This window comes from Bombyx mori, chromosome 12, assembly GCF_030269925.1.
Source record: "Bombyx mori chromosome 12, ASM3026992v2".
Taxonomy (NCBI): domain Eukaryota; kingdom Metazoa; phylum Arthropoda; class Insecta; order Lepidoptera; family Bombycidae; genus Bombyx; species Bombyx mori.
Window position 1 is genome coordinate 4,474,966 of NC_085118.1, and position 72,089 is coordinate 4,547,054.

A 72,089-nucleotide genomic window follows, 5' to 3' on the forward strand; every position below is an offset into this window, starting at 1 on the left:
TACTGTCGTTCTTTATAAGAAAAAGGCGGGCCTCGTTATCCCGCCTTGTTGTTCTCGGGGTGATTACATTGCCAGAGAATCCCCTCGGCGCTTTTCTCGTACCTTCAACGGGCGGTCGGCGGTTTTGCAATTTACTTCGAACGGGCAATGAGAAAAATTTGCGGTGATGCGCGCGGTAACATCCCGACGGACGGAATGGCGGGCGCGTGCGCGCTGGCGACGCGGCCCGACTCGTCCGCCAGCGCCGCAGTCAACGCCGCGGCGCGCTCCGAGGCGATAACTCCGCGCCACCCGCGCCCCCCGCCTTTACACCCGCGCCCTCACGTCAAAATAAACTAATTGATTTACAGAAACAACTTTATACAGTGCTACTCTCAACTTTCACCAACTCCCTGACTCTTGGAGATATGATTCCGTAGTCTCTAATTCAACGGGTACGTCATCAAACTTTCTTTACAACTGTTGTTTACGTAAGTTGTTTGCTTGAAAATGTGCACTTTGTATGAGATGAACGATGAATGTCGTGCCTCTATTCTTGGAAGTGTTACCAGCTGACTAACGCTGAATTGATGGTGGCTTCTCTTTTTAAATTCGTCTGAGTATAACGAAATTCGCTGTGGCAACATACATACATCACATGTGACAACGTGTGCAAATTTTGATACGATTTTATTCTCTTTATTCAAAAGATGCTTTATAATAGGAATTTATGTACTTATCGTTTCTTTTCTTCGGTTAGCGGGTAATTTATCACTAGACCATCTCTCGCAAATAAATCGCAATCTCTCCTCGATCCTCAAGTAATACTGTATTATTAGGCGCCTGAACGTCCGGAATAATTTTGATAAATTAGATGTCAATAGACTCTTAAAGATCCCTCCGATAAAGCTCTCTCATAGAAAGTAATCTCTTCGAATTGATCCTTCGGTGTCCTTTTTATTAGACTCATTACTGAAGCTCTAACTAACTGTTTGAAGATTATTTTATTTAATTACCCTGCCGTCTTTAAATGAAAAGATTGATAGCAAAATAAGGGGATTTATAGACTTTCAAAAAGACAAGATAATTAATCTTTGCGTCACTTTTTAGGGAAATATCCAGAACTGAACACTAATTTGTCTCAGCACGAAATATGAAATTATGTATATTATTTACCATGTCACATGAATTCATCCTCAATCTACAACTTCTATTGATTTTTCGGGTAAAAAGCCGCGACCCACGTGTTATTATGTTGTTACCAGTTAACAAAGAATCTTAACTGTACCTATATAAAACGGCAGTGGTACCGTTCAAAGCGTAACAGGGTTGCTTCGCCGCTAAAATAAGTACCTATTAGGGGTACTTGCTCAACACATCGCCGGTAACTAAGCCCATAGATACAGCCCACTGAGTTTCTCGCCGGATCTTCTCAGTGGATCGCGTTTCCGATCCGGTGGTAGATTCTGCGAAGCACTGCTCTTGCTAGGGCCAGTGTTAGCAACACTCCCAGTTTGAGCCTCGTGAGCTCAGTTACACGTCAAGGCGAAGCTAAAATATCCTCGCAAGGCTATCAGCATAGGTAGAAAAAATAAAATGAAAAGGTAGCATAAGTTTTAATGGCTTTCTAAATATTTCAAGTTTATTTTTAGCATTCCCGAAATAAGATGAGTGATTTTTGTTTTCATTCAACCAATCGAACAACCTAGAATAGAGTAATTGGCTATTGAATACATATAATGAAATAATCTGGATTTCAAAATAATGTGTATGCCAAATATAGAGATAAAATAATTATATCGACAGGGGAAAGGCTATTTAGCTTAAGCAGCATTTCGCTCAATACGCGACATTTATCTAAAGGATAAAGACGTCCGGTGCATTCGTAATGAGCGATGCACCGGTATTCGAATCTCAGGCGGGTACCAATTTTTCTAATGAAATACGTACTCAATAAATGCTCAAGATTGACTTCCACGGTGAAGGAATAACATCGTGTAATAAAAATCAAACCCGCAAAATTATAATTTGCGTAACTACTTATTGGTGGTGGGACCTCTTGAAAGTCCGTGCGGGTAGGTACCACCGCCCTGCCTATTTCTGCCGTGAAGCAGTAATGCGTTTCGGTTTGAAGGGTGGAGCAGCCGTTGTAACTATACTGAGATCTTAGAACTTTTATCTCAAGGTGGGTGGCGCATTTACGTTGTATATGCCCATGGGCTCCAGTAACCACTTCACACTAGGTGGGCTGTGAGCTCGTCCACCCACCTGAGCAATAAAAAAAAAATCATATGCCTTGCTAAAAAAAAAGAAGAATGTTGAGATATACCTTGTAGAGACCTTCTTGGCTTGTGGAGAGTATTAAGCGGTAGGCAGCGGGTTGGCTCTGCCCTTGGCATTGCTGAATTCCATGGGCGACGGTAACCACTCACCATCAGGTGGGCCGTATGCTCGTCTGCCTACAGGAACAATAAAAAAAAACCTATTTCAATAAAAGAATTAACTAAACTAGTATTTCTAAATAAAAAAAATTCTTCAACACTTTAGCTTTTAATCATATTATTTTTCTTTAAGTGAATCCGTCGCACGCATTACCCGCTTAACGACAACATTTATTACAAACGACGACACATAATTTTTAATTAAGTTAACATCAAAACTCGTCGCGTTCCCGTCAACGTTTATCCGACAATGGGTAAATCCGGGCGGTTTTCGTAAATAAAGAGCAATTTAAGTAAAACAATGACATTACGGGCACAACATACGACTGATATTTACATGCAAAATAAGAACAGGTGTATTTTCATTCGAGTAGCCTAATTGAGAAGATTCAAACGGAAATTACCCACTTCCATTAACTAAATTAAATTAATGTTTTTTACACAAACGAAGGCTTAGTGTGCGTGCGTTAATTAATGTCGCTTCTTAATGAGACCAAAGTAAAGTATTTTTGAACACCCCTAAATGAGTGGGGCTGTTGACACTGTTTATACACGGGTGTTTTCTATCGTCCAACTCATGACTTGAATAAGTTGACAGATATTATAAAGGTAGATTAGGGGAATACAAAGAGTCGTAATATGAAGGTATAGCGGTCTAAAGAATAAGGCGGTTATTCTGATATCCCGGATATTCAGTTAGTATTAAGCAATGCGACTGTTCCAGTACTGAATTCCCTCAATCAGGTGCCAATTCTAAGAAAGTAATACGTGCTTAATAAGTGTTCACGAAAGACAATCATGATGAAGAAATAACATTGGATAATGAAATAAACCAGCAAAATTTATGCGTAGGGCGTATTGCAAACTAACACCAATGAGTACAATAATGCTACTTTGTTCTGCTAGCAAGAGTCATGCGTTCGATGCGGAGCTTAGGATTTTAATTTACTGGTGGTAGGACCTTTTGTGAGTTCGCACAAGTAAGTACCACCCTGCCTATTTCTGCCCTGAAGCAGTAATGAATTTCGGTTTGAAGGGTGGGGCAGCCGTTGTAACTATACTGAGACCTTAGAATTCATATCTCAAGATGGGTGGCGCATTTACGTTGTAGATGTCTATGGGCTCCAGTAACCACTTAACACCAGGCGGGCTGTGAGCTCGTACACCTATCTAAGCAATAAAAATAAAAGAACTCCGGTTTGAACCCCGTGAGCTCACCTACTAGTAAAGGTTACGCTGAAATAGCCTCTCAAGGCTATCAGCTTAGGTAGGAAATAAAAAAAAAATTGGCCATATTTTATTGTGAAAATATTTTTCACGCAATTTTACACCGTTTATGCTAGAAAAAAATTTACGTGATATTTACTAAGACCCCCTCGTCCGTTCAAATCTCGAAAAGATTTAGCTTGATCCCCTCCCCCCCCTAGAACACCTCACGTAATTAATGGACGCCCCCAAAAGTAGTCTCTTCCGTGACAACCATAAGTTGGACATGAATCACCTAAGGAAAAATATTCATCGCGGTGCACTTACGATAAAATTGGGATTGAAAAAAAAAATACTTCTCTTATACAATTAGTATACTGGGGCAGTAACAATATTATAATAATATAGAATACTTATTCTTTGTAACAACATTATTAAACGAGTTCTTACCACGGTTATAATGTAGATAACCACGAAAGTTTATAACAATAGAAGGTGCATGTTCGTACTAGTATTACTTCTAATTCTACATGACACAGCTTAATATTAAAGTTTTGGTCCTGTAATATTTAACCGAGAAAGGCATTACGAGAATGTTTTGTTCTAGTTTATTTAATTCGCGCACGAATATCAACCAAAGTAATATTTTATCGTATAAACGACGTAACATTCCAACTTTGGCCAAACTTATACGACAATATAAATAATGGTGGAATCTCTCTACATGGTGATATCATGCAAGTCTTGAGACGTAACGATGGTAATAACGTTCATTTAAATACGTCTGGCTCCAATATAAAACGATATATATTTAGGGACGCCGCTTCTCGAATCTTCTGTGTAGAAGAGTGGAGTAAAACGAACCTTTTTTTTTTTTTTAACGCTCGGGAATCCATTTACGGATACCCGGCCGAGAGGGGTATGTCGGACTCCAGCGCTTCCAGAGAAGAAGAGGGAGAAGAGTAAAACGAACCTAGATGGTGAACATCTTGAGACATGAGAACATAATCTTATCAAATTATATGTCACATAGCATCTGCCCTTTTTTTATTGCTTAGATGGGTGGACGAGCTCACAGCTCACCTGGTGTTAAGTGGTTACTGGAGCCCATAGACATCTACGACGTAAATGCGCCACCCACCTTGAGATATAAGTTCTAAGGTCTCAACGGCTGCCCCACCCTTCAAACCGAAACGCATTACTGCTTTACGGCAGAAATAGGCGGGATGGTGGTACCTACCCGCGCGGACTCAAAGAGGTCCTACCACCAGTAATTACGCAAATTAAAATTTGCGGTTTTGCACCGGACGTCTTATCCTTTAGGCCACGACGACTTCAGAAAGTCATCATAGTGTAGCAAGTTGAACCGCTTCATAGAATTTGTAAGCACTATAACGTGATTTCCACTGCTCACGTTAAGACAACACAGAGAGGTTCCAAACAAACTAAGTTCACCAACTCGTCTCTGTAGACGCCGGACCGCTTGAACAAAAAGTTAAAACTATCGAAGGCAGAAAAAACAAAAGATGTTCGAAGACCTTCTGACTTCAAGATTGCCATAAATTCCGATCAGCTATCTGCTCAAATAACCTAAAACAAATGCGATTTTTTTTTCTACGTGACGTGTTTTTTGCGAACTATTAATATTCCGTCTTCAAAGTCAAAAGTTTTAAAATGTATTATTTATATTCGTGTCATTTTTCAAATAACTGGATCGTTCGTGGTTTAAATGTAATTTATGTTGTCAAATTATAGTTTATGTGTAAAAAGTACTCATGATTTTTTTTCAGATCGAATTCAGATCACGTGCGATAGGCTTTACACGTAATTCGAGTAGTTTCCGTGTAAAAAAACAGTTACGTATTTTTCGTCTTAGATAGTTCTAATGATTAATTGCTTTTGGTTCCGCGTCGTGGATAGCTGCTACCAGACTTGAGACATTGCGAATTATTTATGCAAGTCACGCGGAAATCTAGTTCTTGTGCTCAAAGGCACAGAGTTAGTTGCCCTTGGTGTATGAAATGATAGAAGTTGTAATTTAATAAGTTTACAATTAAATTATTTTTTTACAACGGTATTTTTCTCTGCTCAAAAATGTCAAAAATTGGTCGTATCTCATCAATTGATATTTTTCAACGTATTTTATAGAAGCTCGTGTCATAAAAGAACACTTATAAGTTAGAAAAAGACAGTAAGCAGTGGCTTCGCAGTACCCGGTTGATACATATAAGTGACGGTAACCACTTAGCATCGTTTGGGTCGTAATCTAGTGTCCCATCGATGTCGAAACTGCAATTTTTTTCTCAAATTCAAATTTAATTATAACAATAAATAAATAGCAATATCTAAAATAAATATAAGTATGGTAATGTATTTGGAAAATGCTATGTAAGTTGTTTCGCTTAATCACTCTTCGGTTGAGCACTTATCGATTTGTATATTTTGCTTATATTAGGCGGCGTCGAGAAATTTCGCTCTGTTTATGGCGTAACATCAATCATATAAATCTTTAGCGCTTTATAAAGACGTTCCACTTGTTATTCATAAAGAACCCTTACGAAGCACTCGTACATCGAAAATGACGAATGCCGTGCTTACTTTATGATTTTGTTTATCAGCTATTAAAAATACTAGATGATGACCAAGCTTTGCTCGGTTTTTTTTTTGATAACGCCATCTTGTTGTGTCTTTAAAGCGGTTAGCTGTGCTCAATTAAGAAAAATAGTATTATTATTCGCCAATAGATGTCGGGAAGAGTTGATTATTGAAAACACGAATAAAACAACATTTTCTGAAAATAAATCGTAGCCAGATCGATTTATCGCCCCCGAAATCCCCTGTATACTAAATTTTATAAAAATCGTTGGAGCCGTTTCCGAGATTCCGATTATATATATACAAGAATTGCTCGTTTAAAGGTATAAGATTATTATAGCTATTACAAGCATTTTGTTATCGACGGCAAGGTTTCAGTAGGATTAAAGTACAAGGCCTAAATTATTTTATAAGCTGCCTAGTGTCAAGATACATTCTTAAATGCGAAATCTAACCTAAGCATGTACCCAAATGATGTTACAGTAAGAAATGTATCTATATATTAATACGTGAAGCAAAAACTTTGTTTCCCTTTTTATGAAAATTGCGCGGACGGAGGAGTATGAAATTTTCCACACTTATAGAGAATATAGGGAAGAAGTGCACAGTGCATTTTTAAATAATGCATAAAAGATACATTATATCAATAAATAAAACATTACACACACTACATACCATATATTTAACGCACACACGCATGCATACTATTTATTGTCAAACTTTTGTTCTTGACGTGTGTAGTCAAATTGAGATTAAATATTGTTTGTCTTTGATAATATTTTTTATAGTGTAGTCTTGGGGCAATTTGTGATTATAGAAGTATAAAATACAATCATAATAGTGTACAAACTTACAATTCCAATTAATTATAATCGATTTTCGACTACTGCGGGACCTCTAGTATATTATTATAGTGTATAATTAAAAAAATTCGGAAATGTCTGTATTCACTGGTGGATCGTGGTATACGCTCACATAAGAAGATTGTATTGGTAATATGACCTGGTTTGAAATGTATATTTATTTGGTTATTTGTATGAAATTGGAAAATCGACCTCATCGTGCTCGATTAGAAGAGTTTTAGTTACCGATAGCCATTCACGATTGTATTAGTCATCTTGCTAATCATACCATTTGCATACTTCCCTGTCATTGTAAGTTCTATCATCAAAACTACATAAAATTTCTAAATACTTTTAAAAAATTCGATACACTGATAAAATGCTGAATAAGGTTCTTAATTAAAAAAATATTTCAATTTGCATCTTTAATATAGAGTAAATTTGTTGCATGCACTTGTGTATAGGATACAATTTTTGTATACTCTTTCATAAAAATAGTATCATGTTGCATGGGTGCATTTTTATTAGTTTTCATCTCAATAGCACTGAATACGTAAGTGCTTACTAATCTTTTGTTGGTATTCTAACGTAGGCGGTCAATGATGACGCTTCCAATCAACGAACTAGAGCCTGATGCATAGATCGATACTGTTAATCATTTGATCAAATGTTTGCAATAATATTGGACGGCCATTTTGGGTCTACAGACCCTTGGGAATAATGTTGGGTCAAGTTCGGGACGCGCTTAATGCTTTTGTTAAAACGATTGGAGATAAATGGTGCTCTGATTTTGTATAACTGGCCTAGTAAAACGACCTTGGCTAGCTACTTTAGTTATTTTGTATTAATTTGAAAAACTATTAAGTAGTAGTAGTAGTTTTATCTAAATTCTCAGTATAATCTTCACTAATAATAGTACGGGTCTAGTCTTTTTCATTCGAAAACTATTGTCTAAGTTAAGGAATTCTAACCTATTTTTTTTAAATAGGAATTATAGCTAAAATGAACAAAATTAAGAAAACAAAAATAAATTTTCGGAAACAATAAACAGGTTCTTGAACTTAAGTACCGACAAAGCATAAGGTTGTAAACTCAAATTCTGTTATTTTATTGTACCTAACCTAACCTATCAAGATACTGATCATCAATTATGTAGAACGCTCCAGTTTTTATGGCAGAACATTTGAATCCATTAAACTTTCAACGAGTCACAAAAGAACGAAAACCTATTTAGTAAATCAGTCAAGAATCGCTGTCAACGTAGTCTCTCCGATCCAGGGGTCAATGTATCTTGAATAAAATTATTTGCTACGCTTAAATTGTTATTTTGTGATTCTAAAAACTATCATTTAATTTTGTTTGAAGGTCAGGGATGAAATATTTTCGTCTGAATTCTTGCAAATGGATTAAAAACACACTTTAAAATATAGCCTGTGCATTTTGAATTTCAATTTAATTGAATTTTATTCTATCTCGTTTAATTATAATTGAAGTACCTAGTTTAAAAGGTTCATGTTTAAGAGTTTTTCCCAATAACTTCCTGAAATGATTTAAATATCCATATAACTTGCGAAGATTAAACTAAAGAATGATTTGTGTAGATCGTGGCCTAATGAAGTCTTCGTGGCCTATAGATAAGACGTCCGGTGCATTCGTGTTGAGCGATGCACCGGTGTTCGAATCTCAGGCGGGTACCAATTTTTCTAATGAAATACGTATTCAACAAATGTTCACGATTGATTTTCACGATGAAGGAATAACATCGTGTAATAAAAATGAAACCCGCAAAATTATAATTTGCGTAATTACTGGTGGTAGGACCTCTTGTGAGTCCGCGCGGGTAGGTACCACCACCCTGCCTATTTCTGCCGTGAAGCAGTAATGCGTTTCGGTTTGAAGGGTGGGGCAGCCGTTGTAACTATCCTTTTTTTTTTTTTTTTTTTTATGATTGAAAGTTTACTGGTGGCCCGAAGGCCTTTCCAGTTTCACCAGGACAGGTGGGCGAGCAAAGGCTCAGCCAAGAGGGGTGGGATTTGCTAACAACTGCCCGAGCGCCTCCGAAGGAGACCTAACAACTCAAGAGCAATTGTTTCGCGAATGAATCTACTACCGGATCGGAATCGCGACCCGCTGAGAAGATCCGGCGAGAAACTCAGCGGGCTGATGCATGGGTTAGGTTGCACGTCGACCTCTTTGTCGAGTTCGACGAGTACGGTTACCGGGGTCCCTAAGCCTGCCCCTAGTATTAGAGCTGAAGGCATCTAATGCAAAGGTTATTGGATCTGATGGATCCGTAAGGACGTGTCTAGGGCGTCGACGGTGACTGGCTCCTGCATGATCAGGATTCGGGAAGTAGTCAGCGGCGGCAACGATAAGGCGATTATCATGACGCATAGCCTTATCGAAGTATCGTTCCGACGCTGACTTCATGTATTTCCGAATTGATTCGAGGCCCAGGTCGTCGTGTAGGTCAACGTTCCTCACGAACCACGGAGCCCCGACAGCTAACCTGCAAAAGCGGGATTGTAGGGATTGGAGGGTGTCTATGTGTGTGCGGGCCGCGTGAGCGAACACCACACTCGCGTAAGTCATGACGGGCCTTATGCAAGTTTTGTAAAGTGTCACCTTGTTCCGAAGGGACATTTTACTCCGCTTACAGATCATGGGGTAGAGTCTACCGAGAATAAACGCGGCACGGTCACGGACTGATTTTATATGCGGGCGGAATGTCATCGATGCATCCAGGGTAACGCCCAGGTACTTGACCTTCCTGGCCCAGGGTATGGGTTGTCTAAAGAGAGTAATCGGGGGTGTGAGATTCCTCCTCCTAATCCGGGAGGAAATCCGTGTGGAGCTTCCCCTCTGAAATAGCACCGCAGTACTTTTCGCTGGGTTGATGTCTATGCGCCATTTTCGGAACCACTGTCCTAGGGCTAGGGCTGCGCTCTGAAGCTTCTTCGCGATTAGGGACTTATTTCTACTAGAATAGTAAACAGTCGTGTCGTCGGCGAATAAAGCTAAATGGGTCGGCGGCGACCGGGGAATATCGTTGACGAATAAGCTAAATAGGAGGGGTGAGAGGACAGAGCCTTGCGGGACTCCAGCTGTGAGAGGTCGTGGGGAGGAGCGGGTTCCCTCGACTCGATATCGAAAAGAGCGGTTCGACAAGAAGTCCCGTATGATGAGCACGAGACTATCCGGCACGCCCATGTTGAATAGTTTGAAAATCAAACCATTGTGCCAGACTTTGTCGAACGCTTTTGCGACGTCGAAGAAGAGAGCTCCCGTGTATAACGGTTTTGGTCGATTAAGCCCCACAAGAATGTGCTCCGTGAGGCGGTGCACCTGTTGAACGCATGAGTGATTTGTACGGAATCCGAATTGTTCATCGATAAGAATGCCCTTGGATGAGACGAAGTCTCTGAGGCGTTTGTAGAGCAGACGCTCATACAGTTTGTCTAGAGACATGAGGAGGCTAATCGGGCGGTAGCTCGTCGGATGATTTTTTGGTTTACCGGGTTTATGTATGCCGATAACGTCCGCTTCTTTCCACACCGCGGGAAAGATACAGTTCGCCATAGCGGCATTGAAAATAGATGCCAACATCACGATGAGTTGGACGGGTAGAAGTTTAATAACGCGGTTGGATATACCGTCGGAACCGGGAGCCTTGCGAGGACGTAGGTCTTTGATCAAGTCTTTAACTTCCATCGGGGTGACGGGTGGTAACGCATCAGAGGGTGGCAAGGAGGCTCTGCGTTCTACCTCACTGTCTACTAATTCTACATGAACAGGGTCCACGGATTGAGTGCTGGGCGTGCACTGGGTTTGCAATGTATCGGCCAGCAGCTCTGCTTTTTCGTCATCATCGAACGCCGCGAGTCGGCCTGAGGGGCCTACGAGGGGGGGCATAGTTACTACCGTATCCGATTTGAGAGTACGAGCTAAGCGGTAGTAAGACCTTTGAGAGGGCGCGAGTCCTTCTAAGAAATCAGACCATCTGGCATCTCGGACTTCGGTGATGCGAGACTTTACGTCGCGTTGTAGGGCACGCATTCGAATACGATTGTAACTATCCTTGAGACCTTAGAACTTATATCTCAAGGTGGGTGGCGCATTTACGTTATGGATGTCTATGGGCTTCAGTAACCACTTAACACCAGGTGGGCTGTGAGCTCGTCCAACCATCTAAGCAATAAAAAATAAAAATAAAAAAAGATTATGTTTAAAAGCCAAACATCCAAGAAATCGTTTTTTCTTTAAATAAATGTACCAAATTATGTCTCCGACACAGAGGTAACAAATAATTAAATTAACATTGCTACACTGATTTTTTTTAAACAAATTATTTTGTTTTGCTAATGAGGATCTCGGTTCGTAGAATTTTTCGAATCGTTTGGCATTTCGAGTTTCGAATTTCTGTTTAGGTCAGAACATTCGTCATGATAAAATATTTTTTCATCAAGTTACAGAATATTAAAATAAAGCAATCCCACTCATGTGTAAGGGTAAAAATCTGAGCGAAAATATCCCTGGATAATCTTTATAGCCTGTCCAGCTATTAATGTTCCTGGTATCCAATCCTGATCTTCAAGATACTACTAGTAGGTACTGTTACTATTTGCCATCGTCATTCACAACAGTAGTGCCTTATATTCCACCTCGCCTCTTCATTTATAATCCGTTCATAATATCAGTCATTATAATAATGAGTTTAAGACTTCAATTTATATGGAAGAGTATGATAATCTTTAAGCACCGGGCCGTGAACATATCTGTCCATCATAGCTGTTTAAAAAACATTATTCACGATGATGTCTTGATACTTATCCTGAGGTGTGAGGTATTAAATGGTTAAAATGGTTTCCACGAAATGAATAAAAACAAAAAAATAACTTTCCTGAGAATATCAGTAAAATTCGAAGAAAAAAATACTCGTAAGTTCTCCGACAAGTCCGAGATACGACATCGCATTAATGCCTTTTATAAAAGTTTTCTTCGACAAAAGTATAATTTAATTTGTTAGACCTCAGTTTTGTTTGACCACATAAATAAATACCAGAATTTATTGACCCATGGGTCGAGTCAATACTTTCCAAAAGTGTACATATCCGCCTACACCTCTCAATCGAGGCTACAAAAGGAGTAAACACAACACAATGTACTGAGCAATTCGTATGGCACCAACATTATTTATTTAGGATTTCTGATTGTAATTTAGCTGTTCTCCGCTTACTTGTAACTTATTTTTGTTCCGACTAAATAAGTTCGCTATGAAATCGTTATTTTCTTTCTTTGCTTGGGTCTCACATTATGTTGAAGTCAACCGAGTTTTTGTTCTGAAGTTAATGAAGCATATACAGTAACTTCGGCAACTTGAAACAGTTTTACTCAAAGTGTTATATAAGCATGGGCATTGAAATCGAATAGAATGGTCTGTAATAGATTAGGCAGTTTACGAAAATACTCATCACATAATCTATAACGACGAAAATTTACTTAGTACGGCATATTAAAACCCTGAACACATGGATGGATGGATGGATACATGTTCCTATCTCTACTGAGTACCGATTACTTCTTCCTCATTAAAAGGGTTTATTTAAACAAAAATTGAAACCTCATGCCCGGTATTGGTGTCTATTAGCGTCGTTATACCCATAACATCAGGTAGATTGTAAACTATCTGTACCCATTAAAAGAAATAAAGATATTTTTTTTAAAGTTAACTCACATGTAAGGTTATCAGGTCGAAAAAGGCTCCTAACAGTTTTGAATTACTTTTTGGGAGGTTTTGGCACTATAATATTCAACTTCGTTGCTTTATGAGAGCATGTCGTGAAAAGAGACAATGATTATTTTAAATTTGGACATTTTATCTCAAAATAACACTTTGATGGTTTTTAGAAGTAATCTATTGATCCCAAACACAAATTTACCATACTCAATTCAAAGGTTTCGTAACATATTTAAGGTCACTATTATATATGTACTAGATCGACGGTACTTTCGAGAAGGACATTTTGGTTCAATGTAGGTTAATCTAAATAATAATATTTAAATCTCCTGAGAACATTCCGAATTAAACCACAGTCAGAAGATTGTGTAGTATTTGTATATCTGTAATTGACATAAAAATTAATTTCGACATGTATGAAGGAGCATAACTCGTGAAGGGCTCGACCGATTTTCTTTTTTTTGTTGTGTCCATAATTATTGTCTCGTAATTTTTTCTCGTATAATTCACTGCAGAATTTTCCTGTAATACAAATAGTTATATTCACAACGGTACGTAATCAAACTAGTAGGATCAATAGGCGGACGAGTAATACGAGATTAATGAATTTTCATTTTTGAAAAGACTATTCCTTTAATAATTGTAATCAAATAGTAGTTTGGAACATTCAAGTCAAAACGTGCTATTGCGCTACTGTACCATATAATTGTCATTCAAAACATTCAAAAAATCTGTCAAGGTCTATGCTTGGTTATCCAGCTATCTTCATGATCTGCAGAAAGCCCCAACTACTACTATCCCAAAACCCCCGACTACCCGAAACTTTGCCACAATGACCGGCATTTCACTGCCCGGTTCAAACATTTATGCCCAGCGACTATCTTTTCAATCAATTTATCTCTTAATTTAATGAAGTTACATAGTTTTGAGAAACATCGATATCGCAGGATTCGATCACGACCGCTCTGTGAAGAGTGTACGACTAGTAATAAGTAAGGAAGAACATAGTTTTTTCACCGGATTTTGAAGGAAAATTGAATTATAAATAAATCAAGCTCGTTCAAATATTTCATAAGAACTTCCGAATGCCCATTCCTACAGAATGGAATGGCAAATAGGGCTTTCGCAGCCTAAAGGCAACGGCCTAATTTGATACGTCGATGGTTATGACACAAGTGCAGGAACGAGGCATATAGGAACGGGTCATATAGTAAAATCACAGTAACTATTATAGTAGTAAATGTTATACATAAGCCTTCCAAGCAGAGAAATACGCAACGAACACTTGCGCTGCAAAAGTTTGGAGAAATACGAAGATAGAACTATTACCTATTCATTTGTTTTTGGTGATAACCAACCTCTTCATGAAGCGCTGATAGCCTATAACTTCTATAAGGTCAAATCTTTCAGATTTGGGTACTTCATAGTTTGGAAACCTAGCCGTGTGTGTACTGTGGCTTATGAATAATCTGCTGAACTTGTCAAAAAAAACAACTCCAAAAGAACAATCATTATATTCGAACCGTGCATGAAAATTCAAGTAAGAGGCAATAAATAGTCTATGGAGTACTGAAGAACTGTGTCTATACCAAAATCTCACTAGAATAGACGACTGCCTCGATTCTAAGATCCCACAAAAAATTAAATTTATAAACAAAAGACAACAAGAAACAAGATAAAGCTAAAAAACTTTGTAGATATCAGGATGGCGTGCTCACTGGACTTTTATTATAGACAGCATTTCTACAGTATAAACTTAAACATAGACTATAAGTACCTGCAGATTCTGCATGGAAGATATGTAAACTGTACATCAGTTACTCTTTTAATTTAACGGTCTATCAAACCCAAAATGTATGCGAGCTGTGTGGCGAGGACACCTCCTTATTATCATTACAGATATGAGACTTGACACAAAATATCCTTAAGGATCGAAGTATCAAGTGGGAAGTCCACCCAGTCCTTCAAATATAAGATATTATATGGATTCAGCGGAATGTATCGAACTATTTAGGTCATCATGTAATTTTGTTCTGAGCAACCTTATGGACGAATTGAACAAAATGATAAGAAAAAACGGTTCTAATTATTAATTTGTTCGTAAAACTTTTCACAGTCATAAATAAATTTAGATATTATTAAGGGCTGACCAAAATTCATTAATATGCAGATTGTGAAACTAATGGTACTTTTTTGCATAAATGTATCAATGAGCTTAAGGACACACATAGCGTTTAATAATTTCTAGGGCACACAGAAATCACACAACACATGTGTGAGGTTTTTGAGTTACTAAAATAGATTATAAGTATACTTACTAACAAAATGTATGGTTTCTTTACTGAAATAAAGATTTAATAATAATAATAATAATAATAATGTGATAATAGATCGATCTGCGCGTCGAGCAGTGTTGGTTGATGTCACCATTCCTCATGACGAGAACCTCGTGAAGGTAGAAAAGGACAAATTAATAAAATATTTAGACCTGGCCCACGAGACTACCCCCATGTGGCATGTTGATTCAACCATCATTGTTCCAATAGTTGTATCGGTACACGGCTTGATAGCGAAAAGTTTCGATCAACATCTTAAGAAACTTTCGTTATCCAGCTGGGTTAAGGGCCTAATACAGAAAGCAGTTATCCTCGATACTGCACGCATTGTGAGGAGGTTTCTCACTCTAGAGTCCTAACCACTGGTGGCTTGTGTCGTAGAAACCGCCATCAGCGGCAATCTATTTTTATATAGTGTTTTTTAAAAATTGTATTTTTAATATCTTTTTAAAAAAATATTATGTAATTAATAAGATTTTAAATAAATATAAATAAATAATAATAATAATATCTGTATGAGGCACAGAGTCATACGCTTTCTTATAATCAATCCAAGCCATATGAACATTCCTCTTACCCCGCCGAACTTGTTGAGTAATGGTCATGTCAATGAGTAGCAAATCTTTTGTACCTCGAGACCCTGCCTTACATCTATTCTGATTAGGTGATAAGATGTTATTATTAAAAATGTGATTTTGAATTTTGATTCTCAAAATGGATGCAAGTAGCTTATAGATAGGTAGGTAAGCATGTAATAATAATAATGCCCATATAGTTCACCGGTTTCTCTCCCAATAGTCCCTAACCCTCCGGCCGATTGTTGCCCACCTCGCCGGAGTGTGTCCTGCCGTCTTCCCAGGCGAGGCAGTGTCTAATACAGATCATAATAATAATAAGAACGACGTCAAAGCCGTTATCTTAGGATAAGAGGTAGAAGTCTCGATTGTGTTATATAACGGCTCTCTGACCCTCTGCACTAGAATGTACGGCTAATTTGGGACCTATTCCTGTCCCGTATGATAAATAATAACCTGGGTGTTACTATAAAAAGAAGAATGCGCCAATGTCAACGTTATCCAAGGTGCGAATTTTGGCATGATTCTTGTGCGAATGAATAAATACTATTGTTAAATTATTGTGGTATTCTGAGTACATAAACCTGGGCATCAAATTTATAAATTTTATTTCTTTTTGTTTTTATGCGTTAATTATTTTAATGAGCTTTTTGCAAATGCACAGAAGACAGGCATGGAATTTTTGCTATAGTAAATCCAAAAATGATTCTTAATAAGATGCGATACATTCGTAATTCTCATTACTACATTACATAATTGGAACAGTAAAACGAATATCTAACAACATTTCACCATTAATTTTCATCATTACTACGAGACTTCCAACATCAGAGGCAATTTATTAAACGCGTACATAAAGCTAGATAGTGACCTGATGTCCTACAAATCGCCTCGTTCCACTACAATCGAGTTTATTGTCAGTCATTTGTACAATGTCCGTGACTCCTTTTATTCAATTTGATATAACACAATGACATAATGGTACATTGAAAGGGGGGAGAGTATTGTTACTACGACTTATACTGATACCTGACAGGTTGCGACATTTTAGACATCGTATTGTATCGAACGCCTATGTTTCCCATTTTTGGAGTAAATTTTGTGTGTTGATTTAAAGTATGATGCCAACAAAAAATATTTAATATGAGTGTAACCTAGCCACGATATCAGTAAATGGATGAAAGACGCTAATTTGTCAAAACTATTTTATATTACAATATATTTTTTTATTGCTTAGATGGGTAGATGCTGGGTTCACAGTTCATCTACGACGTAAATGCGCCACCCACCTTGAGATATAAGTTCTAAGGTCTCAAGTATAGTTAGAACGGCTGCCCCACCCTTCAAACCGAAAAGCATTACTGCTTCACGGCAGAAATAGGCAGGACGGTGGTACCTACCCGCGCGGACTCTCAAGAGGTCCTACCACCAGTAAGAATGCGTGAAAGACGCTAATTTGTCAAACTATTTTGTATTACTAATTGTTTATTGATACTTACACTTAGACAAAATCATTCCTAAAGTGACAATTACTACAGTACATACTCGTGTAAGGTAAAACATGTACTGCTGATAACTTATTTTGAGCTAAACGACTGCAATAGTCGAGATTGATGATGAACTGATGTTGTAAGTTTTTTTTTACAATAAAAAACAGGTAATCCACCTGTGGCCCGGAGGCCTTTCCAGTTTCTTGTGGGCTTACTAACAGCTGCCCGAGCTTCTCCAAAGCAGAACTATCAGCTCAATGGCAATTGCTCCGCGAATATGAATGTCAGTGCATAGGCCGTATTTCTTCAGTCCCAAGTCCCCAGTCTATAGTGAGCTATCCAAAGAAAAGGTCTTCCACCGAGTGAATGATATTATAGTTCCGAAAACATAAATTTTATTTATATATTTTTTTTAATTCGCTTGTTCGTCTTTTATTTTTGTAACGCTATTTTAAATCGTCCTAATTTAAAAATAGAATTTGGAGCACAATTGAATTGTGAATCCTTTTGATTCGGCTTGTTAGACTTTACCAATATACGTCCCGGTTTGACATTTCAGTCGATACGAAACTTGACGCGGGATTATTTTGTGTTCGTTTTGTTATTGTCAGCCAAATAAAGCTACAGAAAGGAAATTTTCATTATGGACGTTCAAGGGGATTCGTTTTTTACTCGTTTTATATGTATTAGCTTGTTTTATATGTATTATCCGTGTATGAATGTAATGTGATTTTAATTACATTTTCACTCAGCTTCTGTTTTATCTTTGTGAATTTTGGTGATTGTGTTTTTTTTTGTATTTTCTATGAATGATCCTATGATATAGGAACGACATCAAAAGTATTTTTGTAACGAAGTTCCTTATGGGAGGATGCGGAGGGGTATCTAACCGGGAAAAAACGTCCGTAACGTAAGATTTTTATTATTTATGTATAGTCTTAGTATGATGGCTATACAGTACCTAATGTATAGTCTACGAGATGACGGTTATTATTATTATTCATATAAATAGCTGTTTCTTTGTATATTATTATTACATATTTTTTATAAATCATTGTAAATAAAATAAAGCTGATAACTTTGTAAAGTAGATTTTTTTTAATCAATAAATAAATCATAATGAAAAATGTATATCCGAATAATTATTTTCTTTATACCACGAATAGAACTTAAAATTAATATTTTTATAATAAGGAACTTCGTTCCTATCCGGTGACCCACGACAGCACACATCTTTTTTTTTAAATTAAGTTGCCCAAAGAGCAACGTATAACATTCGGAGCTCTCCTATCAAAAGAATTGGGAAGTTAGGGTGGCAGACAGATATAATGACACGTAATACCGTGTCATTGTATCTACTAATACCAGTCATATGGGCTTCAAAAATAAGCAGGAGGTGTTTTTTTTATTACACGATATCATTCGTCGTAGAACTCGTTAAATAAAAAACATATGTTAAATATAATTTTCTTAATAGAAATAAGTAATTGCGTTAATTAAACTGGTATTTGAACTCAGACACAATTTCTATCATTGCATCGGATGTGTTATCGTTTAGGCCCCAATCCTCGATAAAACAGTTTTTCCTCTCTCAACCGCATATTAGTAATACGTTCGATTGCTTCGTTTGTAGGGGACATAAAAAATAATATTTTTTATTTTTTATTGCTTAGTTGGATGGACGAGCTCACAGCCCACCTGGTGTTAAGTGGTTACTGGAGCCCATAGACATCTACAACGTAAATGCGCCACCCACCTCGAGATATAAGTTCTAAGGTCTCAGTATAGTTACAACGGCTACCCCACCCTTCGAACCGAAACGCATTATTGCTTCACGGCGGAAATAGGCGGGGTGGTGGTACCTACCCGTGCGGACTCCCAAGAGATCCTACCACCAGTAAAATATGTCAAATTATATTACAACTGAAACAATGTAAGCGTTAAAAACATACGTAGGGAACAATTATCAACAACTGTTGCCAACATACACTGTAACGATCTGACCCTGATAAAGTTCCTAGTATAAACACTGCATGTGAAATGTTTGAATAAAATGATTTGTTTCCGTTAACTTCGAGCGTTTCCGAGCTTCGAAAATAAAGTTGTCCCAGAGTGATGGATGAATGGAAATACGATGGATTTTGTAGGGATATTTTACGAACATACACACGCGAAATATGAAAAAGTACCCCAAATATCAAATACAGTTTACAAAGAAACCAAACTTTCTCGAACCGGAAATTAAACTCACAGCCATAGTACAGTGTAATAATTTACTCAATCAACAAGAGAATCGATTTTTTCACAAATTTAAAATAAATCAAACCGCAAAACAAATCATTTTTAGATTATAAATTCGTAACCTTGTTAAACATACTACATATAAGACATAATCACGCAATAAATACTAAACTATAATATAATACAATAGATTATGAAATGAAAAAATACTTAAAAATTTGCCCACAGCATATTTTAGTCAATGAAATATGTACTTAACAAATGTTCACGATTGACTTCCACGGTGAAGGAATAACATCGTGTAATAAAAATCAAACCCACAAAATTTTAATTTGCGCAATTACTGGTGATAGGACCTCTTGTGAATCTACACGAGTAGGTACCACCACCCTATCTATTTCAGCCGTGAAGCAGTAATGCGTTTCGGTTTAAAGGGTGGGGCAACCGTTGTAACTATACTGAGACCTTAGAACTTATATCTCAAGGTGGGTGGCGCATTTACGTCGTAGATGTCTATGGGCTCCAGTAACCACTTGATACCAGGAGGGCTGAGAGCTCGTCCACCCATCTAAAAAAATACTAATTCGCATATATATTAAAGTGAAACATCGTTTAAAATAATACATCAAAGGTCTACGTCACTAAGCACCGTAACAAAAATACCGCAATCAGACATAAAGGGTCAATGTTGAAAAGTACGTATCCTTCCATCGTACGCTTCCATACCATCCAATCAGACACTCTGCATCATAAATCACAGCGACAATATCTCATGAAACCTAGCAATGATTCGCGATTTTCATTGCTTTCTTTAGCGTCCCATTTTACTGAGAGCACTGTTTATTTCGTGTTCAAAGAATACATTTTTGCTGGAGTGTATCGCGTTATTATTCTGAAGACGCTATCCGTTGCAGTATTGCTGGGTGTTTTCATATTTTATGTATACAGTTTCAAAGGAATCGTCACTTAACCGGTCTGTTTACCTTAAGTATCTTGTTTGTATCGTATTAATAATTTGTACACTGAATACCGCTACAGATAATTCGAGGTATATGTATGTAATTGAAAGAAGTGTTCAGATAAATCACATCTTTTACGACATTCGCATGAAACAATGATAATAAACGTTCGTCTTTTTGTCACATCCCTGTTTACGAGCAAAAAAGTCTCATTTTCAACGTATATTGCTTTTTCATGACCTTTGGGTTGGAAAATCCAATCATTCAAATGGTATTAATGTTCTTTTACTTCGTGAATAAATAAATTATGAATGTCACTAGAAATTGTTATTCATAATACAACGGATTTCATAATTTGCATTTAAATGGCCTGAATTTATGAAGTGTTGTTAATAAATTACAATCTATGTCATATTTGATGGAAGCTGATTGTGTGCATTATTAAAATTTGTTTTTATTTTGAGAACAGATTAAAGCAGAACACATTTTTTACAGGATATAGTTAGACAAGCTTACTGATGGTCGAGGGTACACGAATAATTGTATCAACCTTCGAACCGGAATGCACCATAGCTTGATAGTTGAAAGATTATTGTATCTATCCGTACCATAAGCTCTGTCAATACTACTTACTAATAGAATACTACCACATACTACTAGTATTGACTTGCACTATTTTAGACCACGTCAACAGAAGAAAAAGTCAAAATACTGGTAAATTTTTCTTGCGAGTTGGCAATATCCAAACTAAAAATATTGAATATTAAACTAACGTAGTCTAAAAGTAGTAAGTAAACTACAGCTTCAAAGTCAGCTTGTGACAATGCAGTATTTTTTAATCTTAAAGCATTATGAACCAAAAATGTTTATAGCCAATTATGCTATTATCATTTCTTTGATTGGTAACTAACTACTTTGCATAAGAAGGTCGTCAGATTAGAAGTCATCGTGGCCTAAAGGATAAGACGCTCGGTGTAATCGTATCAAGCGATGCATCGGTGTTCGAATCCCGCTGGCGGATACCAATTTTTCTAATGTAATACGTACTTAACAATTGTTCACGATTGACTTCCACGGTGAAGGAATAACATCGTGTAGTAAAAATCAAACCCAGAAAATATAATTTGAGTAATTGGTGGTAGGACATTTTCAGTACGCACGAGTAGATACCACCACTCTGCCTATTTCTACCGTGAAGCAGCAATGCGTTTCGATTTGAAGGGCAATGCAGCCGTGGTACTGTTAAAACTGAGACTTAGAAATTATGTCTCGAGGTAGGTGGCCGCATTTGCGTTATAGGTGTCTATGGGCTCCGGTTACCACTTAATACCAGGTACACTGAGCTGATCCAACCATATAGTATAAAAGTGATCGTAGTGAAACCAGACCTGTACCTAAAAACAAAGCACCTCATATATCAAGTATTTGACAATTCAATACCATTGAAAAATGATGCCAAAAACGTAAACAAATAAAAATTCAATTTAAAAATCTTCATACAATATAACATAGCTACCAAAATGTTTCTGAACTCCAGTGCATGGACATTTCACATTCTGTGGGCTCGCGACATTACAAGACAATTTTATTTGCGATTCCCTTAAAAGGAATGGAGATTCTACGACATGCGCGTATTTACTGGCACGGGTATGTATTCAATAAGACCATACGTTTTATTTGTAACGAGACAGTCCCATGATTTTCTTTTAGTGCTTAAATCGGTGGACAAGCTCACAGTCCACCTGGTGTTGAGTGGTTATCGGAGCCTATAGACATCTACAACGTAAATGCACCACCCACCATGAGATATAAGTTCTAAGCTATAGTTACAACGGCTGCCCCACCCGTCAAACCGAAACGCATTACTGCTTCACGGCAGAAACAGGCAGGGTGGACTCACACGAGCTCCTACCACCAGTAGGTGGTTACGCAAATTATAATTTTCCGGGTTTGATTTTCATTACACGATGTTATTCCTTCACCGTTGAAGTCAATCGTGAACATTTGTTATAAACGTATTTTATTAGAAAAATTGGTAGCCGCCTGCGAGATTTGAACACCGGTGCATCGCTAGATACGAATGCACCGGACGTCTTATCTTTTAGGCCACGACGACTTCGATGACGAATTCCAAAACCAACAAATTTTATTGGCTTGAACGTTTGATTATGATTTGTAAATTTTCGATAGTTTTTAAATAAGTCAATTTCGCGTCATATTCGATGAAGTCTCTGTACTTACATTTATAGTACTTCAAAAGTATATATTCTCAACGGACACAACAAATAAATTTGATACTTATACGATGTGTATGTATACGTAAATCAACTTTTATAAATGACATAGTTAATGGTATTATTTCAATACCATATATAATCCCACTACCGATTTTTAAAACATATTAAATATCTTACATTGCCTTGTTCAGTGAGGAGATTATTTACAATATTATGTACATCTTATATATAATGTATGTAAAATTATATAAGACACTTTATATCTTATTCAGAATGAAATCAGCGTAAATATAAATTTGTTATTTATCTAATGAAAGTAAGCGTAAATGTCAGTGAGTACAAATTCGCGAGTAGGCGTATGATCTTATTTAAAACTAACGACCCGCCCTTGCTTCGCTTCGGAAACATAAAATTTCATTATTGATAGCTGAGTCCCGCGATGTTACCCGCGGTTATTGATGTACCATGGGTGAAGCCGCGGGGCGAAGCTAGTCTAAAAAAAGTTACTCCTTATATCATCAGCTTCCTATCAGTGAAAGTCCCGTCAAAATCAGTCCAGCCGTTCCAGAGATTAGCCGGAACAAACAGACAGATAGACATACAGACATACAAAAATTGTAAAAATTTTTATTTTGGTGTATGTACTGTATATGCATGTAGTAAAAAGCGGTTATTTCAATATTACAAACAGACACTCCAAGATAAATTATTAAATTCAATGGGGCTGAATGGTATTATTACTCTTTAAAATTACGATCTATAAAGTGTATTTTTAGACTTGTCACTTCTCTGGTCCGTACTATATTTAAAATGTGTGGTCACTCTACATACCGGTACGTAAGTGTAAAAGTTTTTAATGTCTCCGACCAAGCAATAACTCAAACGAGATAAAGACAAACGTATCTTTCTATGGGCCAATGTTATGGTTACGTCTTACGCATTCTGATTTTTGACGACTGGATTTGTTAGACACGATGTTTGGGATTATAGATTCAGGTGCATATGGACACAAATGTTTGGAATGCAGTAAATTTAAACTCTATAGTTAACCGTTTGATTATACGATACTTAAATATAACTATACAATTAAACTTAAAACTTCGATCTCGCGTCGTACCGCCTTGAGACATGAGGTCGATTGATATTGTGACTAATAGTCACGTTCTGTTATCTAATGCTTCATTGAACACTTAAAACCAAGAAATATAATTTTTTATAACGAATACTGATCAAGGCTACTCCGATTTTCGTATCTAAATTTATGATTAAATCCTGCTCAAGCTTGTCCATTTAATACAACAACTGATGTGACAAATTCAACGTTCTACTTGACCTTTTTATTCGTAAGCTGAAAAAGAATTTTGATCTTAAAACGTCCTCGTTCTCCGTCACTTACCCCGAAAGGTGCCTACCAGCCTAATTCCTTTCATGTCTATAATTAAATTCCTTCACTGGACCAGTTTTTCGCCAATGTTTGAAACCAATGTTTATCGTTTTAAGATCATGAAAATCTAAACTATGGAAGTTTTGGAACAAAGTTCCTTATGGGACGATGCGGAGGGGTACCCTGACCGGAAAAAAACGTCCGTAACGTAAGATTTTTTCTATTTATTTTGTTATCAATAGATGTAAATTCAACAATTCCTGAATCGCGGTGACGAGCCGTTACACAGTTGATAGACGTTCTCGTATTTCTCTTGCTAAATCATACTTACCTGGCGTAGGGGATACCGTGATCATGCAGGCGGATCCCCCGGGCGAGGCTGCTCCATTGCACTGCGGAGTGGTAGACCCTTGCGATTATTTTTATGAATAAAAAAATCATAATAAAAAATGTATACCTACCCGAAAAATTATTTTCTTTATACCTTAAGAACTTAAAACGTAACTTAAAATCGTTCGTATCCGGTGTCCCACGACACCACACATCTTTTTTAAATAAAAGTGTAATTTAAAAGTAACTTCTACTTAGAATCAGATGTTAAAACAACGCAACGTTGGAGACTTATCCCCGAGATAACACAAGGGCCGCTGCGCGACACTGCAGACAGATAAAATCAGCGTTATCTACTCTTGTTTAAAGCCTGCGCGATTGAATGTTCCGTCTTTTGTAGTGAAAATCGACTGTTCTTTTCCCAATTTATTTTCGTTTTAGGAGATTGAAGGAATGGCTTTATGCAAATTCCAGTTTTGGATTGACATTTTATGGTAATTGGAACTTTCGGTTGGATGGCGGTGGAAAAAAAAAATTGAAACCCTTTTAGCTCTAAATTCGCACAAGACGACAAATGTATCAGTCACTCTTCTTTTAATCGTGATTCAGTAGATAAGCTCCATGGTGCACTTGCCTAATCAATGATAAGTAATTCAAGTTCCTGATTATCATGACAGTCACATACTGCCACCTGACCTCAAACTAACATTAGATGGGAAGGGGAATATGGGAAACACAGACCGATATACATGTAAATAAAACCTTTATTATTTAAAACTCTTTAGTTTTTAAAAAGGATTTTTCTTCAGTGTCATGGAGTGCAGTATAGCATTCAGTAAAAAGAGAGTTCAGTTTTGTATAGTTTATTAATACTGTTTACTGTTTAATATTCAATATCGTAGGTAGAACAACGAAAGGAGAGATCTTCCATCGAGCGGGTGATATTGCTCGGTAGACCAACAGTCCTTATGTTGTTGTTCGGAACTTGTATATTATGTGCAAGCTTATCTTAAAAATGTCGTAAGCGAGATTCAGGCATCTGCCAAATATCTCGTGTTCTGTGATGGCCACCGCCACAATATTAATTTTAAAAGAAATTAAGGGCTTAAAATGTTTTTTTTTTATTATATAGCAGAAAACGCAATTAAGTCTTTTGATGTTTATTCGTTTTGAAATACTCCATATCATTATATACATATTTAGATGCGTTTAAATATATGTGGGATGCAGGCTTCAGACAATGAATAAAAGTTTCGCGGTTACTTCCACGTTTTATTACAATACTATTAATTCAAATTATAATAGTTTCGTCGTGCTCGTGCTTCGTGCTTCGTTCGTCGTCGTTCATCTGTCATCTCACACGTCATCCCCTTTCATTCTCGATATACCGCTGCGTTCACAAACATCAACTTGCATCCATCATATTATCATGCGTTCAAGAAAACATAATTCCCACATATATACAAAGAAATTAAAAGCCTAGGTAAAGACCAAACAAACCTGATCATCACACGAACGTTTGCCTAATGTGGAAACCGAACTCAAGTCAGCACTCAGCAGCGCTAAAAAAATTCCATCGTCGAGTCAGTCGAAGATATGATAGTATTGAATAACACTAGACTCTCAAAGTGTAAAAGCGTGACTGCTTTCGATCAGAAATAAACAAAGGGTTGGTTAAAGCCCTCCCGTTCTGAGTTACGTTAATCAACAAAAACAAATAAATAATTACAGCTAACAACAATAATTATTTGACCGTCTATGTTCAGGAAAAGCATTAGTGTTTCTATTATAAATAAAATAAAAAATAAAATAAAAAATTAAAAAAGCCTGTATTTCCTTATCCTGAACTTTCATTTGAAATGTGGTATTTATTTGTTAGTGTTTAGTTAGTTATTAATGCTTATTGTCTAAATGTTAGTACGAGTTAATTTTTGTTATTCGATATGGACCCCTCCTCGGGTGAAGGCCTCCTCCAGTCCTTTCCAGTGTTTCTATTACGAGTACAAAATTTTCAATGAATATGAAATGTATCACAGAAATCAACAAGGTAGCTATAAATGATCCCAAGTTTTGTACCGAAACATCGATAATGTTAATAGGTACCAAAAATGGGGAATGATATCCAGAACATGACATATGTCACTTAAGTAATATTTAAAATAAAAAAATTCTTCTCTCTACGAACAAACCAACAAATGCGTCGTTTTATTTCTAACTGTTAAGAAAAACAATTTCAATACGTAATTTCGAAGATCAAGCTATAAACCATCGATCGGCTACAAATGCATCGACATTACCGGCATTGATAACAATAAGAATAGGATCTCAACATACACAGTTTCTAAAGAACTTAAATTAGGTTTTAGTTTGATTCTCAAAAAAATATTAGTTTCTGGAACCCAAAAATACTCGAACGTATGCGATACCTAAGTTGCTCTAAGCACGTTAATGCTATTATTGTGTCAATAATTTTCAACGTGCTAAAAAAATCTATATTAAGGTTATTAACACTTCAGTATGTTTCCAGATATCGATACCTTACGGTCGTTATGGGCCCTATCGTGAGCGGAGCCAGACCCGTTTTATGGCTATCTCTTCTGCATGGATTCTTTTTCCTCGTCGGTAAGTACGTAACACTTTAAGTAAGACGTAAACATCTGAATATTCTGATAAAAAAAACTCTCCTGCAAATTTCGGAGAAAATCGATTTTGTGGCAGAAATAAATGAAAAGACTTTTTCTTCGAAATTGTAACGACACGAGTTGCTCGAATAGTGGTATCGGTTATGTGGCCGACATATAACAGGCAAATTTTCTCGCCACAATTAATGATCATAGGAATTATATGAACTATCATTATGGTCTCACGCAATGCAGTAATCACTACATAGTATAAAACAAAGTCGCTTTCTCTGTCCCTATATCTGTCTGTCCCTATGTATGCTTAAATCTTTAAAACTACGCAACGGATTTTGATGCAGTTTTTTAATAGATAGCGTGATTGAAGAGGAAGGTTTATATGTATAATGACATCCATTAAATAGTGGAGAAATCAATAATAAATTACAGTTACCGAAGCGAAGCGAGCGCGGGTCGCTAGTATATAAATATAAGAAAAACAGTCTGTGAAGTTGAATAAGTATTAAAATCAAATAATTATCCCATAATAATAAAATCAATGTTTCTTTGTTCCTTCTCGCTGCGTCATTCTGCGTTTCTAAGCCATTTCTCCAATAGTGATATATCTTGGTAGAATTGTCGTTAGCTTTCCGGGGAAGTTTTATGACACAATATGATAATAGCGAAGCTACACGATTAACACACATATCTGTTTACATATAGTAATACCCACGACAGAGCACGCTCTGTGACTGGAATTTGCTACTAATAAAAATAAGTCTCGAAAACTAACGAAATAAGTTTTTTTTAATGGAATCGAAACATAAACTTCTATAACATCAATTATATTTTAACGCATTAAAAGAAAAAAAGCACTAAATCTCTGGGTTCCACTACTTTAATATTAAATTTTAATGTTTGGTTTTTCTTGTTATGCGCTGCCATATCGTTAATCCAATAGGGATCAAAATTTGTCCACTTATAAGTAATAAGCACTTGCTCGAAACCGTACACCAAAAACTTACAGTGGGCTTAGCTTTCGTTTAGCTAATTTAAACAAATCTACATATATTAAACATCGTTGTGTATTGCGATTGTCACAGCGGAGCGTGACTGGAATTTGCTATAAATAAAAATAAATCTCGAAAACTAACGAAATAAGTTTTTTAATGGAATCTAAACATAAACTTCTATAACATCAATTATATTTTAACGGATTAAAAGAAAAAAAACACTAAATCTCTGGGTTCCATTACTTTTTAACGCAAAATAAAATAATAAACCATTTTATAGTGTATTAGCTGTTTCCCAATAAAAGGCAGTCAAGCTCGCAACACTATGAGGATACAATTTTCTCAAACTGAATGATGTATGCCCGTAAATCATGAGAAAAAGTGGGATCACCATCCGTGCGTACTTCTCCGGGACAGTGCCCCGTTTATTTGTATGAATATTTCAGTAGAGGCGCACCGCTGGTTTAGTCCATTACCAAAATAAGGTAACCCATTGATAAACTGTTGCTCTTATAAATATTCTGATTTAATGGTTGCCTTTAATTTGCCGAAGCCGTATCTGGGCCGTTTCGATCCTCTTCAAACGATTCTCGAAATGAGAACTGTCTTAGTCCCAGAAAAAAACTCATCCCTTCCATTCGATAGGGTTTACGACTGTGATAAAGTATGCTTTTATGTTAAAGGTTGAAAAAAGTTCTCAGAGGTTCTACTGATGGCCATAAGCTTCGGTGATAACTCGCTGATGACACTAGATGCACCTGATGACCATATTATTATGCCGTCAATACAACAACAAAAATTCCATTTTTTTCTTCAAAACTCCTCTGAGCGTGATAATTAATGATAACCATGTTCTCATAAATTTATTACACTAAAGATAAAAAAGAGGTTTTGGAACGAAGTTCCTTATCGCGCGTTGTGAAAGGGGGCTAGACGGAAAAAAATCTTACGAAAAGTTGTCACGACACTTGTTAGATCCGTCATTCTGACCAATCAACATGTAGGCGCTTATCGCGTGACATTACTCGTATCCGATTGGTCCGCGTAATGAGTACAGTTTCTCGAGATATCGTTTCAACAATAGTAATTTAGTTCATAGTATTGTTTTTTTCTTCTTCATAATGCCGTAATTTATTATTATAACTTAAAAAAATAATTACAATTCCTTCACTAATTAATCGAAAGGAACTTCGTTCCATCCGGGTGTCCCTTGACACCTCTGAAGTTTTTTTTTTTGTTTTTTTGCCATTTTCTTTTGCATAAAGCAAAGTCATGGTGTCCCTAGTCTCGGTACAAGGTTCGTATACTTTATTTCCGTTCAGTCGACTGGCTCTGAAAGAGCGACGATGTTATGTTAAATGCGTGGCTTGTAGGTGCTTGTGAACGTCGTGTCTTAAAAACCCAATAGATCTCCGTAAAACCTGATATCTGGAGCAGAAATTTCGTGATTTTTATGAACCTTTCAGTGGGGAAAAGCGCTTTTTGTCTTTTAGGTCATACTACATTAAATGTATTGAACTGGATTAAAATCTGATTAAACTATTTTCATTTGTTGTAAAGTAATCATTCTTCTTCGATTCTTCGTATATTTTATGCCATTTGTTCTTGCCGAAAACCATAAATATCACAACCTTAAAGTAGTCCTTATTAACATATTATGGCTATTTGTGCGCATCGACAGTAGGTTTACTAAATCCATTTATGACGATACACGTTCATCATTAGATGGGCCAAATGCTCATCTACCTTAAAAGCAATAAAGAAATACAAATTGATTTGTATTGTTTCTTATTAATCATTATGATATACGAATTAAGCAGACGAATCGGTCGACAGTGAATAAGCGAAGTAGATTTATTACTGGTGGTAGGACATCTTGTGAGTCCGCACTGGTAGGGACCATCCCCTGCCTATTTTTGCGGTGAAGCAGTATTTTGTTTCGGTTAGAAAAGAGGACAGTTGTTGTACTATAAAAACTGAAACTCATGTCTCGAGGTGGGTGGCGGCACTTAGGGGTTCTATGGGCTCCGATAACCACTTAACACCAGGTGGGCCGTGAGCTCGTCCAGACATCTAAGCAATAAAAAAAGACCTTGTAGTGGTTGAAGTACATTTCTGTTCATGAATTACGAATAAAATTTGTCATGGAGAAATCTTCATGAACCATATCACAGCAGAAGCTATAAACTTATTATTCATTATTGTTATACAGAAATCCATTTGAGTTATCACATTATTGGCCGTAAAATTCATAAAAGCACCGCACGAAGAGCAGCGCTATTCTTAAGACACGCTGAACAGCTAACAACTTAATAAAATAAAATCCTTTAAAACGCGTTATCAAAAGGCACTTTTTAAGTTAATAAACTTGAGCAACTAGATAAATGTTTTACTGCCACAGGAAATTGACTGAAGTGGCACATTTTTGGTGAGGCTTAACATAGGGTGGTGATTTTCTCAAAAAACGAAAACATCAAGCAAACATCAACCCACAAACCAACATGAACTCTTTTTGAGCATTCGCTGATATTTTCGTTCGTCCCTGATGTGAAATAATTTGATTACTACACATATCAACGTTTTCCATTAGGTTTCCAAATCACCGGATTAAAGCTTGATTTAAAATAAGAATAATTAATAAAAACAAGATTATTGGTGTGGAAATTTAATCTCGTAATAACCTGAAGAGTGGGGCCAATAAGGTTTTCTTTATTGCCATTGATGATTTTGAGGTGGACGGCAGAAATATAAGCTGTAATAATTTCTGGTAGACCTCAACAATGACAGAGGCACAGCGAAACTGCTGCTTACTGAAATCTGGACTTTATTGGTATAGAAATGCAAGAGATAATCCTCACTTTAAGAGTTCTTTCTGTTTCTACTACGCTGACTTGCAATGGTCCTATTTATTACCTGAAACCATTGAATTACAGGTTTAGCTAAAACAAAATTACAATTGAAATAGATACAGGCTAATGTACTGTGGATTTTTTTTGGATGACAACAATTCAATGGACGGTGACTTAACCAAGTTTTTTTTCTGCTATAAAACGACGACTTTTTTATTGTTATAGAATAAAATTTCAAACACGGCAAAGACGGGAATACCCGGAAACAGCGACTATAACGACGTATTTATTAATTTTTTCCTTTAAAAATTAATTATAAATAAAGATTCGATTATTTACTTTAAGGCTATGCTAAAAAGCGTCGCGGTTGGCCGGAAGCATCGTTTTGCACCACTCAACCGAAACTAATTTAAACTTTAACGCCACTTCCATTAATAAATACGAAACTCATTATACGGAAGTTTTCAGAAATCGCTTAATTAAATTTTAAGTGTGCATCACAAGTTGTGTAAGTTCTAATGTGATTTCCTGTAACTTGATATTCAATATTTACGATTGACGTGGCGGATTTTCTGTTCTCCTTTGATTTATCTTCTTCTTCTTGTCTTATATAATTGTCTTTTCTTTTTTTGTGGGGGGTCTCACCCTTGAACCCGGAAAGCATCACTACTACGCGGCAGAAATAAGTAACATAACGTATCTAATGCATCATAACGTATCTAATGCATGCTTACTATGCGCCTCACCACCATTAAATGTCAGTTAACGGTCGTAGTACATTGGTATAATACTCAGAAAACGCAATTAGTCATTCGGTGTATCACGAAGTTCTTTACGATACGAAAAAATATTGGGTAGAAACAAGGAAAAATATTGGGTGATGCTAGTCTACAAACTACACAGCCAAAATAATAAATCCACATCATTTATTTACAAGATGTGGTCGATGAACAAATTCATCATATTATCTATACCTTGACACAACCATTGGCTTATGGACAACGAAATCCACTTAATCTTGTATGTATTTTATGAGGAAAATCCAGCAACAAGCTTTTAAGTACCTATTTTTAGTGCTGTTACATATACCACTACAATACATACAAATATACAAAGCATATTCATCGCACAATATTAAAATCTAAAATATTTATTTTGTAATTGTTAAAGCATTTTCTTTTGTATCAGCTGACTCTGGTACGGAGTCTCCCGAAGGCACAACAACAGACATGTCTTCGCGACAGTTTCGTGCTGAGTTCCTACACGAGTGGCAAGGGTCTCCGGATGCGCCATACTTCGATCCGGGTACGCCGAAGAATATTACTGGACTGGTCGGTCATCCCGTGAGGCTACTCTGCAGGGTTAAGAACTTGAAGAATAGGACCGTGAGTATTCTAATATATCGACATTGTAGAGCTAAGAAGAAACATGTATCATACTCTAAAGTAATTCCGACCGATATACTGTGTGATGCAGAAAAATGTTAGTATAGACCAAGTCAGTGGAGACAATGTTGTTAGGCCAAGCTCGTCCCCACTCAATACAATTTTAAACCAATGCATTTATGATTTTTTTCGTGAAGTGTCTAATAATAATTACCTATGAGAATTGACGATTTATTGTATTAATTAAATTACAATTAGACATACTTGTGTTCGCCTAAAGATTGAAATTCGAGATTTTCACTCAAGATTGAGATACCTAACATTTCTCTATATAGAAGGTATGGAAATAGTAACTAAACAGAACAAGAAAATGAATGGACTGCCACAGAAGCAAATATTTACTTGTCTATATTCTCGTTACTCTATTAATAATAGATCTATATAACTAGTCAGGTCATAAGTATTGTCACACAGTAAAAACTTTTCTTTTAGAATGCTGGCCACAAAAAAGTTTATTGAATTCGAATTTCAAATTGTTCATGAAAATAAAAATGTATACTTTTAGAATTTTACTCATTTTTAAATATGGAGTGGACGCTTAAAGAAGACCGTGTTGCAGTTATTGCGTTGCATCGTTGCGGTTACGCGCCAATTCAAATTTTTAACATACTGAAAATTTTGAATATAACCAAAAGATTCGTTTATCGTACCATCAAACGATACAATGAAGACTCTAGTGTAGATGACAGGTCAAAAAGTGGTCGCCCTCGGTCTGTTAGGACTCCAGCAGTGATAAAAGCTGTGAAGGCGCGAATTCAAAGAAATCCCAAACGTAAGCAGAACCTGTTGGCCCTTCAGATGGGGTTAAGCAGAACCACGGTGAAAAGGATGTTAAATGAAGACTTAGGGCTTCGGGCATATCGAAGAAAAACAGGACATCATTTGAATGCTCGTCTAATGGACCTGAGACTGAAGAGATGCCGCGCTTTGTTGAAGCGGTACGCGGGAAAAAAATATCGGGAAATTTTTTTTTCGGATGAAAAAATTTTTACCGTAGAAGAGAGCTACAACAAACAAAATGATAAGGTGTACGCACACAGTAGTGAAGAAGCGAGCAACCGTATTCCGCGTGTCCAACGAGGTCATTTTCCATCCTCGCTCATGGTATGGTTGGGAGTTTCTTATTGGGGCTTAACAGAGGTACATTTTTGTGAGAAAGGTGTAAAAACGAATGCAGTTGTGTATCAAAATACAGTCCTGACGAACCTTGTGGAACCTGTTTCTCATACCATGTTCAATAACAGGCACTGGGTATCCCAACAAGATTCGGCCCCAGCTCATAGAGCGAAGAGCACACAAGACTGGCTGGCGGCGCGTGAAATCGACTTCATCCGGCACGAAGACTGGCCCTCCTCCAGTCCAGATTTGAATCCGTTAGATTACAAGATATGGCAACACTTGGAGGAAAAGGCGTGCTCAAAGTCTCATCCCAATTTGGAGTCACTCAAGACATCCTTGATTAAGGCAGCTGCCGATATTGACATGGACCTCGTTGGTGCTGCGATAGACGACTGGCCGCGCAGATTGAAGGCCTGTATTCAAAATCACGGAGGTCATTTTGAATAAACTTTAGTGTCATAAGAATCTATGTTTTGTTAAGTTCATTTTGGTATATGAATGGTTACATAATGAATAAACTTGTTTCAATTATTTTACATTAAACATGTGACAGAATTTATGACCTGACTAGGTATATATAAACACAAATTTGCACTTACTGTTTTGAAATAGATAATTATTAGAACAGTGAAAAATAATTACATGAAATAGTGTAATCCAAAACTTAATAAAATCGACAAATGTTGAATACGTGTCTGAATTAAAACAGAACATCGACACATATGTTAGTAAAAGCCCCATTTGGCCCGCACATCTACTAAGAAATCTTATTACAGAGAAGAATTTCACTGTGCCAATAGATTTACCATCCTTAAGTCTATTGAACCCGGAAAATTTTATTGTAAATGTATTCCGTACGGAGATACAATACATCCGAAGGTTCAAATATTTCTGAATATTTTTTGCAGTTGAAATTGAAAAACAATTATAGTGGTTATCAATGTGAGAGCTCCGTGGATGAGATTTACAAACAATGCACTGTTATTCTGATTAATTAAACCTAAACATAAATATTTATTTATTCCAAAGATTTATAGAGTATAAACTGGAATATTTTGGAAAATAAACTGATTTAAAACGATGAAAACAACAGACACACTTCAATAATTTTCAATATTTTTAATATTAACTTAACGATGCATAACTTTATTTAACATTCGTTATCATACATATTTTTGCCGGTTATATAAGTATATTTATTCTGACAACTGTTAGCTCTTTCCAGTGACTGATTTATAATTTATTTTTTCTCAGACATTAGTCAGAATCATATTCTTTCCAGGGTTTTTCTTATGTTCACGTTTTCTATTTAATCAAATTAATGTGGGTATTCAAACTAAAGCATTTCAATGGATTTCCAAATATTTTCTTTATTGTCAAAAAACGCTTTACACCTTGTGAGGTTTGACTCCATCTGTCCATATCCAGAAAAAAAAAGTATACCTAAATTAGTAATTGAAGTAGATCAGCTTAAATTTAAGTAGAAATGAATAAGTTCCACCTATGTAAAACATTAATAAATTGGTCGATTTCAAAAATACAATTATATTTTCGACCTTTATTACGCTAACCGTAACGGAGAGAGGTTTCATCAAAATTGTGCAGATGTTGTTTCATTTTTTGTTTGTCCTGCGTTCCACCCGCTGTTCAATCTGAATTTTCATGCATCAACAAATAACTGAAGGAAAATATTTGCTATTTTTAAACTAACGCTATAAGCGTATAGTGCTGTGATTGTTTTCATTTCATTAGATGAACACATAAACAAATTAAGTAAAAGAGCAATCGAAATATCAGTGGCAGCTACAATGAATTAGCTTGTGCGAAATTATTAAATCAATAGGCAGTTACTGAATCTATCCATCCTATATTCAAATTATTTCTTTATCACTACATAGTATATAACAAAGTCGCTTTCTCTGTCCCTATATCTGTCTGTCCCTATGCTTAAATCTTTAAAACTACGCAACGGATTGTGATGCGGTTTTTTTTAATAGATAGAGTGACTGAAGAGGAAGGTTTATATGTATAATAACATCCATTAAATAGTGGAGAAATCAATAATAAATTACAGTTTACGAAGCGAAGCGACGGCGGGTCGCTAGTTTATATTGATTTTTAAAACTAACAGTATATTTTCTTCACGTCTGTGAAAGACTACTGGTTCGTAGCGTCTTAACTTTTTGTAGCATAACCTCGAGAAGATGTCTTATAAAATTCCGCTCTGATATAAAAGACGGAAACACACGCACGAAACTGCTGTTTGTAAACAACATTATTTTTTTATAGCGTTGTTGTCCTGTTGAATTATAAGTCTCTTAAGAAACGCTCCAAACTTTTTAATAGGCGGAACATCATTTTACAGAACAGAATACAACGAGTCTCAAATTCTTCGTTCTCGACGATTAAACTCAAATTACAAACCGCGGACCGTATCTATCGTTTATGGCAATAAAAACCAATGTGCTGTTGACCTCAGATTTGCTACAATATTCGTGTCTAGAAAATAATTTTCTATTAAACACTGATAGGTAATATAAATGTGAATTTTAGTTGTTGTTTTAAAATAGCTTTTGAGTAGTCAATTTTGTTAATCATTATCATAATGCAATCATAATGCTTCAGGGCAAAGACGAGCAGTATTGCGGTGTATATTCGTGCGGACTCACAAAACGACCTACCTGTATTACTCTCTAACTAGTATTGTACCAGATGTAGCTTAAGATTAATACGTAAAGTTCGTCTTAATTTTATCCTTCATGAAACACCATCAAAGGAGTAATTGTGCCATTTGAAATACAAAGTCAACGAAGAAGTTAAAATGAAGGACTGAGTTCTGACTAACGATACTTTGTAAAAATGCAAATGCAGATGCTAATGAGTCATGGAAATAAGAGTACTCGTTGGAATTGAATAAGTTCAAAGAAGTGAAGAAATTCTGGGCGGTAACCAATTTCGATAGCATTCATTAAATTGATTCATTCTGCCAAAAAGGGTTTTCGTTTCCGCTACATTCAAGTCTCAATTAGCTTAGTTATATGGGTCCATGGATTTAATTGAAGGAAAGTTGAAACAAGGAATACTTTCGGTGTCACGTTCTTAATGGAAAATAAAACGTTTCTCTTTTGTTTAATATTTACGTCATCCTTATAATATTTTTCTCGTGATGTTAACAATTCAAATTTTACAAAGATAAAATAACAATTTCCTGAGCGTGCCATGATAAAATGGTAAAAATAAATGGTATATTTAAACCGTAAGTTGGAATAATCTATGTGTGCCATCTACTTTTTTGTTTGCCTTGAAAAGGGTAAAAGAAACAAATGATAAGTATTGCGGAACTGATATTACGGACCTGAAAATAATTTTATTTGGTAAAGAGAATTACAACATATATTTTTTTACTAAATGGCCTGTGAACTTTTGCCCTAATTGGTGCTAAGCGATCACCTAAGCTTGTAGACACTTTGAATTATGAGAGATATAGAAGTCTCAACTGTACTAGAAGTACGGTAAATATATTTTATTTTATTTATTGGCTACCAACAGGTTATACATCAGCACAAAACATTACAGGTTAACACAATTACAGGTAACGACTGAATGCATTCATAAAAAAAGCGGTTCGTTGTATAAAAAAAAAGTATAGGTACATAACATTACATGAAAACCTTACATGATTACACATTTACTACCAAAGCTCATTGAGCAAGGTTGTAGACTTCTCGTCTAAAACTGTCAACAGTGCCAGCAAAAACGTCTAGAGTATACTTGCTATGCAAATTGTTTAATTTTCCAACTAGTCTGCTGAGAAACGCTTTCTTACCGAGGTTGGTGTAATATCTGGGAACCCTGAACACCATCACACCATCAACTTCGAAGCCCTTGTCGACGTCAGCGGCACATTAAAGTCAATCCCACCCCTCCTGGCTGAGCCTTTGCTCGCCCACCTGTCCTGGTGAAACTGGAAAGGCCTCCGGGCCACCAGAAATCTTTCAATCATAAAAAAAAAAGAGATAAGAGATCAGGGACATCGTATTCTCCATTAGCAAGTTTATGCAGGAACAATAGGAACAATAGATCTATATAATCAATAATTCTAGTAATTGCGTAAATTTATGAAATTTTCCAAATTTGAATTTATTATTCAGTCGATTTTTAATTTAGACAGCCGTTCAATACTATTATTATTATTTAAAAAGAACCTGGATTCGTTGTTTAAGTATCAATTTTAATTTTTATTAGGTATCATGGGTGAGGCATCGAGATATCCATTTGCTGACTGTGGGACGATATACTTACACGTCGGATCAACGGTTCGAGGCACAACACAAGCCGCGCTCCGAGGAGTGGGCACTTCGAATCCGCAGTCCACAGCGACGCGACTCCGGCCAGTACGAGTGTCAGATCTCGACCACACCACCCATCGGACACGCTGTCTTCCTCAATATTGTAGGTAAGTTAAATGGCGCATGCGAAGGAATGTTAATGAATCGTTAAGTCCAGACTTTTTTTGTCCTACCTAAGCTGATAGCCTTGAGAGGCTATATCAGCGTCGCCTTAACTAGTAGGTGAGCTCACGGGGCTCAAACCGGAGTGATAATAACACTGACTCTAGCAAGGGCAGTGCTTCGCAGAATCTACCACCGGATCGAAAACGCGACTCGCTGAGAAGATCCGGCGAGAAACTCAGTGGGCTATGTCTATGGGTTAATTCGCTCGTCGAGCCCTTCATCGCAAGCGATGGGTTCGACGAGGACGGTGACCGGTGATTGTGGTACCTAAAAGTACCGTTAATGGATCGGAAGGATCCGTAATGACGTAACGTCAATAAGACATCACATTTTTTCCTTCAGAACCTGAGACAATAATATCGAGCGGTCCCGAGCTGTTTATCCAAGCCGGCTCCACGATTAACCTGACATGCACTGTTCGTCACACGCCGGAACCGCCAACTTCCATAACTTGGACTCACGGAGACCAGGTAACTTTTTTTTTGTGCATCTTAAGATTACTATAGCCAATATTAAAGCTTAAACTGTTTTATAAACTTGAATTATTATAACTGTGAATGTGAAAGGCTTTAAAAGACGAGGTAGACCTAAGATGGATGGATGGATGGAAAAATTTATGGATTGCGTGAAAGACGATATGTGTAAGAGGAGAGTGAGCGAAGAAATTGTAGGTACACGATAGAGGCGAAGCGAGGAGTATAGAAGACCGACCCCAGGTGACTGGGAGAAGGGCAGGAGAATGATAATGATGTGTTATAAACTGGAATATTTCGGACTCATTACAATTTTTACACTTTATTGCTTTTTTTTATTGCTTAGATGGGTGGACGAGCTCACAGCCCACCAGGTGTTAAGTGGTTACTGGAGTCCATAAACATCCACAACGTAAATGCGCCACCTGCCTTGAGATATGAGTTCTAAGGTCTCAGTATAGTTACAACGGCTGCCCCTGTCCTTCAAACCGAAACGCATTACTGCTTCACGGCAGAAATAGGCAAGCTGGACCACCAGCCAAGTACCGACCTACCCGTGCGTACTCACAAGAGGTCCTACCACCAGTAAAGCGTCCTACCACCAGTCAAAATAAATTATACATTACAGTTGCATAAATAATCATGAAGTTACGTCGTCTACGTTATACACGCACCAGGTATTTGATTTCGAAATTCAATTCAAATTCAAAATAATTTATTTCAACTTAGATGTCAGTATGACACACTTGTTGAATGTCAAAATATAAATAACAATGTTAACTCTACCACCGGTTCCAACAAAAGCCACAGTCCTGAGAAGAACCGGCGAAACAAACTCAGCGGGCTTTGATTCAGCCTCATTAGATTAAATCAATTTATAATTTGAGAATTAAAAATAAATACCGCAATACAGATTTCATAAAAGAAAGAAGTAAAAGTTCTCTCGGTCGACTTCATAAATAATGAGGCTTCTCTTATTAAATTTCAAGATTGCTAGCTTCGATTTTTTATTGATTTTCTGCATCACAAGAAACACGAGTCAGAAAGTTTTTAAACGGCGAGATTAAAAAACATTTAAAGGAGAAATTGATGGAGACTTACGTTCAGTGTAAGGAAAATGGCAGAACTATAGAGATTGATAGAATTGGCTTCCATTAAATATAACATTTTTTGTAGTACTGCCGATTTCTGTGACCTTGAAATCTAGAGTCACTAAAACTCTAGAACGGCTGGACCGATTTGGCTAGTCTTGTTCTTGAATTATTTATGGAAGTCCAGAGAAGGTTTAAAAGGTAGATAAATATGAAAATGTTCAGAATTAAATAAAAGTAACAATTTTGTCCCGTCGGACGGATTCCAGTTGTTTGTTTTAAGTTTATTTTATACAAAAGTTTAGGTCTTTTATTTATCGATTGAGGCACTACGAAGTCTGCCCGGTCAGCTAGTGATAAATAAATCTCTAGCTAATAATTACAGGTAATGGCAACAATAAAAATCAGGCAACTTGCAAAAGTTATGGACATGCGACCATAACGTAATAGGAACCTATTTAAAACGCATTATGAGCTCGTTTAAATAATAAATCACTTACCATTTAAATAACACTCTTATTTTATGTACATATTTAGCAAACATTATTCACATATTATCATAACTGCGGCAAATTACATTTCAAAGAATATTATGTATAATATGTACTCGTAAGAGAATTTTAGGAATTTTATAAATACTTCGATTTACTTAAGAATATTTTTTGGTAATAAGAAAAATTTTACTGCACTTCCGACCATCATTTGCACACCACATACATATTATTATAGTCTTGCTTTAGGTTGCTACGCGATCTACTAAACACATTCAATATTCGCCTATGTTAGAAAGCCATCATGAATAGGAGAGTTGTTGGAAATGTCATTCATGCAAAGTATTCAAACCAAAACACGTTATTACTTTAAAATAGTAATAACTGTTTTTTTTTGGTTGTAAAAAACAAAACTCATTCCAAAACTTGTAAAAAATCAATTTGTCGGTTATTTATACATATTATTATATATTTATTAAGGTTCTAATTATGAAAACCGAGAGCTCATTTTCGAAGTTACATTTCCCCGGTAATTACGTCATAAATTTACCGTGAAATTTGGCAACCATTAAATAACTTGACAAATTTGTCTAATCACAAAATTTGGCGACAAATCCCCCCGGATGCCCGGATTAAAGGAATTAAATCGGCGGTATACGGACTATGGCAGCCGATTGTGAGTCAATCGTTTTCACGCTCTGAACCTGATTACGTAATGGGAGGCTTAACGAACAATTTCATTTTAATTAGGACTTTTGTACTATGGAGCCTTCAAATAATTTAATACGAGACGTCGTTTTCATTTAAACTTGAATCCTATTCTAATTACTCATTACAAAACAAATTGTTAGCTATATTGAATTAATTACTAAAGGTATTGTGCAATTTGTTACGAAATTAACGTTTTCAATTTATGCATTAAATACTAAGACTTATCTGGTAAATATTTACATAAAGGTAAGCATTTAATTTAAATTAGGACTGCTAAACTCAAAAATTAGCTTAGCTGAAGTCGTCGTGGTCTAAAGGATAAGACGAACAACGAATGCATCGTGTTGAGCGATGCACTGGTGTTCGAATCTCAGGCGGGTACCAATTTTTCTAATGAAATACGTACTCAACAAATATTCACGATTGACTTTCACGGTGAAGGAATAACCTCGTGTAATAAAAACAAACCCGAAAAAATATAATTTGCGTAATTACTGGTGGTAGTGAGACCTCTTGTTAGTCCGCACGGGTAGATACCACCGCCCTGCCTATTTCTGCCGTGAAGCAGTAATGCGTTTCGGTTTGAAGGGTGGGGCAGCCGTTGTAACTATACTGAGACCTTAGAACTTATATATCAAAGTGGGTGGCGCATTCACGTTGTAGATGTCTATGGGCTCCAGTAACCACTTAACACCAGGTGGGATGTAAGCTCGCTCACCCATCTAAGCAATAAAAAAAAACTCACAATTATGACGGTTTCTTTTTAACAGATAATAAACTTTGATTCTGCTCGCGGTGGAATATCGCTGGTAACTGAAAAGGGACTTAAAAGTACTAGTCGATTGCTGGTCCAAAGGGCTAGAGGTCAAGATGCCGGAGTGTACACTTGTGGACCAAACAACGCCCCTTCCTCGTCAACAAGAGTTCACGTTCTGTCCGGTACGTAAAAACCATTACTTGTACAATCTACATTCTTCGTAACTGCCGATGATGGTGCTAAAAATATATATTTAATATACTTTTATGTTAAAAACGTCCTGAACAAATAAGTCGCGAACTACGTATAAATATTTTATAAGCATTTTTTGTCCATTATCTAATGTCAGACATTGTCATAGAGATTAACGAAGTGAAATAATATAAGACATACATTAGCTCACCAGATACTTCTAAAAACCAAATCGAGACAACGACAACTTTCCCTGTGTCCGCTTCACAAACCCCTTAAAAGCAAGTAAAATGCAAGCTTACCTATAATCACTAGCTATATCCTGACCTGTTTTCCTGAACTTAAGGCTCTATTTTCCGTGGCGGTAAGGCATATCGCAAGCCATGCGGATGGAAACTAACATTCTGCAGATTTCTGCTTTAAAGTGGCTTAAGCCCAGCACCAGTTCCGACCTCAATCACATACTTTGAATAGATTATTCTTTTCATCTAATGGTCAATCCACACTAAGCCTTCATAATATTTTCGCCTGCACATTTTTCTAGGCGAACATCCTGCGGCAATGCAACAAGGCTCAGCAAGATCGACCCTAGACAAAACAGCTTCAATACTATGCTGCTTATCAATGTTATACGTCCTTTCGAAGCCAACGTTCAACGCTCTCGAGTTCGGGACTTGAGAACAAAGGAACTCAAAGCGAAACAATAGCGAAATTGAGGCCATAAGTTGTTTTTTATTGTAATTTAATCAAAGAATCAAGCGGTGCTTGAGAAATAGGCAATGTTTCTCCGCTGCCGGACTCAACTTTTAAGAAACGAACGATCGAAGAATACATAACTTACGAATTGAGCCCTTTAATATCACATTAAGGTTTTTTTTTGTGTAAAATATTACGTGACCAAATTAAAACGACAAATCATGTTGGCGTTTTTTCATTACGTCGTGAAATAGGAACTACGTTCTTTTTTTCGTGCGATAAAATGGTTTCATAAAAAGGAAGCCTGTCCTTTATTAGACGAACACTCTTATGAAATTCAATTAAAATCCAAAAAAATGTTTTTTTTTTCCAGATTTTTTTTAAATATCAACTTTAAGGATAAAATTAATTGTAGAATAAATAATTTGACTATTGTATTTTTTATTTCATTCCATTCAGAAAAGCTACATTCCATTGATTTTGTGATTTTGTTTACATAAATAATATATATTCGTTTTTGTTATTAAAAGAGTTGCACTTTTAGACTAATATTTTTATGCTTTAATTGTTTACAGTTTTAATTGCTCATAAGTATTCGATTTAACAATGCAACGAATTTAAAAGTTTCGAAAACAACAATGAACCGTACATTTTATATTCTATGTAAATAATAATATTAATCAAAAGTAATTTCGATGCCTCCAATGAACACTACGCTAACTCCAAATTCGTAGGTTTACAGGAGGAGCGTTTAAACGAAAAAAGTTGATAAAATCTTTATTATTGCAAATATATTTATCGACGCTTGAAAGGCAAAAGTGACTAAGCGACAATAACTGATTTAAACATAGATGATAGGCAATAACCATATTCGATGCGCAAAATAAATAAATTTCTAGGTCTATTAAAATTATTTCGATCCTACAGCTACTAGCTAGATTCTACTACAGCTGGATTCGTTAAAATAAATTTTGATTTCAGGTATTTCAACTTTAAATTAGTCTACTGTAAAGTTCACGCATTGTCGCTTAGTCACGTTTGCCTTTCAAGCGTCGTTATGATTTTTTTTTGTGTAACTAGCTGATGTACTCTTGCATCGAACCCCATCAATAATGATTTGTAATACTTTTAAAATAGTGAAGCGATTTGCGTGAAAAACGAAAATTTCAAAATTTTGAGTTAGAGTAGTGTTCATTGGAGGCATCGATTTGTAAATATAAATATGTTAAGTGAGTGTAAATATGAAAAAAATATGATTTGAACAATATATTATTAAAATATTAATTAGGTATTTTATACCTTATCATTATTGGAGGTAAAACGTCTAATCTAACTTTTATTGTAGTCGATTTGAATTATATCGATGCAGCCCTAAATAAAATAAGTTTTTTTTGGTTATATTATTGTAATTTATATAGAGTAATAAAAAAGTGTAATAAAAATGAAACCCGCAAAATTATAATTTGCGTAATTACTGGTGGTAGGACCTCTTGTGGGTCCATGCGGGTGGATACCACTACTCTGCCTATTTCTGCCGTGGAGCAGTAATGCGTTTCGGTTTGAAGGGTGGGGCAGCCGTTGTAATTACACTTGAGACCTTGGAACTTGTATCTCGGGGTGAGTGGCGCATTTACGTTGTGGATGTCTATGGGCTCCAGTAACCACTTAACACCAGGTAGGCTGTGAGCTCGTCCACTCATCTAAGCAATAAAAAAAAGGCTGAGACAAATTTTGAACCGAAAGAGTAAGAGATATCAAAACTACACCCGAATCGGTATGAAATGGGATTAGCAAAAGTAGAGTCGACTTATGTTCGCGATGTGGAGATTTACAGATTATAGTCACTAAACTATTCACGCATACTCAAATTAATTCAGCACATGAAACAACAGTATAATATAATATAAAATAATTCTGTACTGTTCACATATTAGAAGAATTTTTCGTAAATTATATTGTTTGGACATTTTAAACGTCACTGAAACTATTTTTAAAATTACAAGCTTCTTTCATATATCTTAATTTCGAATTACTTACAGTATCGAAATTTTGATGTCTGTTTTTTGTAAATTTAACAATATTAACATTACTATTAAAAGCGCAAAAAAAAAGAAATTGATCAGGAAACGCGAGATCAAGCCGAAATACTTTTTCTGATTTTTCTGATGTTTTCTTATTATTATTTAAGTACCATTTCTCTAACCCATTATGAACCATATAATAAGTCATTAACGCATTTGCTTAATAATCTCAAATAATTATAGTTAAGAATTTGTCTCTATAAATCCCGATCAGAATTCGTTAAACATTGCTAAGCGATTTGAAACCACATTTCTATTTTTGCTTCGTAGTCCCAACCAATTTTGTTGATACTATTATATTATTATATAATCAAGGGTAATTCTGTCGATGTATTCCCAATTCCCAATTACTTAGATATTTTATATCGCACATGCACATGAATATAATTTGTAAATGCGAAAATAGTTTCAGTTTTATCTTTGCACGAGCAAGTCAGTGTAGTGATGTTATGCTCAGATGTAGCTAGACTTGAGAAACATCGTTGAATAGAAAATTCTCTATTGAATCTGATACAATTATTAAAAATCGTTTTCCAATTATATAAAATGAATTCAACAATAAGCAATTAATAATTTAAGACCAGCGGAAATTGTCTAGGAACTAGCACTTGTGGAATTTTATTACTCATAATCAATATACTCTCGCTATTTTAAATTACTCGTAATTAATTAAATATGCGAATTATAATAAGATTATAAATTGTTCGTCATGTAAATGTGTGTGTATTTAATGAAAATTGTTATTTTTGTTAAAGATAATAAAAGTGTTTTTATAAATGTATGTATTGTTTAATTTTCTCATATTCAAAAGAATAAGTACGGTTCAGATTATTCTTTCAATTTGTTGAGAGTTTATACATATTTCTTCAATCAGAGTTCGGGTTCAGAAGAATCTTCAGCAGTGTGCAAAGGTTTGTTTGTATCTCTGTCATTTCTGATTTCTATGTATAAGCAACGGTGACCCAACACCATCAGATCAATCATTAGGGTAGGAAAATTAAGAAGTGGACATCAGCATTAACTTTGTAAGGTCTATGAGCACCGGTAACCACATCTAGTGAACCTTGAGCTCATGTTAATATACGCCAGTAAAAGTAAGTATATGTCGGCGTTACGCCAAGGTTTTCACATATAAGGTCTTTTACAATGAAAATACAATATAATTCTATAAAACTTTAACATTACTTGTTCATTACAAAAAGCCACGTCTTAGTTCTTACATAATTAGCCATTTTGTGATGGTTATAGCAACTACAACTTCTTTTATACAAACAAATGTAATTACTGTAAAACAATTCACAAAATATGGCTTAATATTCCCAATACCTATTTTAGCGATTTTTGCATGACTCTGACATTAATTTATTTTATATAAATTACTTTTAACTAATATAAACTAGCATTGTTATTATCCAGCCTAATAATAGATTATGCCAACAACATCATTGCATAACAATTACAATACTTAATTAAATTATTACTGTTAATTATAACATAAATTATTATTAATATTTATATGCTTTATTCATATTTAATTATTTATACAGTCATTTGTGTTTTTAAACAATAATATAAACATTAAGCAATTCTGAACATTTTCACATCAAAACAATGTCTACTAATTATTAAATTTGGTAAAATAACAGTTTCATCTTGCTAATAATAAATAAACAATAACATAGAATAAACTAAACTATATATTATTATGTTAATTATTGCCAATAGTAGCGTTTGCGCTCATATATACAATCACAGTATACAACGTACACCCACAGAGTTTTTCATTCCCGTCACCCCGATGGAAGTTAAAGACTTGATCAAAGACTTACGTCCTCGCAAGGCTCCCGGTTCCGACGGTATATCTAACCGCGTTATTAAACTTTTACCCGTCCAACTCATCGTGATGTTGGCATCTATTTTCAATGCCGCTATGGCGAACTGCATCTTTCCCGCGGTGTGGAAAGAAGCGGACGTTATCGGCATACATAAACCCGGTAAACCAAAAAATCATCCGACGAGCTACCGCCCGATTAGCCTCCTCATGTCTCTAGGCAAACTGTATGAGCGTCTGCTCTACAAACGCCTCAGAGACTTCGTCTCATCCAAGGGCATTCTCATCGATGAACAATTCGGATTCCGTACAAATCACTCATGCGTTCAACAGGTGCACCGCCTCACGGAGCACATTCTTGTGGGGCTTAATCGACCAAAACCGTTATACACGGGAGCTCTCTTCTTCGACGTCGCAAAAGCGTTCGACAAAGTCTGGCACAATGGTTTGATTTTCAAACTATTCAACATGGGCGTGCCGGATAGTCTCGTGCTCATCATACGGGACTTCTTGTCGAACCGCTCTTTTCGATATCGAGTCGAGGGAACCCGCTCCTCCCCACGACCTCTCACAGCTGGAGTCCCGCAAGGCTCTGTCCTCTCACCCCTCCTATTTAGCTTATTCGTCAACGATATTCCCCGGTCGCCGCCGACCCATTTAGCTTTATTCGCCGACGACACGACTGTTTACTATTCTAGTAGAAATAAGTCCCTAATCGCGAAGAAGCTTCAGAGCGCAGCCCTAGCCCTAGGACAGTGGTTCCGAAAATGGCGCATAGACATCAACCCAGCGAAAAGTACTGCGGTGCTATTTCAGAGGGGAAGCTCCACACGGATTTCCTCCCGGATTAGGAGGAGGAATCTCACACCCCCGATTACTCTCTTTAGACAACCCATACCCTGGGTCAGGAAGGTCAAGTACCTGGGCGTTACCCTGGATGCATCGATGACATTCCGCCCGCATATTAAATCAGTCCGTGACCGTGCCGCGTTTATTCTCGGTAGACTCTACCCCATGATCTGTAAACGGAGTAAAATGTCCCTTCGGAACAAGGTGACACTTTACAAAACTTGCATAAGGCCCGTCATGACTTACGCGAGTGTGGTGTTCGCTCACGCGGCCCGCACACACATAGACACCCTCCAATCCCTACAATCCCGCTTTTGCAGGTTAGCTGTCGGGGCTCCGTGGTTCGTGAGGAACGTTGACCTACACGACGACCTGGGCCTCGAATCAATTCGGAAATACATGAAGTCAGCGTCGGAACGATACTTCGATAAGGCTATGCGTCATGATAATCGCCTTATCGTTGCCGCCGCTGACTACTCCCCAAATCCTGATCATGCAGGAGCCAGTCACCGTCGACGCCCTAGACACGTCCTTACGGATCCATCAGATCCAATAACCTTTGCATTAGATGCCTTCAGCTCTAATACTAGGGGCAGGCTTAGGGACCCCGGTAAAAAAAAAAAAAAAAAAAAAAAAAAAAAAAAAAAAAAAAAAAAAAAAAAAAAAAAAAAAAAAAAAAAAAAAAAGTTTTTCATTAACCGAAGAAAATCATTGCCTTGTCCTTCATTGTGCAAATTTTATGAGGACAAACGAAAAAGGGTAGACATTTGTGTAAATCGGGCTTGTTCGAACATTGTCCGTATAGAATAGGCCACTCGGATCGTGTTTCCATACAATAAACAATGGAAGCTAAAAATAAGAAAAAGGAACGTAAATAAATATTCAAACAAAAAATCTCTTTTTCATTTACATTATAAAAGTACTATGAATTTAATGTGTTTGTTAAACGGTACCCAGACAAAGTAATTTATTTCAGAGGCTTTTTTGAAAATCTAATTAAGTTTGACTTCTTTTTATAGATGAAGTCGAAAGACTCCGAATTCCCTTCCGCAAATTCCGCATTTACTGAAATCTATAGTCACCACACTATCACTATTTCCCTGAGATGTAACCTATATTATATATTACATAAATTCTAAATAAAACGCTGGACATATTATAATAACTTAACCATCTATAGTCTATTTAAATATTAATTTCTCTATTGCGTTTTAGAAATGGGACTATGAAAAAAACAGTCGATTTTTAAAACAAGAATCAGCTAATCACGTTTTGGTTTTTAAATTCGCTGCGTTTTATTTTAAATGCTAATGAGAATTTCCGTGTGAAATTGACGTAGTTTAAAACTAAAAAAACTTGGCTCAGGTGCTCACAGTTACCCAGTAGATGTAAAATTCAATATTAAACTTAGTATAGAGACAAAGAACATTTTCATGGAGGTGGGCAGTAGGCGCCCGAAGGCTATTAAGACTTTCAAACGATATACCGATTTAAAACACCCTCCCGAGCTTTTGTTAGTTTTATCTTTTTATTGCTTAGATGGGTGGACGAGCTCACAGCCCACCTGGTATTAAGTGATTACTGGAGCCCATATACCTCTACAACGTAAATGCGCCACCCACCTTGAGATATAAGTTCTAAGGTCTCAAATATAGTTACAACGGCTGCCCCACCCTTCAAACCGAAACGCATTACTGCTTCACGGCAGAAATAGGCGGGGTGGTGGTACCTACCCGCGCGGACTCACAAGAGGTCCTACCACCAGTCGAAGAGGTCCTACCACCAATAAATTATACAATACAATCGGGACATCGACCTCATGCCTCAAGGATGACGGAATTCGCTTTGTGACCACAATACGCTTCGGTTACAAGTAAACATCAGGTAGGCAATATTCTTTCTAGTTCATCTAGCAAGTAAAATAAAGAAAACTTTTATATTAATCGTGTCCACGTGAAAACATAGGAAAATGCTACACCCCGCTTGGTTAATCCAATTATGAAGCACAGCTTATATTCACTAACAACGAACTATGGTAATTCTGCAGGCATAATGTAGGTCATGAGTGAAACAGGTTTTTTTTGTAATCCAGTAATACTATACGGGCTGCTGCTTTATAATAAAAATTGCAAAATATCTCATTAATGAAAGCTCCTTAGCGTTGTAAAGTATTCCAAAATATTGCATCATAATTTTTTTTTTAGAAAATGTCTTGCTTTCAGAGACTTATTCTCAAAAAGAACAATGCAATAAATAAGAAAGTACTCTTCAAGTAAGCATTATAACACTTCACAACAATACTAAGTCCTTTTTTCCTGAAAGAAACAAGAAGTCTTTTGATCCTCAAAGAAATACTTGTACCAAAGGACCTGCTCTAAAATAAATTCTGAATCTTCAAATACTGAGTCAGATATCTCAGTGTAAAAATATAATTACTTAACATTCCTTTTTTTTTTGCTTAGTTTGGTGGACGAGCTCACAGCCCACCTGGTGTTAAGTGGTTACCGGAGCCTACAGCGTAAATGCGCCACCCACCTTGAGATATAAGTTCTAAGATCTCAGTATAGTTACAATGGCTGCCCCACCCTTCAAACCGCAACGCATTACTGCTTCACGGCAGAAATAGACAGGGCGGTGGTAACAGAAATAGGCAGGGCGGTGGTAGCAGAAATAGGCAGGGCGGTGGTAGTAGAAATAGGCAGGGCGGTGGTAGCAGAAATAGGCAGGGCGGTGGTAGTAGAAATAGGCAGGGCGGTGGTAGCAGAAATAAGCAGGGCGGTGGTAGCAGAAATAGGCAGGGCGGTGGTAACAGAAATAGGCAGGGCGGTGATAGCATGGTGGTGGTAGTAGGGTGGTGGTATTTTATCAAATAAATCTATCAGTCGCTTACACAACATGATTTAAACCCCCGTAAAACATAATGCCCGGTGAGGTGTGAAATAATAATAAAAAATACCTAAATGAAAAGCAAAGATAAATGCGTTCCACTTTTAGCGGGTTAAGCGAAAAATAAAACTGAGAAAATTCTGAAAGCTTTTTCACACGGAGACACATAGATTCAAAAGGTTTTTACAAGCACGTAAAACTTTTTCTTCAAGGTTTTGTTTATATTGTGCAAGTATAGTTTCGTTTGCAACTGATAACGCGAGTTTTAAATATTAATTTTCAAAGTTCAAGCAAATATAATAAATGACTTAAAGCTAAAACACTTGTGTCTTGTAACTTTAACTAAATAAGCTTTGAGGTCTATAAAATAAAAAATAGAACGTAACGTAAAGTAATAACGTAACGTAACGTAATGTAACGTAACGTAACGTAACGTAATGTAATGTAATGTAACGTAACGTAACGTAATGTAACGTAACGTAACGTAATAAAAACTAGAGAGTAAATTTCTCCTTGCTCCAATTTGTACCACAACCGTCTATTTTACAATACAGTATTAATAATGCAATACAAATCGAATATACTTGTCGAATCGAATATATCATTGTATATTTATGTTAAGCCCACGCAATAACAACTTACTTTTTAGATTATTCATACTGAAAGGACCGTAAATACAATTATTGTATTTCTTGGATAAGCATTCTATTACATTTGCATACACATCTAGGAATGACAGACTATTTGTCTTAAGCGAAATTTCGCTTAATAATTATCGACATTTATCTTTGTAATGAAAGATCCGTTTTATTTGGTATTAGTATGAACAATTAGATGCTTTTAATTGAACTTCAATTAAGTTTACCACATTCAAATAGGTGAAGAAGGTTTTAGTATGATATTTTTTCCAGATTTTAAATCGAGATTCCGACCTACATGACTGATGCTTCGAAGGACACAATGGCCAAGGGTATAATATTGACATTGTAGATAAGAATGTTTCTACCGTTGCTGACAGTAATAAGACACACCTAAAGGTAAGTTACATAAAACAAAAAAACAAAACTATCGCTAAAAGCTAGATAACTAAACAACACGTAGGTATTTTACAAGTAGAATTTGACGAGTTGAAAGTACCGTACTGAAACACAATCAGATCAAAATACAGCATTAATTGGACTAAAATGTTCAAGAAATTAATACCATCAGCCATTTCAACGGTGTCAATTTGTCCGGGAGCCTTCACAATTTAATTATACTTCCGAATCCCTGAGTTCTCAACGAAACTTGGAAAGTTTCACAATCTTCTTGATTTTAGAAGATATTACATCATAGAATCAGTTTGCTGATTTAAAGGCGTTTCGGTCGGTTGTTATTCGTCGTGAGTTTTTGAATAACCACGATATTTTTGACGTGACAATTTATATTATACGTATTATAATTCAATGGAACCGGCTGCACGCACGAAAAAACATGACTCGTGCGGCGTTACCTCGCTCTGAGGCGTTCCATTTAAGGCTTGAAGTGCAAGCGAGAGCGCGCAACGAGCGACAAAGAGGCACAATCGGCCTCCGCGTTCGGCAGCGTTCGACATCTGTCTCTCTCCTACTTGAGTGAGCGATGCATCCGCGTGGACAGCTGCTATACAATAATACATTTACATGTTTTCGTCAAGTATGAAGTTCAGTGAAAAGTGAATGTGGTGTTGATTGTTTATAGCAACGATAATTGCGTTAATTGAAAAATGAGACAATTCCATCAGTATTTTATTATGAAGTTGTCGTAAACCGACTTTACAGACAACCGATTTTTTTTTTTACAAACTTCTGTTATAAAACGAACGTTTTATGAATAATGTCACTTATAATCAAAGCGAGTTTTAATTTTTCGAACAAAATAATAATTCTTTTATCAGTTGCTCACTGTTCATCCTCTATTAAAAAATTACTGGGATCCACGCACATCATAATATGAATGCCATCCTCACCTTGAGATCTGAACCCGAAGTTTCACTTATAATGTAAGACAGCTGTCCTACCCTTCAAACTAGAATGCGTAACCACCCCAGAAACATGCAGAATGACGATACTCACCAATGCGAGATCACAAGACGCCTTACCACCAATAATTAGGAAAGTTCATTAATTTTACGGGATTTTGGTTTTATTCGTTTATTGAGGATTGTGTACGATTCGAACGTATACAAAATGTTATTCCTGCGTAGTACTTACATAATTCGAATAAATTTCCACGATTCTAATTAATTTTTCAATAAACATATCTCTTAATCCCCTAGCTAGTACTTTAAATAACAGTAATAATAAATCATGACAGTAAAACTAAAATTAGCTTGGATAAACTCTAAGTTGTATTTTCTGAATTTTATTCTCAATAACGCGTTGCTTGAAGCAATAATTATTTTTTCTTATTCAACGAAAAAGGGCTCGTTTAGGCCCTCGGTCACGTACGGACGGAATCCGTAACAAGTTTTTTTTTCTTGGTCAGCAGAAATTAATTTGCGTTATCGAAACCCAGACCTCATTGCCATTGGTAGCAAAAGGCCATTGCTAATTAAGGATTCTTTATTATGCATCTCACATTGGCTATGATTAGCTAATATTCTATTTGATTTAGTCGCCTTATACCATTTTGTGAGGTTTTCTATTCTTAATAGGATCCTCAAACATTCAGAAAACCAAAAAACATAAGTTGATCCAGGCTTAGAGTAACAAAGAATGAGTATACGATATCGACTTTACAATGATAAAATTTCAGTCCAAGTTATCCCCTTCGTATTTTATGTTACTTTTTTATTTATTTATCATATAAAAAAATAATCTGTAATGTAATATTTTTTTATATTATAAATAATAAATAATCTATAATGTAATAGTTTTAAAGAATTCACGAGAGATTACAATGCTAGTTTTCTTTCCAAACATTTTCAGCCATCTATACTAATATTATAAAGAGGAAAGATTTGTTTGTTTGTTTGTTTCGAATAGGCTCCGAAACTACTGGACCGATTTGAAAAATTCTTTTTCCATTAGAAGCCGACATTGTCCCTGATGAACATAGGCTACTTTTTTTATTATTTTTTTTATATTTTTTTTTGGTTTCATGTGTGTTTTAATGTTTCCGAAGCGAAGCGAGGGCGGGTCGCTAGTCGTGAATAAATTTGGTTACCAATTTTTTTTTTTAAATAAATTATATATTATATGATTATGTATACCTATCTACACTACACCTACCTATTCATAATTAAACTATAATATTCGTACGACGTAAAAGTGCATTGATCAATTTACGTAGACTTTTAATGGATTTTCTTTTAAATAACACAACAAACAACTACTACATATCCAATTTCTCATTTTAAATAAGTAACCGGCACATAAACACTGCTGTCCTTCGTTCCCCATAAAACATCATCCCGAGGGTAAATTGTAATCTCTAAGAGGATTAGTACGGGACAAGACAGGTTGAAAGTTACTTTTGCCAAGTCAATTTACAGGCTGTATTTCGCGCCGACCGCACTTGGACCTCAAAAATCTCGTTAAAACTTTGAGTCTTGATTTGTGAGTTGTGTCCAAACATAATACCGTCGTCACGATACCAAACGGTTCAACGAACCAATATACTGACTCCGGGTGTTCATTACAATAAGCCTGCCACGAGATTCGAAAACACCGAATCTGGCAAAAGTTTTCCTTTAATACTTTCTTATAATTAAATGTGAAGTTTGTTGGGTCACATATGTTATTGAGACGAAACATTGTAATATGTATGTATATAAAAAATTAATAATAAATATTTACTAACAATCACACCACGTTAACTGGTCCCGTGATAAGTTCGTAAAGAACTTGTGTTACAGGTTACCAGATAACGGAAATAAATGTAAGATTTTTATTATACACATACATATATTTTAATATACATCCATAACCCTGGAAAAGACATTTATATTTATCATACAAATATCTTCCCTTGACGGGATGCGAACCCGCGACCCCCTTGTGTAGTGACCATGTCACTTACCACTACACCAGACGGCCGTTAAATATGTATATAAGTATTTAATTTAAGGCCGTATATAAGTATTTTAAGAGACCATTGAAATACAAAAATTTTAAGTCGCTTATTTATTTGTTTGTTCATGCCCTATCCGTTCATGTGTATTCCGATTGAGATGCAACATTCTAGTTATCTTTACCATACCGAGCTGTATTCGTAAGAAGGTGTATATGGACGCCAACGTCACTATTGGCCTTAAGCCCAGTGAATTTCTCACCGGATCTTCTCAGTGGGTCGCGTTTCCGAGCCGGTGGTAGATTCTCCGAAGCACTGCTCTTGCTAGGGCCAGTATTAGCAACACTCCAGCTTGAGTCCCGTGAGCTCACCTACACGTTAGGGTGAAGCTGATATAGCCTCTCAAGGTTATCAGCATAGGTAGGAAAAAAAAAGTTAGCTCATCTACCAGACCATCTACCCATCTACCGCACGTATCTAGTTATAAGCCCCGTGAGCTCACTTACGAGTTCGGTGAATCTAGAATAACCCCTAGAGGCTACTAGAATAGGTATATTTTTTTTTTGTGAAAATGTTCAGAATATGTTTAATGTTTATATTATTGTTCAAAAACACAATTACTGTATAAATAATTAAATATTAAGAAAGCCTAAATATGAATAATAAATTATATTGTAATTAACATTAATATGTAATTTGATTAATTATTGTAATCGTTATGCAAACCATTTTGTTGACGCCATCTATTATTAGGTTGGATAATAATGATGTTAGTTAAAAGTAATGAAAGTAATGAAATATTAGTTAAAAGTAATTTATGTAAAATAAATTAATGTCAGAGTCATTTAAAAATCACTAAAATATGTATTGTAAATATAAAGGTATTTTTTGTGAATTGTTTCGCAGCAAAATTACATTTATTTGTATAAAAGAAGTTGTAGTTGCTATAACCAATACAAAAATGGCTACACGTGTTAAAATTAAGACGTGGCTTTTTGTAATAAACAATTAATGTTAACGTTTTATAGAATTGTATTGTATTTTCATTGTAATAGATCTTATGTTTGAAAAACCTCGTGTAACGCCGACATGTATGTTCAGCGTCCATCCTATCTTGGCCGCAACGCAGCCGTGTTTTCCTGCTTAAAGATAAGGCAGTTAAATGATATAACTTAGTCTTCGACCTCATCTCACAGGTTGGTTCATGGCCCTTCTGGCCATCCCTTATGGCATATTGTTAACTGAAAAATAAAAACTACAACTTTTAACTATTTATTATGACTTTTCAAAATGTACATGTGGCAAACATTACTAAGCCATAGTTCTTACTTTAGTGTTTTCTCTTTCAGTTACAGAAAAACACAGCAGTCATAAGAATAGTAATGTGAATGTGACTAAAACACTAATAAAGTAAAAAAGTATAAACATAAAATTCAATGAACGTTATCTAATATCAGAGTAATTCAAATCAAAATCAAAGTAAATTTAAATTTCCAATCATCAATTATTATTACGAGTATTATATTTACTGCGCCTTCCATCTACTCAGATATATCCGCTCTCAATAAAAACACGGATCAAAGTGAAAGTATTGACTTTGAAATGATGTTGAAAAAACCCCATTAAAGCAATATATTATAACGGCCGGGCTGTCTGGTGTAGTGGTAAGTGACATGGTCACCACACAAAGGGGTCGCGGGTTCGAATCCCGCCAAGGGAAGATATATTTATGATAAATATAAAATGTCTTTTCCAGGGCTATGAATGTATATTAAATATATGTATATTAAAAATCTTACATTTATTTCCGTTATCTGGTACCTGTAACACAAGTTCTTTACGAACTTAGCACGGGACCAGTTAACGTGGCGTGATTGTTAGTAAATATTTATTTATTTATTATATAAAAGCTTGATTAAAATATCCAAATCTCTTCACGGGACACTAAAATAAAAAAAATCCTACATAATATTCAACTGTCACAAATACATCAACACCCTACAATTTGAAACAAGTTAACGAAGCGTTCGTTTTGCATACATTAACAAGTTTTTATGGCCGTTTCAAAGGAGACGTGCTTAATAACGTGTTCCTTAGCGGGTCCTAAGTGAAGTTTAAAACTGTTAAGCACATTAATAGACTATTACTGAAGTTATGAGGATACCTTACGTACTTACATTGATCTGTGCTTTATTACGCACCGTATTTAGATCAGAAAGGGTGATAAACGACATTTTCGGGTTTTGTTGATTAAGACGCCTACCTATAGGTTCATAAAATAGTTTTTTGCTCTTTAACTTGATGTAGATGGAGGAGCTCGATATCGTCGTGGCCTAAAGGATAAGACGTCCGGTGCATTCGTATCTAGCGATGCGCCGGTGTTCGAATCCCGCAGGCGGGTACCAATTTTTCTAATGAAATGCGTACTCAACAAATATTCTCGATTGATTTCCACGGTGAAGGAATAGCATCGTGTAATAAAAACAAACCCGCAAATTTTAATTTGCGTAGTTATTGGTGGTAAGACCTCTTGTGAGTCCGCGCGGGTAGGTACCACCACTATTTCTGCCGTAAAGCAGTAATGCGTTTCGGTTTGAAGGGTGAGGCAGCCGTTGTAACTACACTTGAGACCTTAAAACTTATATCTCAAGGTGGGTGGCGCATTTACGTCGTAGATGTCTATGGGCTCCAGTAACCACTTAGCTCCAGGTGGGCTGTGAGCTCGTCCACCCATCTAAGCAATAAAAAAAAAGATGACCCACATGTCAAATCAAAATCAAAATAGGCAAGATCGTACCTAACTATCGGCATCCTACCACAGTCTTACTGGTTGATAGGAGCTTCGACATCGAACCCTTTAATGGAACAATTTGCAAAGTTTCACCTGACATGATTTTCATATAATTATATCGTAAATACAAATACGGTTTTCCATCAACGACACATTGAATTTTACTTTTAAGAACGAGAAAATTTCTAATCAAAAAATGATTGGCTGTCAATATTTACTCTGTATCAAATATTTATACATTAAAACTTCAATGATCCATAATTAGCCGACTTCAAAAAAGGAGGAGGTTGTCAATTCGACCTTTTTTTTAAGTTTGTTACCTCATAATTTTTGACTGGTTGAATCGATTTTGATAATTCTTTTTTTATTAGAAAGCTGACGCTTCTCGTGTGGTCCCATTTCAATTTAGTCCAATTTTGATAAGGGTATCCCTGAGAAAACCATATAAGTCTTAAATTTGCATTAAGTACGTGCGCGACAAATAGATGAATAACTAAATAACTCAATATCACGCCAACCGATTTCGATGATTATTGTTTTGAGTGTATATTAATTTGTTTTGGAATATATTTTTTTTACTATTTCAAGTCGGTTTTTGTTAAAGCATGTCTATTTAAAATTATTATTTTATCCACATTTTTATACTTAAGCCTTCCTAAAATTTCACTCGTAAGAACGTCACTAAAAACAAACCACCCAAGAAAAATGGATATGTGAAACTCTTTTCGTTTTAAGGTTAGGACATCGCCAAGGTTAGAGACTAAAGACATTTTTCATGACACAGATCACTGGTCAGCAGAACTCTATCAGCATAAAGTTCAGCATCCTTGTCCACTGTCGGATATTTATGGACCGCAGCGTTTTTTCCTCTTCGACGGCCATTTTCCTTGTCCCGTACTGGCCCGCAAAATTCGATTTTTGCGGCGTAATTTTCGGCGAGATGGAATGGTTTTCCTCATCGAGTTAAGAGACCTACCGCAACTCGGCTGGTTAGCTGCCCACATTATTCACGACCAGTACCCATCCTAAGGACTTGTTTGGCTGAAGGAAATTGGTTATTTAATAAGTAGCCATTTCTGTTATAACCGCTACATTACTCGTAGTAAAGAAAAAATAATTCAATTTGTTGTTTTATGATTTTGAACGATATGTTTTATGCTATCTCTCTACGGTCGATGTTTATTCCTTATTTTCCTTCCTCGCATCTATCTGCAATTTCAATGGCTTGTGAGAAGATCGCTTGATTATACCTTTGAAATACTGGCGGTAGGACCTTTTGCGAGTCCGCACGGGTAGGTACCAGCACCCCACCTGTTTCCGCCGTGAAGCAATAATGCGTTTCGGTTTGAAGGGTTGGGCAGCCGTTGTAACTATACTGAGACCTTAGAACTCATATCTCACATTGGGTGGGTGGCAACATTTACGTTGTAGATATCTATGGGCTCCAGTAACCACTTAACACCAGGTGGGCTGTAAGCTCGTCGATCTATCTGAAAAAATTAAAAAAAACCGCAGTGCATCCTAACATAGTTGGTGTTAACACGCAAACATAGTGTGCTCTCTGTGTTTATTTAATTTTTTTTGAAAGTATTGTGTATTTTTACATTTATAATGTGTATATAGTGCATAAATAACTCCTGCTCACTGATTTTATCATCTATCCTGTTCCGGTTACCTGGCATTGCTGCCAAGATACATCATTCATATTCACAATGGATACACAACTTTCAAGTAACTTACAACAACTCGAAAAATTATTTGCCTCTCGAATGGGGGCCTATGAGGATAAGCTCAAAAAGGTGGCGAGTGATTCTACAACACTGCATCCAGACTTCACGGCACTCTCAAATGACTTTAACGAGTTTAAATCGTTTGTAATGGCTACTCTGTCAAACATCAAAAGTCAATTAGAATTAATCTCATTAGGCTTGGATCGGCATGAAACTGCTATGAGGAGGAAGGTTCTGTTGATACATGGAATACCAGAAAAACAAAACGAAAATCTGCATAGCACCGTTCTTGCATTGACCAACGACCAATTGAAATTGACAGATTTTAAAACCGATTGTGTTAGTGTTTGTCACAGACTTGGCGCCTCGCAGGGTAAACCTCGCCCAGTGTTAGTAAGATTTATGAATATGGAGTCACGTCAAGCAGTATGGGACAGCAAGACTTCCTTAAAGGGCACCGGCGTCACTATTTCTGAGTTCCTTACGAAAATAAGGCATGGTGTATTTTTGTCAGCCCGAAAGCACTTTGGCGTTCAACGCTGTTGGTCAGCCGACGGTAAAATAGTGTTAGTTCTACCTGATAAATCGCGTTATAAGATTGAATCTATGAATGAACTACAGGCCCTTATAAAGAAATACCCAATAATATGTACTGACACGGTAGAATCAGCAGTGCAAGGCAAGCCGTCTACACCAAAACCTGCGGACGCGCATGTGAAGACGATAACTAAAATGACCAGAAAAGGCCGGCGCTGAAATTGATGTTTTAGGATAAATGGCATAACAATTTTATTATTTCCACTCCCATACCAACGTTACATAGTCGCTTAATGTATTTTACTGTTGTGTCTTGTGCTTGAATATTTTGTTTGTTATATTTTTATTCTATTTTGACACTAATTCACTATGTAATTTGTTTTGTAAATTTTTGTTAACCATTTTATTGTTATAAACGAACATATCCTTAAGTTAACCTAAATTTAACTAAATCTGTTATTGTTTTGTTTACAAGTTACTACATATGATGTTATTTGTCCAGTTGGCTATGTTTTTGTTGGCAGGTTGGTAGCACTGAGGAGTAACTTATCCATAGATTCTTCGCTTTAGTTGTGACCATAGACTATATGTTAATATTTGTAATTTTTGGCATTGGCGTATAAAACGCTCAGCCTACGACAATTATCCATAGATTAATTTCTGATATTATCTAGTATAGTGTTGCTTATGTTAATATGCTCTTTTACTAAAAAAAAAAAAAAAAAAATTCATATTTAAGAACACATTTGCAAGTCACTGTCTACACTGTGAGCTATTCTTTTGTTAATATGTAAGTTAAATCATTGATGTTAATCAATGATATCTATCTACACGTCTAACTCTGTGTAATTAACACATGTTAAAAATCTCTTCCAGGTTTATTGATTGATCAGTTGAGCTGGGAGTTAATTGCTAGTTTATTGATTAAGAGTAATATTATATACTTGTTTATTTGTTTTTAGTTTACCTATTATATTAATTGTATTATTTTCATTTTGTTATATTATATTAATAGTGTATGTTATTTAAGTATTATTATTATTATTAAGTTACCATATTATTATGAATAATAATTTATTTAGTTATGAAACATTTTTCTCCTGCTCTTCGTCTGAAAGCAGTTTTTTGAGTGCTGATGATGGCAATGATTCATGTACCTCAATACATCTGCACGATGAGATTTCTGCTGAACTATCCTCATTCCCTAACAACCTAAATATTGCACATGTAAATGTTCAAAGTATTCCTCGTCATTATTCAGATCTTCTGGCATCTATTAGCAGCAATACTCTTGACGCTTTACTGATTTCTGAATCATTTCTTAAACCATCCATTCCATCGGTTCAATACGCAATTCCCGGCTTTGTATTAATTCGTAATGACAGAGTAGGCAAAGGTTGTGGAGGCGTAGCAATCTATTTGCGAAGCGGTATCGAGTTCAGAATTGTAAGTGTGTCTCCATCTCAATATTCTGAATCCGCTGAACATCTTTTAATCGAATTGACACTGCATTACACTAAAATTTTACTAGGTGTTTTTTACAGTCCTAATCTTCGTGTTAATTATTTTGAATGTCTTGATGAATTGCTGTCTAATCACTGTTCTTTGGCCGATCATATTATTGTGATGGGGGATTTTAATACTTGCATGCTGAAGAATGATTTTCGATCTAAGCAACTATTATCTGTTTTAAGTTCTCATAATCTCAGGATATTGCCTGTTTCAGCCACTCATCATTTTCCAAATTGCACTCCCTCTCTATTAGATTTGATGATGGTATCTTCTTCTAGTAGTATTGACACTCATGGTCAAATAGCCGCTTCATTTTCATACCATGACTTGATTTTCTTATCTCTCCGTGTGCGGGCTCCTAAGCGTAAGTCTGAGTTTCTATTTCTTCGCAGTTACAAAGGCATTAACATGGAGGCATTGAGACGTGATGCAGGCTTAATCGATTGGAGGCCGCTATTCAATGAATTGGATATAGATGGAAAGGTAGCATTTTTCACGGAGTCGATTTTAGAATTATACGACCATCATGCTCCCATCAAGCGTGTCAAAATCAAACATAAGCCAGCGCCTTGGTTATCTCCTGAAATTAAGCAATGGATGGCCTGCCGAGATAAAGCTCGAAAGAGGCTAAAACGTCAACCGTCCGAGCGCAATCTAACATACTATAAACTATTACGTAATCGGTGCAATCGTCTATGTCGAGATGCCAAGAGACGTCATTTCCATGAATCTCTCATAAATCGTAAGTCTTCTGATGTATGGAAATTTTTGAAATCCGTAGGCATAGGAAAAGTATCATCTACGTCCTGCGGCGGTCTCGATTTAAACGCACTCAACAAACATTTTTCTACACCCTCTTTCTCAGTTGATCAGTGTCGTAAATCGAGAACTTTGCAAACGTTACTTAATCTCCCTTTGCCTAAACATTCTTCCTTTAAGTTTCAGTCAGTATCGACCAATGATGTTCGTAAAGCTATTTTATCTATTTCTTCCCATGCTGTAGGTAGTGACAACTTGTGCTCTAAAATGCTTATCCCCATTCTTGATATACTACTTCCTTGTTTAACGAACATAATTAACCATTCCTTACAATCTGGATCCTTTCCTAAATCCTGGAAATCCGCTAATATTATCCCTTTACCTAAAACCAGCAATCCTTCGTCTTTGTCACATTATCGTCCTATCTCCATACTTCCTTTTCTCTCGAAAGTGTTGGAGCACATTGTTCACAAGCAACTACAAAATTTCCTCCTCTCCAATAATATTCTTAGCAACTTTCAATCAGGTTTCCGATCGGGACACAGCACGGTGTCTGCGTTGCTGAAAGTGACAGATGACATTCGATGGGCAATTGAAAACCAATCCCTAACCATTCTTGTACTACTTGACTTCAGTAACGCATTCAACTGCGTGGATCTCGATATCCTGCTCGGTATTCTTCGATCCCATAACATTACTACTTCTGCCCTAAGGTGGTTTGATTCATATCTTCGGGGCCGTTCACAACGCACACGTCAAAATGAATCCTTCTCAGACTGGGTTGCTGTTGATGCTGGCGTGCCTCAGGGTGGTGTTCTCTCTCCTCTTCTTTTCTCAGTGTTTATTAACACAGTCACTACTTTGATATCCTCAAATTTTCATCTTTATGCAGATGATTTGCAAATTTACCATCACTGCGCACCTAGTGAAATTGATAGAGCAGTCAAGGATGTTAATTGTGATTTGGAAAACATTCATGAATGGGCAACGTCTCATGGACTCTTACTCAATGCCAACAAAACACAGGCCATCATAATTGGTAGTAGATATGCTATTTGGGGTAGCAAGGGGGCGTGTAAATAGCCCTCCTGCGGCGGGAGCATATAAAGCGGGGTTGTAGAAAGGCGTGTAAATAGCCGTCCTAAGCGGTATGTGACAAATGTTTGTCACTTATAATTAGCGGAGCGGTAAAACTATATAGCGGTAAACAAAAGCTAGTAATCAAACTAAAGATATAAATTAAATACACATAAGCGAGCGGGCGGGCGAATGATTACACGGAAGCAGCAATAAAATGGCAATAAATTAAAAGAACTTGCACTCACCTGTAGATCTTGCCAGTGACTGTCGTGCGGGCGTCGGCGATGGAAGCACGCGGGCGGCGGGAGGGGGTGACGAAGCTCACGTAGCTTTTCGTAAGCTCAAGCACCACACAATATACAAGTGCCGCCATCTAGGCAGCTAGCGGTAAAGCGTGATCGATCGGGTAGAACCACGCTTTGGATAGTCGCGGTAATTAGTAACTAACAAACTCCAAAGGTGGCGCCATCCCAATAATTCATTAGCATCCCATTACTAAATCCGCGTGACCATCCTGCCCGCCTTGAAAGTTCGCAGGACTTTCAACAAATATATAAAGATACTAAGATAGGAAGCATAAAGCTTAAATAGCGGGAAGTTATTTGAAAAGAAACAAATTTTAATTAATAATAAGCCATCATGAATGTTTACGAGTAGAGTTGAAGCGGTTGATGACATGCGGTACTCTAATTTATTCTAGCGGTAGCGGATATAATTTTACAACTGGACGTTTAAGAAATCCAGATTTCGTTTTTACCAAAGCAACGCGTATAATGTTATCGGCACCTGGATACACCTCTTGTATAACTCCAAGTGGCCAGCGGAGCGGTGGAATGTCATCTTGATGAATAAGAACTACTGTCCCAACCTTCACGGGGTTATCTGATGTACACCACTTCTGTCTGACTTGCAACGTATGCAGGTACTCTAATCTCCATTTCCTCCAATAGGAATTAACCAAACCATCTAACAACGCTTTGCGATTAGTCAGACTCATCTGATTTGCGGACAATTCAGACGCGGGTAAATACTGCAAAGGAGTGGACATCAAAAAATGTGCGGGTGTGAGAATTTCGGGGTTGGGATCTGCGGATAAAAGACATAAAGGTCTGGAATTCATAAGACATTCTATTTGATTCAACACAGTTAACATCTCTTCGTAAGTGAGAATTTGTGCGCCTATTACTCTATTTAAATGAGTTTTAACGGATTTAATGTTTGATTCCCATAAACCTCCAAAATGTGGAGCCCGAGGCGGGATCATCTTCCAAATGATTCGGTATTTAGTTAATTCATCATTCCATGCGGATATAAAATTATTTGAAACTAGAAGTTTATACATTTCATCTAACTGAGCCTTTGCGCCAACAAAATTAGTGCCATTATCTGAATACATGAAAGAAACTGGACCTCGACGAGATATAAAACGTTTGAAAGCGGCAAGAAATGAGTCCGTTGACAAATCCGAGGCTAACTCAATATGTATAGCCTTTGTCGTTAAGCATACGAACAGGCAAATGTAAGCCTTTTGTGAATGATGACCACGTTTGCGTACAAGCGTTATCTTAAATGGGCCCGCGTAATCTACTCCCGTGTGACAGAAAGCTTTGGCCTCCATTACACGGCTTGACGGAAGGTCAGCCATCATGGGAGTTGGGTGTGAAGGTGATACTCGAAAACATGATTTACACATATGCACTCTTTTTCTTATAACGTTTCTAGCGGACAATATCCAAAAGCGTTGACGAATAATGGACATCAAAAGGTCCGGACCAGTGTGCAAGTTTGTATTATGAAAATAATCAACAATAATATTTATTATGTGATCGTGTTTTGGCAATAGCATCAAGAACTACACGTAGTTTAGTGGTAGTCTTGCTTGGGCGGATAACTGCATGGTGCGGTATATAATAACCGTTATCGGTTTCCTTAGCGGTGTCGTTAATTTCAGTTAAATAACCTTTACTAATGTAATCCTGTATAACGATATCGTAATCATCGCGGAGTGAGGGTAATTGTACAAACTTACGTTCGAGCGAAAGAAAACGGCGGTGAGCAACAGTATAAGACTTGCCAAGGTCAGCGGGATTTCTACTAAATGGTAACTCAACCGTATATCGGCCATCATTATCGCGGGTAATTGTAGAAATATATTTGTTTTCACACTCGGCTTCCTCAGGGCTAAGATGACGCTCATGAGGAATCTCCTCTAATTCCCAAAATTTATGTAAAAATGACTCAAGGTCTTTATGCGTTATAGATGAGAAAGTTTTATTTAAAGTGAATGCAGAATGAATTTTAGTATTTTCGAAAGCGGGTGGATTATCAATATAAACTGTACTAGATAGTCACAAAGAGGTATTATTATCATTTATAACAGAAAAATTATCATGTTGCGGTTTCATAATGCCGGAGTAACTCACTTCAGGTACGTCACCCATAAGAACATAACCGAAGGTTGTTTCTACGGCAGGTGGCGCTAGTGAGCCGGTATCTATACGATTACCTAAGTATATATATGGAAATAACTGAGCACCTAACACCATATCAATCACACCTGGAACGTTCCAGTTTGAATCGGCAAGCGGTAAATTACGTATATGATTCATATTTGAGGAATTTATAAAATAAGCGGGTAATTTATCTGTAATACAGTCTACTACTAAAGCGTGAATATAATATTTATTAGGAGAAAATCTAGATTCAATATTTAAATAAACATATCCGTGAATCGGGCGAGCGGTTAATCCAATACCTCTAATATAAGAATTATTTAAAGGTATAATCGGTAACTTAAGTAATTTACATCAATTGACAGTTATTAAATTATTTTGGGAACCATTATCTATTAAACATCTAACTATTTTACGTTCCCCTTTATTCGAGTGAGCGTATATTTGAGCGGTTGATAATAAAATATTACTATTCGATTTTATTTCCGAACTGTGAGTCAACGTGGTAGCGGTCGTATTATTTCGTTGTTGTATCGTTCTGTTAGAGTGTAAACAAGTATTCGAAGCGGCATCATGATGATCGTAACTCTGAACAACAGGTTGAGATTGAACCTGGGACCGACCGTAATCGGGCCGCGCGGCATCACTCGGAATTCCATGTACCTGCGACCGACTGACCTGCCTGTCCATATCAGCGTAGTCATTCGATGGACTGGGTACGCTTTTACTTTTTCGATTCGCCCGTTTATTACCAAAACACAACAAAGTATGATGATATTTCTTACAATTATTGCATGTTAACTTTGATTGACATGCTTTTAATGTATGCGATAAGCTTAAACAATTGATGCAACCCTTGTGCGATTTAATAAAATCATAACGTGCTTGCGGTGAAATCATATTTTTAAATTCATTACAACGATATAACTGCGTGTGGTGCGAGCTCGAGCAAAGATCGCACGTAGATAACGAAACCGGTTTGTTAACCCTTTCAGTGCGGACTGGGTCATTATAACTACTAGAAATAAACGATTTGTGATTTTTAGATTTCTCTATGTTACACTTCGGTGCAGAGCGTTCTAATATTTTTATCTGATCCTGTATGAATTTAATAAACATTTCAGTTGTGGGTATTTCAATACCACGAACCGATGCTTCAAACGAATGTAAAGTTTGAGGATCCAACCTTCTCAGTGAGCATTGTAATAAAATAAAATCAGTCAAATCAAGTAAATTTAATTGTTTTAAAGCGGCAATCGAAGATGAAATTTTTTCAATATACATATTTAAACTATTTGCGGTAGGTGAACAATTTTTTAAATCTAATATATTATTCAGATAATGACATCCTAAAGCTCGTTTATCCTGATATTTACTAATTAGATTCGACCAAATAATATTATAAGTTTCACCTGTGGGTATTATACCAGCGGTTAACTTTAATGCACTATGTGTTAATTTGCCCATTAAATACTGCACACGTTGCGCATCAGACAGTTGCGGGTTATCGTGAATGTTAGCTTTAAAAGCCTGGTAAAATGTTTCCCATCCTTCAAGAGAGCGTCCGTCAAAGGAAGGAAGTGAAATTGTTGGCAATGTTACATTTATGGCGGCGGTAGTTCTCATTACATTTGACGAATTACCAATTGTAATTTTGTTACGAGCGCGTCTTACGTAATTATATAACGTGTCAAAAGACGATAAAGCTGCGTATTCAGGCTCAACTTCGGGGTTTTGCTTTAAATTTAAATCATTGATATCATCCAAATTGCTTTCAAATCTAACACGCATGTCATCAATCGATTCTGATTCGGCAAGAAAAGTTTCAATTAATTCCGAATCAAACTCCGAAATATTTTTTGATTTATTATATAAATCATTAATTTGTGCAAATACTAAATTATTCTTCGCGATAAGTTTCTTTAGTTGTCTATTTTCCATAATGAAGTTATGAAATAACTGACTAAAAAATAACACTAAATGAACTACGTTAATAAATATAATTCAATATGCGGTTACGAGTTATTATTACTAATAGCGATGAATGTAATTAACTTTTACATACAATACAATACTGTAACAAAATGGCGAATGGGGGTAATCATAAATTAATCCTAATTTTAATTAAAATTTAAGCTGGATCTAATCCGGCTCGAAGGACCAAACTATGGGGTAGCAAGGGGGCGTGTAAATAGCCCTCCTGCGGCGGGAGCATATAAAGCGGGGTTGTAGAAAGGCGTGTAAATAGCCGTCCTAAGCGGTATGTGACAAATGTTTGTCACTTATAATTAGCGGAGCGGTAAAACTATATAGCGGTAAACAAAAGCTAGTAATCAAACTAAAGATATAAATTAAATACACATAAGCGAGCGGGCGGGCGAATGATTACACGGAAGCAGCAATAAAATGGCAATAAATTAAAAGAACTTGCACTCACCTGTAGATCTTGCCAGTGACTGTCGTGCGGGCGTCGGCGATGGAAGCACGCGGGCGGCGGGAGGGGGTGACGAAGCTCACGTAGCTTTTCGTAAGCTCAAGCACCACACAATATACAAGTGCCGCCATCTAGGCAGCTAGCGGTAAAGCGTGATCGATCGGGTAGAACCACGCTTTGGATAGTCGCGGTAATTAGTAACTAACAAACTCCAAAGGTGGCGCCATCCCAATAATTCATTAGCATCCCATTACTAAATCCGCGTGACCACTATTCGTGCATTAAATCATTCTGCAATTGGATCTCTCATATTGAATGGCCAACCAATTGTCTTTAGTGAAACTGTTAAAAACCTTGGCGTTACTTTTAACTCTTTCTTAAGCTGGAATGAGCAGGTTAACAATGTTAGCAGCAAAGTTAACTTTGCATTCCATTCACTCAAATGTCTCCAATATTTTTTGCCTTTGGAAACTAAAATTTCTCTTGCCCAAAGTCTCATTTTACCCATTTTGGACTACGCTGATGCTTGCTACTTGGATGCCACTGAGGAGCTTCTCAATAAGCTTGAGCGTTTGCAAAATTTGTGCATCCGTTTTATTTTTGGTCTCAAAAAATATGATCATATTTCTGAATTTCGCAAAAAGCTCAAGTGGCTCCCAGTCCGTTTCCGCAGAAATACTAGATTGTTGTGCTTCCTATTTAATATCCTACATAATCCTAACTACCCACAATATTTACGTGATCGCTTTACCTATGCCCGTCCCTCCATTGCTCCTTGTAGAACCCACATTAAAACTCTCCTCAATTGCCCTGTTCATAAAACACATGCTTACGCAAAATCGTTTTCTGTACAAGCAGTTATACTTTGGAATTCCCTCCCCCCAAGCATACGAGCGTGCAAAACCATAGCAGCATTCAAGAAATCTGTTAAGGAACATTATTTATCCTTACCATCTTAAATAAATTATATATATTTGTATAATGTATTATAATATAAAGTAAGTATATGTGTGTATGTTATATATATGTATGTGTGTGTGTGTGTGTCTGTATTTGTATGTATATATATTGTTTTGTATCTTTTAATATGTATATATTATTATATGTAATGTTTACTGTATGCACTAGGTTTGTGTTCTTAATTCTTCTTTCCTTTTGCGGGCCTACTGGAAGAGATTTCAGCATGAAATAAGTAGTGCCCTTGTACTCTGTATCCTTATTGACGTGTCTTTTCTAACAGCTGTGTGTACAAAATATATTAAATAAATAAATAAAAAATAGATCGTCGTTTCAACGAACCCTTCGCAATGCCTACAATTGACACGAGGTGGAGCTAAATTATAGAACCGACACTTGTAAATGTGGGAAACAACAAGTTCTTATAGATCGAACGTAAAGCTCTAAATTGTAAAAAATTCTCGTAATTTATTAGAAATGTACAAAGTTATGTTTGAAGGAATTGTATTCATTACTTTTCATTTAATATAACAAGAAAAATTAAACTTTATTTGTGCAGGCTTAAACGATCTGACCAAAGGAAACAAAGTAGCAGTAACACATAACATAGCAACTAAACTCAAAATGTTTGAATACGTACTTTCCCTTCTTTTTTTTATCTAAAACACATATCGAGAGACAAACTACGCTATCTCATGATCACAGAAATGTTACGTCAAATGTTTTTGTTGTTTTGTTTACATTGATAATCCAAGTCGAGGTTGCCCGGTCTGATGTGGTTACCGGGCCCATAGGTATTTTTACAGAAATCTACCTTTAGACGTTAAGTCGAAGTCTCTATTGTATAATAGCTGTTTTACATTTCGAACGAGAAGCAGTCTCGTAGAAGTAAACAGAATAGTAGGTATGCTGACAGCCTTGAGTGGCTATTTCACTTTCGCCCTAACATGTAGGTGAGCTTACGAGGCTCAAACCGGAGTGTTGCTAACACTGGCTAGGGCCAGTGTTAGCAACACTCCTAGGGCACTCCACTTGCTAGGGCAAGAGTAGTGCTTCGCAGAATCTACCACCGAATCGGAAACGCGACCCACTGAGAAGATCCGGCGAGAAACTCAGTGGGCTGTGTCTATGGGTTGATTCGCTCGTCGAGCCATTCGTCACAAGCGACGGGTTCGACGAGGACGGTGACCGATGCTTGTGGTATCTAAAAGTACCTTTAATAGATCGGGAGGATCCGTAATGACGTGTTTTGGGCGACGTCGACTATTTACCATTCGGTCTACAGGATCGGGTATGTAATTCCCAGCGGTCATGACAAGAGGACTCGCCGCCTTGATGTCGTGCCGCCTTCTCAAAGTGAGCTCAAAGTGAGTGCAGATACAAAACGGCTCACAACATGTAAATACCTAATCAATAGAAAAACAGCTCCCTCGGGATAGTTAACGAGAGCAACTGAATCACAATTCGCAGCACTTCAACCACAGATTTATCGTCGCACCTAATTTGTGGACCGTCGTTTCCACAACGTCTCGCAATTCGATGAAGTGCCATCATGATTTTTGTTGGGCAGATCCGTAATAGCAATTAATACTTCAGGCGGATTGGTTCTGAATTCTAATCATAATTCGACATTGAACGTTAATAGATTAGTATTTTCTTTGGTTTTCGTGAATCATTAACATAAAACGGTTTAATCACGATTTTTTTATGAACATTATATTTATTATTTCGTTTCGTTTCAAATACTCCACAGCTTTCGTAGGCACAGACGACCAAGATCGTCTAAATTTGAATATTGTGGTAACTACCTTCTATTTTTTAAGTTACTAAGCGCGTATAAAATGCGCTGCTAATTGTTATACTTATAACTCATAAAAATACAATGAATGCACACCTGCATACACATATTTATCAATATATTTCAGAACATTATTCTTTTTTCCGTACTGCCACCTTTTACATTGGTTAACTTTTCATAAACTATAATAAAAAAGAAGTGAAATACAATAGTAATACTAGTGATTTTTTTTTAATTCGCTACATTATTGAAATGCAAATCTTAAATAAAAAATCAATAGAACAAATGCTCTGAAGAGCTAACTGCAGGATATGACACCTTTGTCTTTTTAGCATCAATATCAATTCTCAAATTAAAATTATGAAAAGTATTTCCAAAACGTTATACTATATGATACTTCACGGTATTTGGTTGTGTTCATCAGCGCGGCCACTTTCCTAACAATCCTGATAGTCATAGATAAGACTACATATTTACAAGTGTGCACGAAAACCACGCAATAATTAAAAGTGTCAATGTCAGAATAATATCAGAAATGAAATCATCATTGAAGCATGAGTTGAGATGTCTAAATAATATCTTAAGCAATCAAAGCGTAAACAAAGTTCTCAGCAGCAAAGAAAATAATAAATAAGTTTAAGCCAAATACGAACGGTAATACCAAGGAAATAAAATATGTTCGGCCCATTGCCCGCTCTGGCCGAATAAAATGAATGAAATATTCAACGAAACACACGCTTCAGATTCAAATCGTTTTCCAAAGTGACCCCGTTTTGGTTCGGAATTGAAAATTAAGTGTTTCCGAAATTAAAACATGTAAAATATTTTTTTTTTCAGAAAGCGATTTCAACTTTGCTTTGAGCTTTCTTTGTAAATAAATAATCTTGTATTAATTAAATGTTCACAATTTGAGATCTAATTTTAAGAGCAAAAAACAGCATCTTTACAATAAATATAAAAAATTGTTAATAAACAAAAAGATAACAAATAAATTACTTACTCTGAACAACTGCTTAGTAAAGCTCTGCCCTTACTGTAGTTCAAGACGTTATGGGTAAGAATTGCCATCTAAAGTTCTAATAATAAGGGTTAAAGTATGAAATTGCCGTTTTATTGCAATAGGTAATTCGAATTGACATAGAACCTTCATGGTTTGAGATTATTGAGTGAAACTTTTTTCAAATGGTACCTATGAGGTTCTTCTTTTAAAAAATGTGCAACATTCGACTATCGACGTTCAGTTGTTTTTTTTTTATTCAGCCTAAGCTAAATAAGAAAGATGGATACTTCGAATTCGAGTGATTTTTTAATACGAGTTCCGACGCGGAACTAACAACGCTGCAGAAACGGCTCGCAATATCAATGTTGCGCTTTGAGAAGGGACTGCCAATGAACGCACCGTGCGATTTTGGTTTAAACGCTTTCATGATGGAAATTTTGATTTGAAGAACAAACCACGTGGATGACCGCCCACACATGTGAATAACAATAAATGGAAAGAGATGGTTGAAGCCGATCCCAGCCAAACTACCCAAGAATTAGCGACATGCTTTAACGTTACTTTACCAACAATATTGACTCATTTGCGTCATATCTATAAAATAAAAAAATATGAAAAATGGGTGCCTCACGATTTGACTGATCTGCAGAAAGAAACACGTGTAGAAACTTGTGTTGCCTTGTTGAATCGATACAGAAATGAAGGAATATTGGATCGAATTGTGATATGTGATGAAAAATGGATTCTTTACGATAACTGTAAGCGAAAAACGCAATGGCTGACGCCAGGTCAAACGCTGCAATAATGTCCTAAAGCAAAGCTTACCAATAATAAAATAAACATGGCGCGTAACGGAAGAAATTAAGATGGCGCGTAACCGAAAAACGTTACATACGTGTTTTCCTCCCTACGTCAATAAATAAGTTTCACTTCAAAAAAGTAATGGTTTGGTGGTCTCAGCATGGTGTTAATTACTATAGCTTTCTCCCATCTGGTCAAGCAATAACGGCAGTTGTTTTTCTGGAAAAAAATATGTAA

At 36.4% G+C, this 72,089-nt stretch overlaps 1 protein-coding gene across 1 annotated transcript; it reads left to right on the plus strand.

The window, feature by feature from the left end:
• Positions 1-215: 215 nt before the first annotated feature.
• Positions 216-45,183, plus strand: LOC101742067 (igLON family member 5). The gene is made up of 7 exons (XM_012693134.4): positions 216-434; positions 26,880-26,974; positions 32,021-32,217; positions 37,642-37,852; positions 38,253-38,380; positions 41,447-41,615; positions 42,170-45,183. Exons 2-7 carry the CDS (start codon positions 26,902-26,904, stop codon positions 42,301-42,303), a joined length of 912 nt encoding a protein of 303 aa, XP_012548588.1. The 5' UTR covers positions 216-434; positions 26,880-26,901; the 3' UTR covers positions 42,304-45,183.
• The last annotated feature ends 26,906 nt before the right edge of the window (positions 45,184-72,089 follow it).

Excerpts from the sequence above, each read along its gene's own strand:
- LOC101742067 (XM_012693134.4), top strand. The coding sequence starts at position 26,902 with ATGGGCCCTATCGTGAGCGGAGCCAGACCCGTTTTATGGCTATCTCTT. Across the intron at positions 32,218-37,641 it reads AGAACTTGAAGAATAGGACC|GTATCATGGGTGAGGCATCG; the intron begins GTGAGTATTCTA and ends AATTTTTATTAG. Across the intron at positions 38,381-41,446 it reads CTTGGACTCACGGAGACCAG|ATAATAAACTTTGATTCTGC; the intron begins GTAACTTTTTTT and ends TCTTTTTAACAG.